This window comes from Arvicola amphibius, chromosome 9 (genome assembly GCF_903992535.2).
Source record: "Arvicola amphibius chromosome 9, mArvAmp1.2, whole genome shotgun sequence".
Classification (NCBI taxonomy): domain Eukaryota; kingdom Metazoa; phylum Chordata; class Mammalia; order Rodentia; family Cricetidae; genus Arvicola; species Arvicola amphibius.
The window spans coordinates 111,902,324-111,956,569 of NC_052055.2; the positions used below are offsets into that span (position 1 = coordinate 111,902,324).

The 54,246-nt window shown below is 45.2% G+C and overlaps 2 protein-coding genes and 1 long non-coding RNA gene across 3 annotated transcripts in view; 1 reads left to right on the top strand and 2 right to left on the bottom strand.

Annotated features, from left to right (window-relative positions):
• The window catches only part of Tfam (transcription factor A, mitochondrial), a 13,257-nt gene extending 13,081 nt beyond the window's left edge, over positions 1-176 (bottom strand). Inside the window, exon 1 of the mRNA XM_038342704.1 lies at positions 1-176. This exon is cut by the window's left edge and continues 78 nt beyond it. Within this exon, the coding sequence (XP_038198632.1) occupies positions 1-23 (23 nt within the window). The 5' untranslated portion in view covers positions 24-176.
• Positions 177-11,868: 11,692 nt separating this feature from the next.
• On the bottom strand, positions 11,869-44,292 carry Ube2d1 (ubiquitin conjugating enzyme E2 D1). Its single transcript, XM_038343625.2, has 7 exons — positions 44,142-44,292; positions 19,603-19,666; positions 19,484-19,515; positions 17,429-17,506; positions 16,153-16,258; positions 13,373-13,466; positions 11,869-12,758 (listed from the first exon to the last, which is right to left on the bottom strand). Exons 1-7 carry the CDS (start codon positions 44,163-44,165, stop codon positions 12,713-12,715), a joined length of 444 nt encoding a protein of 147 aa, XP_038199553.1. The 5' UTR covers positions 44,166-44,292; the 3' UTR covers positions 11,869-12,712.
• Positions 44,293-44,369: 77 nt separating this feature from the next.
• Positions 44,370-45,566, top strand: LOC119822372. The gene is made up of 2 exons (XR_005286781.1): positions 44,370-44,495; positions 45,352-45,566. It is a non-coding gene; the product is annotated as an uncharacterized LOC119822372 (long non-coding RNA).
• The last annotated feature ends 8,680 nt before the right edge of the window (positions 45,567-54,246 follow it).

The following is a 54,246-nucleotide window of genomic DNA, read 5'->3' on the forward strand; positions in this document are numbered from 1 at the left end:
CACATTCCCCGGAACAGCGCCATCGCTCGGGCCGACGATGCGCTGGCGCGGCGCCGCTTGCGGACAGCCGTCGCGGTACACACCGCGGTGTCCACACAGCCGAACAAGCCGCGTGGGAACCCCGGGCGTTTGTTATCATGCCCGCCGCGCGCGGGGCACTGTGGGAAGCCCGGACTTCCGGTCCGAGGCAGGAGGCGGGGCGGACGGAAAACGGTGTGCGTCCGTCCCCCCCCTTCCCCGCACTTCGGTGGGCGGGGCTAGGAAGGGGCGGAGCCTCCCCTGGAGGGCTTAGTCCGAAGCTGGTGTTTCTGAGTCGCGGGGGTGCTCGCCGCCCCGCCAAGTGTCCTGTTTTGCGGCTTGTAGGCTGTTGCGGGACAGTATCTGCACCCGCCAGGTCAGGTCAGTGACGATGGTGCTGCGGTTTGTGTCACAGTGCCTGGCCCTTGAGGTCAGAGAAGTGTGGTACTGCAGATGCCCGAGCCGCAGAATGCCTCAATTGTCATCTGAGCCCACAGGAGAGCACGGGGCTACCAGGGGTGGAGGAGCGGGAGGTGTGGTCATGAAACTCATCCCTCTGAACGCCGTCTTCTCTTTTATAATTAATAGAAAGGGGTTCCCAGGATGGCACAGTGAGTAGAGGCGCTTGACTTCAAAGCTGGCAAGCCGAATTTAATGCCATGGTGTGGAAGAGAACCAACTCAAGCAAGTTGCCCTCTGACCTACACACACACACAAAGTAAATGTGTCAAAAAATAAAACAACCCAGGTTTGTTTTCATCAGATATCAACCATTACGATGTAGTGATTTTATTGTAAATGCGTATTTACAAAGGAAACATTGCTTGAACTTTGAACAAAAAGGACTTCTGGTTTTTTTATTTACTTCTTAGAAACAAATAGCACAGCCTTTCCCTGCATTTTGTCCTTACTGTCCCTCTGAACCTCGTGGTTCCAGTGTTCTACATGTAACCAAGATCTCGTTTCAGCTCTATGTCCACAGACCCACTGAGTGTTATTACCTCATGGTTTCTGTAGTCTCTACAGAACCCAGACCTCACCTTGCAGGCCCATCACCTTTGACCCAATTTTAAAATTCAATGAACAAAAGTCATGGTCTTTGCATTCTACCTAAATTTCCCACTTTACTCATCCAAGTCGATAATTTCTTAAATCATTTTAGAATCTCCACATTGACACTCCACTTAGTAAGCCACTGTTGGTGCGGATGGGAAGGGTGCAGCCCTCCCACGAACAAGGGGCTTTGGACAACAGTCTGAGACAAACATGCTTGGGAATATGTGAATGGGTATATGTGTAACCCTGGCTTCCAGAACAGGTTCTTCAAGAGCTCCCAGGGCACAGGACTATCTACTAATGTAATGAATCTAGAGCTGTTACACAGAGAAACTCTTATCTAAAAAAAAAAAAAAAAAATTTATGGGTACCCATGTAATAAAAAAGAGTACAGATACAAGTAACATTATGCTAACTGAGCAGGTATATATGTATTATATATGCATGCTTGTATGTATGTAACAACCATTAGTAAAGAATTAGGCTATGATTTTAAAAGAGAGCAAGGAGGGGTATATGAGGGAGTGTTATGGGAGAAAGGAAGAGGGAAAAGAGGTAATTATAATCTCAAAAGGTAACTTGAGGAAACTTTTAAAAAATGCAAAATATTAAAAACTTAAGGTAGTGGTGATTCTATCTATATACTGCAGGAGAAAGTGGGAAATCTTTATTTTTACTACATATATTTCTGTTACATCAACTTTTTCCTAAAATGCAATATTAAAAATATATACATACTTCTGTAATAATTAAAAATGTTTTCAGTTTCTCAGACAGGCCTGTCCTATGTTACACACGGTGATAAGTTCTAAAAATACCAAGATGACTAAGGCCTGACCCATCTGTTTCTGTTTGCCTGAGAGAGCAGGGGAATGGCTTTGGGGAGTAGGTGACATTGGAACCGCTGTTGTCAAATGTAGAAAATGTGGGGTGCTCCCTAGAAAAGGGAAGCTGCAAGTCACGAGTGTGTGTGAGGTCTCGGTGCTCTGAAGAGAACACACACGCCAAGGAGTGACTGAAGCAACCACGAAGAGGTCGGTTGCGGTTAGCTTGGGGAGAACTGAGCATAGCGCAGGACGCAGGACATCTGTCAGCAGAGACAGCAGAACAATTGCCACAGATGACTGGCACAGCTAAGCTGGGTTTTAGGCGACCTCTGATGGGAGCATTTCGAGAGAAGGGAGAGGGGAAAGCAGAAGCAACCAGGGAGGAAGCTGTCACCATCACACAGGAAGAGGGCTGAGAGTCAGAACTGAGATTGTGCTGGCTCACACAGCGAAGGCAGACGTGCAGCCGGGAATTCACTGGCCAGCTGCACACACAGAAGCTGTAGCTGAATTCAAGGTTAAAAGGCTGTAGCCCATTCAAATGGCTCGCTCTGAGTCAACGTCCCTAAAGGATTGTTTTCGTCACACCTCTTGCAGATCACAGGCATACTGACTTCATGTGAGCCATTCACATCTGGCAGATTAATCTTCTCCATCAAGTTTTTAAAACGTTAGATATAATTGGCTTCAGGGCTTTCTACAACACAGCACACACCCACATGACAAATAAATAGGATAGAGAATTGAGGAAGGAATCTGAGATTGACCACGGGCCTCCACCTGCAGAAGTCCACATCTGCATATACCTGGGTGCACACACAAAGACAAAAAAGCTGATTCTAAAGGGCTTGGGGAATTACCATGGAGCTGGCAAGTCAGTAACAAAGAAGAATGAAGGCCCATACTTCATTTAAAAAATGACCCCAAAGCTACGGGAGTTTGGTGGAATAGAATCGAGAATCCAGAAGGAAGCCTTGGTGGGTTTTCAACAGGGTACCAAGTGATTCAAAGGGAAAGGAGTCTTATAGGAGTTATACAAGCCTGCTATTCAGAAACTGTTGGCCAGATAGCTTTCCCAAATGGATAAGCTTGTGCCCGCTACACTAACCCACTCACAGTTTTTAAGTAAACACAATAAATGTGATTTATGGCTAACACCTGCTTCCTTCTTGGGAACTAAGCTTTTGAAGAGCAGAGTGCCAGCACGGTTAGCTCCCAGTAAGAACCGCAGCCTTAGACATCTAATTGAGTTGTTGGCTCAAGGGGCCCCGTGGGAAAACCCAAACATCCAGGCTATTGCCAAGGCTATCGGTTGCTCCCCACAAAGCGACACCAAGGCCCGATTGCAGATAACACCTGCATAACCCAGTAAATACGGAGAGGTCAAGCTGGTGCCTACCTAGAGCCATTAGCTCTAGTGACGACTGATCATGGTACAGAAAGGTACTCTGCATGCTGCTGAAAGAGAAAGGTAAACACCAACCCGGTTACAGAGTCTTCCATCTACAGTGGTGACATGCCATCAGTATGCGCTGGTGCAACAGTGGCACAAAGCTTCTAGGAGTAACTACCCGACGGCTGATTAGAGTCAAGCTTTTCTCCACATGGTGGAACCTATTCCCAACACTGCTTGGGTGGCGACGCACCAGAGACTAGATAGCTAGGACGGGAAAACTCAATACTACTTTTCTGCTAAAGGATTGGAACAATGAAATGACACCTAATGACACTCTGCTATACACATAGATAGCAGTGTCTTGCTTAGCAGTCACCAGAGACGTTTCCTCCTGCAGGAGATGGGAACGAAGACAGAGACCCACAGCTGGACAATGTGTGGAGTGAGAGACCTTGAAACACGCAGTCCTAAATGGGATTCTTCACCAATCCCCTCCCTTCCAAGGCTCAGAGAACCCTGCAGAAGGGGGGGGGGGTGTGCAGAAAGATTGCAAGAGCCAGGGGGGATGAAGGTCACCAAGGAAACAAGGCCTTCTAAACAGAGCAGGGATGATGCACGTATGAACTCACAGAGACTATGGCAGCATGCACAGGGCCTGCATGGGTCTGCACCAGATGGGGTCCTGGTGCTGAGAGAGAAAATAGACACCCCCCCCCCCAATTCCTAGCACAGACACCATCTCTAATTGATAACTGCTCTCAAGTAAAAAATTAGTTTTCTGCAATGGAATCTCACTGAGTATTCAACCCACTCTTAAGGGGCAGGTCCCATGTCTCGCAGTAGACAGGAAACAAGATGAACTCAATGGCATTTTTGGAGGTTCTTTGTCTCATAACGCTGTCTCAGTACCCCCCCCCCTTTTAACTCCCTTATGTGTCCTTATGGTTTCTGTATTTTGAATTTCTGAGGTTTATCTGTGTGCAAATGTGGTGTCTCTGCATATATGTGTTCCTTGAGCTTTTTCTTTGGCTTTTTTTTCTTCTGTTTGTTTCTTTTGTCATATTCTGGTTTGTTTTTTATTTTATTTTGTCATTATTTGTTAGATGCTGTGTGTATCCTAAAGAGAGAGAGAGAGAGAGAGAGAGGGTGTGGACTGAGGCAGTAGGTAGGTGGAGAGGATCTGGAAGGAGCTGGGGGAAAGGAAAACATAACCATAATATATCCTATTTTTTAAAAATCTATACTCAACAATAGTAATACGAATACAAAGGAACTGTGGGCTTGAATTTCAAAGTGGCCCTCCAGGCAAAGGTTCTGCGCCCGGTCCCTGTGGCAAACTCTGCTGTGTGGCCCTTCCAGGGAGAACACTGACCATCTATCTACACAGCCACAAGCTTCCACATGTTTTCCCCCACAACTGCCTAGCTGTGGATCTGTGCATGGTCCTTGCGAGAAACCTAAGCTTTGGGGAAAAGAGACGCCAAACCCTACCAGTGTTTTACTTGGTGTCACAACTACTTCACAGGTGCATACCTTTATATTAAAATATCTCAGGCGCATCTCAGTGGCCTGTGAGGTTCTTTCACACGCTAAGCAGACTCTCTAGCACACAGCAGCAATGCCCCTAGCTTGAGACACTAGTAAACTGTAAGGGAAGGTGTATTGTACTTCGGAACTCGTAGCCCGCTGTAATCAAAACAGCTTCTGAATGAGTTGAGAAAGACTCATGTGCCTTCCACAACAGCAGGACCCAAGAGTTTAAAACAAGTAAGTTTTAAAATAAATTTTATTTTTCATAACATCCAGCCCTAATACTTCTAGGTGATTTTTTTTTCCCTTCCTGTTAAGGTCATTTCAGCTCTCAATCTAAAAGCACATTCTTTTATAAGTGGATCAAGAAAACAAATTTAAATGTAATAAGATATTAAGAAAAGATATAACAGATATTAAATTGTCATCGAGATATTATTGGATGGGGCTAGAGAGATGGCTCAGCAGTTAAGAGTGCTTGCTGCTCTTACAGAATTGAAGTCCCAGCACCCATGTAGGACAGCTCACAATTACCTGTACCTCTAGCTCCAGGGGCTCTGACTCTGACACTCTCTCTGGTCTCTTTGGGTACCTGCACTCACACGCACACAGCTACACATATACACTTAAGAGATAATAAAAAAAAAAAATCTTTGGAAGAAAATAGTACTGCATTACAGATTTTTTTCTACAACCCAAACTTCAACTCAATCCGGATTCTCAGTTATCATTACTGCTGAAACCCAAGAAGAAAAATTGTCGAGCACAAGCTTAAGAAGAGTTCACAGGGCTGGTGAGAGGGCTGAGTGGGTGAAGGGCTTGCCTGCAAGCCTGACAACCTGAGTTCAACCTGAGTTCAATCCCTGGGACGGACATGGTGGATGAGGGAACTGACTTCCTTTTGATCTTTGGTCTGTATGTGAAAGACCTGGATAAATCCAGACCCCCTCCCCCCCCAGCAGGAAGAAAATATCCAAAAACCTAAGCAGGAAGAGAAGAATCAGAAATCTAGGATTAGCCGGTTCAGTGACTGTGTTTCAGGAACTAGCTGAAGATAAAGTTAGATTGTAATCTTGAGAATAATCTTGAGAAACACGGAGTTTCCCCCTTGTGATTATCACTGGTATTTTCGGAATTTTCTGTGACACCCTCCCTGCCCCTTTTGAGGATCACCGGGCTGTGGTTTCTTCCCTTAAAAACTCCTTCCGGTCACTCGGGGTCGAACTCTTCCCCTGCGTGGGTTATGAGTCTCAGCCCCAGTGCACTGGTTCCCATCTCATCTCATCGACTAAACCTCGTGTGATTGCAGCAAGGACGGTCTCTCGTGAGTTACTGGGGGGGTTCAAATGGACCTATCAGTAAACAGACAAGTAAAGTCTTTGAAGTCAAGGTCTCTTTAAATCTGGTAATGAAATGGGCTTTCTAATCTTTCCATCTAAAAAAAAAAAAAGCAAAACCCACTCCCCCACAAAAACAAACAGACCAGAAAGATCCATATGAAAACCCTTGTCTGTACTGCTAAGACCTGGATTTCATCCTGCACAGTGAAAGAAAGGAATGTAAAGCTGGGGCGTGGCTCAGTTGGGAGGGTGCTTGCAGCATCCACAGAGCCACGGGTTCTATCCCCAGCAGCACGTAAGCCTGTGATCCCAGCTCTTAGGAGGCGGGAGGAGGCAAGAGGATCAGAAGGCCAAGGTCATCCTCTGCTGCCAAGCAAGGGCTCCTGCTGTTTGGCATCAAGTCACTTTGGGTCTTTTGAGGTTGATGAGCAGATATTTGGCTCCTGCTATCAATCTACTGACAGGATTGCAAAGAGGACATGAAATGAAGCAAACCAGCAATTATACACGGCTTACACAAGCGTGTGTGTGTGTGTGTGTGTGTGTGTGTGTGTGTGTGTGTGTGGTCTTCAGGAACCACATGCTGCTGACACAGCTGGGGATAGTGAGGTGGGGACACTCAACAGCTCCCTGTATGTGGCATTTACAAATGCCTTCAATCCAATTTGTAGGCTTTCCTCTACCTGGAAGCATCCAGGATTTCGAAAAGGGAGACCCTAGCCCCCTAAGACTCCATCTTTGGCAATATGAAGTCCTTCATATTTAATTTATGAAAAGCCAAGTGGGATATTGTAATTTTTTACACTTATTTATTTTGCGGTTGGGTGGCATACTACACTAGCATCCAGAGGACAACTTGTAGGTGTTGGCTCTTTCTACCAAGTGAATCTTAGGGATGTAACTCAAGTAACCAGGCTTGGTGGCAAACATCTATATTTACTGGCTATCATCTTGTCCCATGAAAAGGCAGTTTTAAAGTCCAACTCATGTGTTGTGTTAGTATTAAGCAAGAACGATAGACCCATATGGTGACCTGGGCTGTGCTTCTCTGGGGGAGTAATATAATTTTCGTTAGCAAGAAATTGTGCTTACCCCTGAGGAGTTCAGATATAGGCAAAGACAAACAAGAGTTAAAGCAAGTTTCAGACTTTTATAAGAAAAAAAACAAAGAAGGGCTACAGAGATGCTCAGTGGTTAAGACACGGGCTGCTCTAGCAGAGTCCCAGAATGTATACTGAGCAGCTCATAGCAGACTATAATTCCTTTTCCAGGGGATCTGATGCCCTCTTCTGGATTCCCTGGGAACCGTGCATAGATACACATGTGCATAGATAAACACACACACACACACACACAAACATTGTCAGATGATCCTTGTTCTCTCCTGACTGCCCAGACCCGAAACCCGAAATAACCACACAGAAACTGTATTATTTGCAATACTCTTTGGCCAATAGCTTAAGTGTATTTCTGGCTAAGTCTTTTATTTTTCTTTGGTTTTTCGAGACAGGGTTTTTCTGTAGCTTTGGAGCCTGTCCTAGTACTAGTTCTTGTAGACCAGGCTGGCCTCGAACCCACCGAGATCCACCTACCTCTGCCTCCTGAGTGCTGGGATTAAAGGCGTGCGCCACCACCCCATTTTAACTCTTTTATCTTAAATTAACCCATTTCCATAGGCAGAGTCCGAGAGAAGCCATGTAGCCCTGCTGGAGACAGACAGATGCCAGATGCTGGATGGGACTTTACCTGGTAAGCCACAGCCACGTGACAATACTCAGATTAATAGAAATGGGTTAACTTAAGATGTAAGAGCTAGCCAATAAGAAACTAGAGCTAATAGGCCAACCAGTGATTTAATTAATATAGTTTCTGTGTAGTTATTTAGAGTCTGGGCATCCAGGAATAAACAAGCAGCCTCCAACAACAAACTGACATCATGTTTATGGTGACTACATCCATAAAACCTGAGAGAGCATTTTTTTTAAAGATGGGCTCTGCTGGTGACAAGGCAGTGAGTAGGAGCTCCATGGCTCCTTTACGATTAAGAGAGGTCTTCTTGATTCAGCAGTAGCAAAACAAAAAACTGCACACAGTTTTGAAATGGCAGCTTCCTGGTTCGTTCTGCCAGCATGAACTCTGGCTCTTTCAGGAGGTGGAGCACTTGAATGAGGTTTGTGGGCAGCATGTTGCAAGTTACTTGGTAGCAGCATGGGGCAACTGGTTACCAGAGTTGACGCGGTGAGCATGCCTTCCACCTGGCAGTCTCAGAGGCAGTGAACGGGCCTCCGCGATGTTGGACTGGGCAGAGCCAAAAGGCAAAGAAGCCTTAGTCCTAGACATACTGCTTTGCATTTTAAGAAGCAATCCTGGTCAGAAAAGGATTACAGATACGTGATAAAGACAGATTCAGATGAAAAAAAAAAGACGTCTAAATGGGTCACAGTGTTGGATAAATGTGTGTAGGCTTCAGAAAGAGAGGAAAAGGAATATAGACAGTTATAAAAGGAAGTAAATGGTTTAAAAAATAAAACAGTCTTTAAAGAGACAAAGTACAGTCGTAGATTAAGGGATAAAGACAATTATACCATATAAAGATAAAATATACACAGAAAGTCTGAATTATGTATATTGTGTTTTCTTTGAATTTTTTTGTGAATAAGTACAGAGAGACATTTCATTGTACAGACTGCTAAGCTAAACCAATATATATATATTAAAGATAAGTTGACTTCAAAATTTGGGTCTAAGGATTTGATGCTTTGGGAAAGAGGTTCTTCTTTTGTTTCCACAGAGGATGAGAACCTGTGGATTCCTTCCAGACTAATGTGATTTGGTAGACCAAGATCCCCCAAAAGGTCTCTGTGAACACCCCCAAAAATTACTTTGCCCAATAAAAAGCAGGAAGCAATTTGGAGAGAATTATGCCCAAATTCCCAAATATTATCTATAAACGTTTATTCACATTTAGAGGGAGATATGCTATAGGGATTTGTATTGATATGGATCATGGTTGATTGATACAAATTTTAGGTCAATTTTGTTATATACATTTCTGCTCTTGATTAAGGTATTGTGGTTTGTGCAGCTCATCTAAAAATGTAATGTATAATTAAGAACTATAGTCATCTATAACAGTCAAGCTTGTAGTCATGTTAGTTAGGTTTTCTAGATGTACAGAGATATAATTCCGATGGATAGGTATTCTTCAAGCCTTTCAAAGACTTCCAGAATATGGCATTTAAAATGTTCTAAGAACTTAAGACTTTTCATAACATGAGACACATTTGCTCCTGGCAGTACCAATCACTTCAAGAGGATGATGGGCATCGAAGAGGTTCCTTATGGAGTTAGTTAACCATTTGGGCAAGAAACTGGTCTTGCCTGAACTGCTTGACTGGACTTGCAGGATCCACAGAAAAATGACTGTTGAAGCTACCTAAAGAAAGTGAGACAGTCCTTTGGGCTTCCTGCTTCGTGAAAGAATCTTCCAGACATTCTGCAGGACACAGAAGAAAGTGATTGACAAATTGCCAATATAGGTGGAACTGTCTTTGAAATTTCCTGCTTCATGGAAAAGTCTGCTGGATTACTCTGGGCCAGTAGGCTGAAGATGGGTGCCTACAACGTTGCAGAACAACTCTGGGTGACTGTCCAGCTAGATGTCTCTGTCAATTCTAAAGTTTTGGAAGTTACCTACAATGCACTTCCTGTTTACTTGGATAATATTATATCCTTCTGGAGTCTTTGATGGAGTTGAAGAATAGTTATAGTTTTCCTTAGTTATGATAAAATATAAAGTAGATATAAATGTTGTAACTAATTCTTGCTATGTTAAAGTTAAAAACCTTCCTTTTAAACAGAAACGGGGAGGTGATGTGAGAGGTGATATATGCTGTAAATGTTTTATTGCCATTGGCTAATAAAGAAGCTGCTTTCAGGGCTGGAGAGATGGCTCAGAGGCCAAGAGTATTGCCTGCTCTTCCAAAGGTTCTGAGTTCAATTCCCAGCAACCACATGGTGGCTCACAACCATCTGTAATGGGGTCTGGTGCCCTCTTCTGGCCTACAGGCATACACACAGACAGAATATTGTATACATAATAAATAAATATTTAAAAAAAAGAAGCTGCTTTCGGGCAATGGCTTAACAGAGTAAAGCCAGGCTGAAAGAAATATATGTAGAGAACATGTGAAGTCAGGGAGAGAAGCCATGTAGCCCCGCCCGCCTGAGACAGATGTGGGATGCTGGATGGAACTTTACCTGGTAAGCCACCGCCATGTGGCAATACACAGATTAATAGAAATGGGTTCATTTAAGATGTAAGAGCTAACCAATAAGAAGCTAGAGCCAAGTAGTGATTTAATTAATACATTTTCTGTGTGGTTATTTCGAGTCTCGGCAGCTGGGAATGAACGAGCAGCCTCCGCCAAAACACACACACACACACACACACACACACACACACACACCACTTTTAAAAAAAACTTTAAAAAGAAAACACAAAGAGACTTCTAAAAGTAAATGCCATACAAATGGAAAAAAATTTTATTAGTTTGTTTTTGAGATATGATCTCTGACACTATAGCCCTGGTTGGCCTAGAACTTGCTAGGTATACCAGTTGGCCTCACACTCACAGAGATCCTCCTGTCTCTGCCTCCTGAATGCTGAGATTAAAGGCATGTACCATCATCGTCAGCACAAAGGAATTTTTTCAAGTGATACTTTAAGATACTCAAGAAACAAAATCTCTTACTTTCACAATACACTAAATATTATCTAAATATGAGAGCACCTAACCTCAAGAGACATGTAGTTCACATAGAATGGATAGTAACATGGGTTTTGTTCATGAGATGACTACTTCAAGACATTAATATCTCTATTTCTCAGACCCAGTATTTTCTTACACATCCATTTCACATTTTATTTAATTATTTTACAATCATTCATAAAGATGTATTTCCTAAGAGGCTAGCCTGTGCTCCAATAGTAACAAATCATAACAAAATAAGCAATGGAGTTGAATTTTTTTTTTTGCTACCAAGTAGTTCCATCAGATTTTTAACCATTTACACATACTTTTCAAATTGTGATGGCATTAAAATTCTATTTTAGAGATTCCAGACTTTAAAATACTGAGTGATGTCATGGCAGTGATATTGAGAGTCTTTCTCACAAGTCAATCTGGACGTTCCTCAGAGTTATCAAGACTATTCTTTAGGGTAGGGGATACAAACCCACAGCCCTTTTGGGACATTTATAAGTAATCCATCTTGGATGTGGATAAACGCCAGCTTCTAAATTCTTGTCTACAACAAGGGACCAAAGTAAATGACCTCACAGCCAACAAGCTGATAAAGAGGTACTAACCTACTGGAATAAAGTGGTTATTAGAAATGCCAAGATAGTAGGTGGGGTGGTCAAGAGTTAGAGGTGACCAAAGTGACCTGAGCTGGATCTTAAAGAACCCCATGATGGAAGAAGAGAACTGACTCCTACAAGGTGTGCTCTTTTCTTCACGTGTACCGCGGAACTCACTCCAAAACATTTCTTTTAAATACAAAAAAAAAAAAAAAAAAAAAAAAAAAAAAAAAGATTTAATTTCCCACATTGGAAATAGTCTTCATGAAAAATTCTACAGTTTTGATCCTTAAGGACAGATCAAGCAGTTCTGGTTTTTATACAAGTAATCAAGACAGATAGTAGAAAAAGCATTTTATTTATATGGAAAAAGCTACAGTAAGATCTGTAAAAGGTGTCAATATAATATTGCCTATACAGAAAAAAAAAATTCAAATGTGAAGAGCAACCAAAGAAAAAAAAGTGAGTGACACACCTTCCTACTTAGCAGTGCAATTAATTCACATTGCAATGAAGTTAAGTCAAGTACAATAAAACCAAAACAAGGGTCTCTCCATTCTAATCGGTATACTGGGAAATACAGTGTGAAGATCTGTTCCGGCTTAAGAAATATGCATTCAACCCACAGAATATCCTAAGACAAGGGGGCACAGTTAATCCATCATCAGTCGTTGGGGGCTTCAATACTGTTCACAGGGGGAAAAAAAGTCATGAATTGACATAGAATATATTTAGTCTATACAGTAAAAAAATACAAATCATAAAGTGAGCTCACAAAGAATGAAATCTGAATTCAGATTGATAAAAGTGATGGCACCTTGGGCAGTACATACAGTGTTGCTCATGTAAAAACACCTCCTTTCAGCAAAAAAAAAAAAAAAATCATCTGGTTGTTTCTCAGTCATGTCGCAGATCTTGCTTCGAAGATGCAGGTGTCCAAGTGTCTCAGAAACCAAAATAAATGTCCTCCTCAACGAGCACAAGATGCTAAATGCTCTTAGCACAGTTTCAAGGGTAGTTTTGGAGGTTTGCTCTGTCTTGCTTCAGAAACACATTTAAAACGAGTAGAAACCAAAGGGTTCATGGAACAAAGGAGACGGCCAACAGCACTCGATTTACTGCTAATGTTGAAAAAGACATAGGTTTTACAGTACTCTGGTATAAGTGAAAGCGTTTGAAAACATTACATTGCATATTTCTGAGTCCATTCTCTTGCGTGCCTGTTGTATCTGTAGGCATACAAAAAGAGAGAGTGAAAACACACACGTTTAACCCTCAGGAGCCTTGCTCTGTTCAGAATCTGGACCTCTGCCTCCTCAAGTGACCACCCTGCTCTCACCTGCCACTGGGTTTAGGCAACACAAACAGGCCAACACAAAAGCAAAAAACAAACGGCCTGTAAATTCCTAGATTACTCAAAACAAAACAAACAAGAGACAGAAAACTAACTTCAAATAGAAATCTATGGAAGCTACCCCGGAGGCAGGATTATCATGAACCAGGAGGATGAAGCCACTGGAAGGAGAAGGTCAGAGTGGGTGGACAGAGAAATAACTTCTCTTCCTAGGAAAAGATAGCCAAACAATGCCCAGGGCTTCCCAGTGATCAATCCTTCCATGTCTAATATACCAGCTCGAAATGATGAGCGCACAGCACAGAGAGAGAACACATAACACTGACCTGGAAAGAGGTTTCTGGCTTTGTTTTAAAGACAGCAAAAAAAAAAAAAAAAAAAAAGTCTACGGGGTGGGGGAGAGGGGCGAGGAACCTCACACTATCATCCACGGGCAGCAAACTATATTGAAATGCACCCAACAGGAAGTGTACGACAGGAAACACTTACTTTTCTTTGTCTGATTTATAAATCTGTGCAATATCTGGTACTAAGGGATCATCTGGATTAGGATCACAGAGCAGCGAGCATATGGATAACAACACTAGATTGGAAAAAAAAAAGAACCAATAAACATTCCATTAGGTGATGCCCTTGCTGCTTTATAAAACTTACCCACGCGGAACTCACTGCACTGAATATAAAGAAAACAAAAGAGGAACGAGCCAGGCAGAGGCAAGAGAGCAGCTCGGGCAGGTGGCTTGCCAAGCCAAGCAAGCCTGAGGTCCTAGCAGAAAAAAAAAAAAAAAGAAAGAAAGAAAGAAAAAAAAGAAAGAAAGAAAGAACGAACGAAAGAAAACCAGCATTGTAAAACTATAAAGGCCACATGGGGGTTACATTTTTAGTGTTCTGCCTGCATGTCTGCCTGCAGGCCAGAAGAGGGCACCAGATCTCATTACAGGTTGTTGTGAGCCACCACGTGGTTGCTGGGAATTGAACTCAGGACCTCTGGAAGAGCAGTCAGTGCTTTTAACCTCTGAGTCACCTTTTATATTAATTTTTTATATTAACTTCAGTTGGTAGGTAACCATATTACTTTTTAAAGTAATGAAGTAATTATTTTTGACATTTTGAATTCTAAGTTATCTGTTTACTTAACACAATGTGTGTCATCCAAAAGTAGATGTCAGCAATCTTTCAAGTAAAAACCTTGTGTGTGTGTGTCTGTGTGTGTGTGTGTGTGTCTGTGTGTGTCTCCATGAAATGTAAGGTCTTTTCCCAACAAATCTCCCATTCCTTAAGCCTCATATTTAACTATATTCACAAACAACATGAACTGTTTAACTTGTATATATATATATTTTTTTTTTTTTTGGTTTTTCGAGACAGGGTTTCCCTGTAGTTTCTAGAGCCTGTCCTGGAACTAGCTCTTGTAGACCAGGCTGGCCTCGAACTCAGATCCGCCTGCCTCTGCCTCCCGAGTGCTGGGATTAACTTGTATATTATAAAAGAAACACAGAAACTGGAAGGTATTTGTTTGCTATCATGTCAAAACTTCTAATGAAAACAGCTACACTAAAAAAAACAAAAACAAAAAACAAAAAAACAAAAAACAAAAAAATTCCACTAGGCAGAGAAGCACTTGCCAGCCATCCTAGATGTCCTGGAACTCCTTTGTACACCAGGCTGGCCTTGAACTCACTGAAATCTGCCTGCCTCTGCTACCCGGGTGCTGGGATTAAAGGCGTGCGCCACCATCGCCCAGCCCACTGCTGAAATGTTATGAAAAGATGCTGCACAGCCATTTTAGGTCAGGAAAACGATCAGTTATAAATAATCGACACGGAGATTCTTTGGCTTTACCTAAGACTTGAAACAGGCTGTGGCCCCTGCCTCTGGTAAGACTATCCCATTTAAGAACAACCTATGGGGCTGAGATATTGCTCCACTGATAGAGTGCTTGCTAGCATGCACAGGGCCCTGGGCCCCATCCCTAACATCTAATGAAGGCTCATGCCTGTCACCTCAGCACCCAGAACATAGAGACAGAAGAATCAGGAGTTCAGTGCCTCATGAACCCTGCAAAGAAAAACACCCGACTCGAATTTATTTTAAAAATAAATGGAAGCCGGGCGGTGGTGGCGCACGCCTTTAATCCCAGCACTCGGGAGGCAGAGGCAGGCGGATCTCTGTGAGTTCGAGACCAGCCTGGTCTACAAGAGCTAGTTCCAGGACAGGCTCCAAAGCCACAGAGAAACCCTGTCTCAAAAAACAAAAACAAAACAAAACAAAAAAAATAAATGGAAAATGCGGTAGCTAATTTAGGGGCAGATGTGTGTAACCCAAACAGTTTTTTCCAACTGCCAGGTTCTATTCTATTTGAGACACTAGGCAAGGACTGCTGGCACCACATACACTGGTGGCCAATGAGTGGAAATGGTTTCTAAGGATCTGTGAGCACAGCTGATGGCTCCTCTGAAAGATGAGCACCAGCATGGGGCAGCTGCCAATCATGGTGATGCTGCAGATTCCTCAAGCTAGACAGGTACACTACCTTCACAGCATTGCTCTGCAGCATGAAGCAGACCTTCCCTTTTTAGCTGCTTATCTCAAGTTGTCCTTTTTACTGTCGATAGACACTTTAATGAATGGGATAAGTCCCAAAATATGCCCCCTCCCCCCCCCCCCCCCCCCCCCCCGTCCAACAAGCAAACCCCTCTTACTGGCATGGCTCTTACTTCTTTTGTAAAGACGGAAGGACAGACCTCCATAGGCTTATCATAAAATTTCCAACTCTAGCAATGTTTTAAATTTAGATTTTTCGAGTTTTAGCTATGTGTATGTGTGTGTCCATCCCTGTGGATATGTATGCATGTGCATGTGAGCGCAGTTGCCCTTGGAGGCCAGAAGAGGGCGTTGGGTCCCCTGGAGCTGGAGTAACAGGTGATTGTGAGCTGCCCAACTCGGTGCCTGAAACCTATGTCAGGTCTAATGCAAGAGCAGTATGCACTTTTAGTCTCTGAGCCTTCTCTCCAGTCCTTAGTTCCAGTAATTTGAATCTCTGATTTCATTCATATTTGCCCATCCATTCATTTCTCCCAACCCCAAAGCTTACTAAAAACCAGAGTGACCAAAGAGTTAGCAGAGGAAGCAAAATCAAAAGAGGAGTAAGCACAGAGGGTTGAAGCATTGTTTTTGTTTGTCTGATTATTGGCTTTTGTTTAAATTCTGATCCCTAGACATTGTATAATCCTCCCCATGCCTATTTTAAATCCCGTAAACAAAATTACCTTTAGATACAGTCAAAGCTGGAGACCACTGGGACCGCAGGATGTCAAGACAAATACTTCCATTGCTGTTTATATTTGGGTGGTAGATTTTTGTCGTGAAAGCAATCTACAAATAAAACAGAGCAAAAAGCGTTGACCGTCACAAACTGCGAACAAGCAGAACCGATCCGCTCAAGGGTAAAATGCGCTCAACGGTACCCAGCTTTGGAACAGAAACATCCACATGCAGCTCAGCTACTGGGGACTTGAAGGAGACTCAGTCTAAGCTCTGCTTCTCCTCCAGGTGTGGGGAGGTGTCTGGGGTGTAATGAGATGTTTGCGATAGCTGGTGTGACCGGCGGAGTGGCACCTGGACCGATTGCTCTGGCTTTCATCACACCGCCAACCACTCCTGTTAACCCGCCCGTCAGGAACACCCAGCGGGCCACCTGGAGCTATAAACAGGCCACGGAGTCCATCAGAGCAGAAGTGAGATGCCCCCAGCTGGTCACCTGTCCTGAGTCTGAATCTCTACTGTCGTGTCATGTCATCTGTGTCAAACAGGTATTTTAAAATTGCTACAGTGACTTCCCTAGCAGCTTGTGTTCATTTTCCCTCCCTCCCTGTGCGCCCAGCATTGCCTCTTCCTTGGGCTCTAAGCCTCAGAGAACGCCTTTCCATCCCCTTCTGCCATTCAGTGTGCGTCCTTCGTGGTTCCCATCGTGGGGGATGTGGTTGAGGCTCAATATATGTTCAGTGAATTCTTCAAAAAAGAAAACAGGGTCCTCTTTGGAAAGATAACGTTAAGGATAGAAAAGCCTGATTCTTTTTTTTTTAAAAAAAATATTTATTTATTTATTACGTATACAATGTTCTGTCTACATGTATGCCTACAGGCCAGAAGAGGGCACCAGACCTCATTACAGATGGTTGTGAGCCACCATGTAGTTGCTGGGAATTGAACTCAGGACCTTTGGAAGAGCAGGTAATGCTCTTAACCACTGAGCCATCTCTCCAGCCCCAAAAAGCCTGATTCTTGACTATGAAAACGTTCCAGACTACACATATCTCAAGGAGGAGAAGCCCATGAGCCTAGCTGGCAGCCAATGCCACCTCTCCTTTAACAGGCAAAGGCAACTACTTGACTAAGAAAGAGTATTTTGTGTTTCAGATCTGGAGGGTGTACCAAGAAGCTCGCCCTCGCTAACGTGCCCCGAGTCTGTGACATCACGAGACCATCTCTAGACAAACAGTGGAAACCCCTGCTACGGGACGCGTCAGTCACAGAAATAAATACCTTTGGTGGTTTAAAGGGATAGTCTGTCGGGAAGTGGACAGTGAGGAAGAAGACTCCACCTTGATATGCACTGTCAGGCTGAAATTACACAACAGGGCGCATCAGTGTCCGGCCACAACACGTACACAAGCCTGGATGATTCCCCCGGGGGTGTGAACAGCGCGAGAGAGATGGCCGCAGCTTCTACACAAGGCCGTCAAATAGCAGCTTGTAAAAAGAAACACCATCCTAGCACCAGACGTTGGAGTGATTTACCTGGAGAGCAGGCTCCTTGCCAGGAAGGAGGTTTTTTCCAAGGCGCCCACAGAATTTAAAGGGGAGCAGACACGCACAGCGGTATGAGTTAACCAAACAGATCACTTACGGGGACCAGTGTAGACACGAGGGCTGCTGCGAGGAAAGATAATCGGCTAGAGCAGTCACCAGCGGTTTATAACGGCTACGACTAATGTTTACCTTCTCTTTTCTCACTTCCAAATTTTAAGTTCTAATGCCCACTTAAGTGCAACCGAAAGGGGGTGAGTAAGAGACTTAAGTGGCACCATCACAGTTTACCCCCAATATTCATTTGCTAGTACTTTATATTGCAGAAGACAAAACTCCAAAACCTAGCTGGATGAATTCAGTATTAACGATATAGTGAATTAAGCAACAGCTTTACCAAAGGAATTCAAGCTTGGCTATTTCCTAAGTGGCAATAGCACAACACACGCACGTGCACGCGCGCGCACACACACACACACACACACACAGACACACACACACAAAATATTAAAGGAGAAAAAAAACAAAATATACCCTAAATTCTATTTTAATTCCTTCATGTTTACTGGAATGCATCATGGGTAATAAAAGTAACTGTCATCCTTTTCCTGCTTAAAGTTCTGAAAAAAGATTAACACATTCGTATTATATAATTATTCTTACTATGTGGCTGAGTTCTAGCGGAGTAACTGCAAAAAAATATTACGAGGCTAAGCGTGGCCAGCGTGGACAGTGACGTGATGTGACAGAGGGTGGTGGAGTGGGCTGATGCTACTGAAAACAGGACAGGCATGCAAAGCAACCTCACAGCTGCTCACGACACACGGTTCACCTGGGAAATACCGTGGCGGCCCCAGCTCTGACGGCGAGGCACACCTTTAGATGACGGGACTTGGAAGGTTTGTAGCAGATAATGAACAGCAAACAGAAGGAACCAGCTTCTTATTGAAAGCTGTTAGGTAAATATGTTGCATTTTCCCCCTCTAACCTAACAACTTAATAGGATAATTTAGTCATTCAGGGTAATTCCTCGGAGGCTTTTCTTTGAAATTCAGCATTTTTTTCCCCTCCCAGTCTCTGGATATGAGGGCAAAAGATTTAAAACTCCACGACCGAGTAGATAAAAGTGCCCCAGGGGAAGTATGTATGGCATTCAGGAAAGACGTAGCTAGCGTGTTCTCATCCAGAAAAGCAGACAGGAGCACAGAGCCTGCTCTTTCACAATTAGCATTCCATTCATAGAAAGCAAAGCCTGTTAAAGCCAATGATGCTTCTCAGGTGTAGGAAGAAGCATAGAAGACAAAGGGGTCAGTTTACGGCAGTGCAGCAAACTGCAAAGGTGACAAAGGCCTCCCGCAGCAGGACTCCTCCACTTCTGCAGTCAAGAGCCACGATGAGACCTACTGCAGATGGCCACATGCCGGGTGTAGCAAGTCCATTCCTGAACCCATGAAAACTGTGGATGGGCGAGGAACGCTCTGCTCCCTTTAAACACAGCGGACTCTGTATTGGGAAATTAACAAGGCCAACACAGACGGCCTGCACAGACAGCGGGACCTTGCTGTATATCGGGGAGGTGTTAGCACAGGGAAATATCGCTGTGACCCAGCAGGTGTTTGCCAGCCGTGCTTTAGAGAGAAATCGCTGCCACCCCCTCGGTTGTATTTTGCTCCGTGAGTGATTCAGCGGACAGGAATAGGCAACCTGAGTCACAAGCATCTGCTCACAGGTCATAAGGCAAGAGTGAAGAGCGGCCGCGGGGGTTAGTCCACACGTGTGAGCTGTACTTACGGGCCCCATGATGGTTGCTTGCCAGTGGAACACTGAAACACAGAAGGATGGGGGTCACTTAGAGCTGCTCGGAGCCACCCTTTCAACGGTAGCAACCCCTAGCAACGGAGTAAACTTACGGTCATCTCCCACAGGTCCCGCGGAGCAGTGAGCAGGTGGGTCACGCTGTAAGTCACTTAACTCCTGAGGGAAAGCAGAAATACTTGCAGTTAATCCTTCCCTTTCCGAGGGAGCAGGCACTGTGGACCCAGAAAGACACAGGCTAGGGAGGCCGTGTGAAATTATTTTTAGCTTCATTCTAGTCGCAACGGACTCTGCCACCTTGATGAGACAGCCCCAGCCTCTGGAGAGATTCCAGCAGAATAAAACAGTGTTTTCCTTTAAGATTCCTAACATGAAAGCAGTTCATTCGCATCTCCTTACGCAAGACCGTATATGTGTCATTGCTACGCAGATGGTACCAACAAAGCCAGCAGTTCCTGGCTGGCACTGTAACTCATGCATGAGCTCCCCAGGTTTAATTTCCAGCCCCCTAAAAACAAGGTCTGACTTCTAGTAAGTTACAATCTAATGGGCGGGAGTGAGGACTTGGGAAAAATGGATCCTATAAAGGAATGACTTGAAGCATCCAAGGATCTGTGTGTAGGGTCTGTCCAGAAGGTGCTCCCCGCGTAAGTATGAGAGCCTGAGTTCAGTTCCCAGCACGCATGTAAAAAGTCAAGTGCACGAGGCAAGCCCGTAATCCCCGCACTGGTGAAAGAGACTGGAGTATCCTTGGGGCTGGCTGGCCAGTCAGCCTGGCTGACCTGGGAAGTTCCAGGTTCAGTGAGAGCCCTCGTCTCAGGAATACCATGGGAAAGACAAGTGAGGAAGACGCCTGGCACCAATCAACGTTTGACCTCTCAACGCCCACATGCGCATGTGTATTTGAACTCGCAAACACACATATACACACACAACATACGAGTCCAGAGTAGGAAGGCAGCCAGGCCATGTTCTGAAACCTACAGCGCTGATGATTCACGGGCCCGTCTCTATCCTTGAGGTTTCGAAGGGAAGGCCAATGGCAGGCACAGCTTTCAGGCTGGTCAGCCTTGGCCCAGAATCTCAAATGTAAGTGCATCTACTGCTTTGAAGAAATCGCTAAATCTTCCTAGTCTTGGTTGGGAAAGAACTGACCTTCCCCAAATGAGTGAGGTATGACCTCAGTATTAAATACTGTGCACTGGAGGGATGGCTCAGCAGCTGAGAGCGGGCTCTACTCTCGCAGAGGATCTGAGTTCACTCCCCAGCACTTACACAACAGCCCACAAACATCTCTAACTCCAGCTCCAGGGAGTCCAATGCCCTCTTCTGGCCTCCACAGGCACCCATAGTTATGTGTGCATACACACACACACACACACACACACACACACACACACACGCACGCACGCACGCACACACACATAATTAAAGATGAATCTTAAAGAGAAAAGCAGTATCAAAAACCATACAGGCTGGGGAAGTAGCTCAGGAGCGGAGTAACTGCCTAGCATGTGAAAGGCCTGGGCGCCATCCTTATGGCTCCAAAAAGGAAAAGATTATCCCTGAAGAACCCAGTTTAGCTTGGAAGATCAACGAGGGTCTATTCCTGACAAAGTCAGTGAAGCGGAACCACAGGGATGAGCGGGAGTTGGCACTGAGTGGGTCGAGCGACATGCCATAAGCCTGGGAAGGCGTGTGGAAGCCAGGCAGGACCAGAACACACACCCGGCGAAGGATACAGTGCTACACAAAGTGCACGGAGATGATTTTTAAGAAGTCGCGTACTCCATATTTTTGAGCGGCATTTATTTATTTATTTATTAGTTTTGTTATTTTTTTTTAAAAGAGAAAGAGGGAACATGGAAGTTGGGTGGTTAGGGAAAGGAGGGGATATGGTCAGAGTTGGGGGATTGGGGAAGAAGGGTCTGGTCAGACTATGATAAAAACCCTGATTTAAGGGCGCTGCAATGTCAAGGGATGAGGCAGTAGAGCAAACTGCAAGACGAGTTACTGAAGGCAAGATGGGGCAGGGGTGGGCACTAAACTTGGAGGAGTGGCAAGGAGACACGAGGCACTGGCCTGGGACACTCTAGGGGCTTCCCTACCTCAGGTCTATAAGGACAAAGGAAGGAGAAGCCACCAAACATGCTGTGTAATGTAATGACATTGGGGCAGCAGAGGGTTCTACGGTCTCTGCCATCTGGACCATCCTCAGAGGTGGGTGTCGGCAGATTCCCCTGTTCTACCCATGGAAAGCAAGATACTGCGCCTTCTGCAAACCCGTCAGCTCACAACAGTGGCAAAACAGCCATGATCGCTTCCATTTGGCGTGCTACTAAAGACGAGGAAAAAGATGTGATCTGATGCATGGCTCAGAGCCCAGTGCAAGCCAGAGGCCTCCTTAAAGTTCATGTCCCTTCAGCGTCTTTTGCTACTTTCATTTCTGTTTTTATTTTTTCTTCCCCCTCCTTGTAAATAAGAAAGAACTAACTCATTCGGATCCTCCGTTGCTTCACGTACTGTTAAGCAATGGGAGACTCCAGTCTTCTGCTTTGCCCCACCACACTCCCTGTTTAAAAACAAGGCTTTGACCTTTCAGCCCGGGGAACCGCCACTCACCTGGTGACCATGGGAAGTCGTTAAAATACAGTGTGACATTACTGTTTCATCTTCAGTTTCCATGACAACCACGGGACATGATACAGGTCAAGTGTGCAGCAGGGTCTCTCTAGCCCGTAGCAAAATCCCAATTAATGCTGAGACAGTACGGAAGCAGAGCTTGTCATTTCTCGGGTACCACCAAACGATAATGGTTTACACTGTGTGAGTGAGAGAGCTGTTTCTAGTTACAGTCCCGTTACAGAAGGACTGACTTCTGACCGTTCCCCCTACCCCCAATTTGAGCTTCGGGAAATGCTTTTAAGATTACTCGTGGAACTGTCTTCTAAACAACGTTAATGTACCCAAACCTTTGTCTTCTCCCTTTTTTGGGGGGGGGGGGGGCAAGGTCTCGCTATGTAGCCCTGCCTTGCCTGGAACTCATTACGTAGACCAGACTGGCTTTGAACTCCTAGCAATCAGTCTGCTTCTGCCTCTTAAATGCTTGGATTAAAGGCATGAGCCAACATGCCTCCTTCTAAACATTAATGTAAATAGTACTTGTGTTCATTTTAACTAGTTAATCAGAAAAATGCATGGAAATTCTATGGCTTAAAAACTATTAATGATCTGCATGGAAATCTGCAATCTGATAATGTGCACAATAAATCGGATAGAGACACAAATGCATACTAATTAATCTTGTTTATTAACAAGGCAAGTCAGAACCATATTTTAGCTGCAACAGCCTTGAACCATACTCAAATCTCAAACAGCAAGCTGTTCTTCAAGTATTACATTTAGAAGAGATATTTTCTCATTATTATTTTTTATGGTCCTGATTCCATTTCCTCTTTAGAAGAGGGAAGGTGATGGATGACAGGAATAAAGAAACAAATCTCACAAGTAAATTCTGCAAAGGGCGGACTCTTAAAGTGTCTCCAGAAAGCTCCCCCGCTGAAAGAGAGGGAACTGACGAAACATTCGACAGCCTGCACTACGTCCTGCTAGGCTGTCAGGGAATGTGCAAGCACAGCCATGCAACACAGCACAGCATGCACAACAGAGAGGAAGGCTGCAAGACACACGCTCCTCCTCCCTCACCTGCAAAAATGCAGATCTTAAATGCAAAATAGAAAGCCGGGCGGTGGTGGCGCACGCCTTTAATCCCAGCACTCGGGAGGCAGAGGCAGGCGGATCTCTGTGAGTTCGAGACCGGCCTGGTCTACAAGAGCTAGTTCCAAACAGGCTTCAAAGCTACAAAGAAATCCTATCTTGAAAAACCAAAAAAAAAAAAAAAAAAAAAAAAAAACCACCCAAAAAATTGCAAAATAGAGACGCGAGGAGGTTAGGAAATCCTGAGATGAACTAAGGAAGTGAAAACACAAGACTGTGAAGATGCCGTCCGCGAAAACCCAACATCCACCTTTGTCAAAATCAGCTCAGCAGGCACGGTAGTTTCGGGGGACACAAGAAATCAGGGGTCACTCAGCCATCCTCTCTTTCCAAACTGCCTTACAATCTGAGTGGCACTTCCTCCCCTTTAACTGGCATTAGTACACATGTACTTCTATCATATCATACACTTGGTAGTAAAACTAATTTAGGGAAATAAATCAAGCTCAATCACCTAAATTACTCAACTGCTCACTCACTGTAAACGAATCATTTAATCATTTAGCACCAATCAGAGGGTTCCATTATAATAACCTGAACTTCCTTGACCTTCTGCAGCTCCCTTAAATGCGGCAATGATATTGCTGGGTTGTATTTGTGTACCGACAGCTGAGTTTCATCTAAACTTTGCATCAAAGAGATACATCAAATTCGCTTCACTTGCATTTATCAACTGGGGCATACTCTTTTATATTAATATGAAAATAAAATCCTGACTCAATACATGCAGTAAAATGCATCACAATTATTTTTTTTTTTCAATCTGCTTGCATAGCCTGCGGAGCTAGACACTGAGTGATCGGTGTTAATTTTATCATGTCATTGATGTGTATCTGGTATTTTTACTTTCACGATTACTTTAGTAGGTCAATAGAAAATAATTTCGACAAAATTTCGCAAGTACTCTAACATTAATTGTCACGGATACTGTAAGAGCATGATGAAAGATCTATGTTTGGATGGATCTCCATAGGAAGGAGAAAAAGACAAGGTCTCCTGAGTAAACCGGGAGTGTGGGGGTCATGGGAGAGGGTAGAAGAGGAGGGGGAGGAAAGGAGGGGAGCAGAGAAAAATGTATAGCTCTATGAAAACAATAAAAAAGAAAGAAAAAAGGTTTAAGTTGGAGTGTTAAAAAAATAAAAATCGGGGCTGGAGAGATGGCTCAGAGGTTAAGAGCATTGCCTGCTCTTCCAAAGGTCCTGAGTTCAATTCCCAGCAACCACATGGTGACTCACAACCATCTGTAATGGGGTCTGGTGCCCTCTTCTGGTCTGCAGGCATACACACAAAACAGAATATTGTATACATAATAAATAAATAAATGTTTAAGAAAAATAAATAAATAAAAATAAAAACTAGCCGGGCGGTGGTGGCGCACGCCTTTAATCCCAGCACTCGGGAGGCAGAGGCAGGCGGATCTCTGTGAGTTCGAGACCAGCCAGGTCTACAAGAGCTAGTTCCAGGACAGGCTCCAAAGCTACAGAGAAACCCTGTCTCGAAAAACCAAAAAAGAAAATAAATAAAAAAAAATAAAAAAAATAAAAACTAATTTACTGATACCAGGGCCAGCAAGGTCGACGCCGGAAGCCAAGCCTGATGACCCGAGTTTGAGCCCTAGGAACCGCATGCTAGGAGAGAACTGGCCCATGCAAGCTCTCCTCTGACCTCCAGACCCGGCATGCATGTACAGCACACACACACCCTTCACACACAGAATAATTATGATGAACTACAGAAATTTAAAAAAAATAATGAAGACATGCTAGGGTTAAGCTGTCTCTCCACTTTTTCTAATCTTTGTTCTCTAAGAGTTGACACTATAATCATACAGTTTGCTCAAGAATGCAGGGTTCTCAAAGGAGCCAACCACATTGTAACTTCTACCTTGAGTCTCAGACACACCACAGGTGGTCTCTTCTGGGGTTTCATAGAACCCTCAGGCTCCAGGCAGACCCCTGCATAGTCAAGTTGAACCAAAAGAGCTCGCAGTACTTAAGAGCATTATTTTTCTACTCATGATGCCATCTACACGTGAGCATCAAAGCAAAGCAGTGACTCGTGGGGACAATAAAATGCGCAATGGATGAGACAAACACCCGCCAGACCATGACCCAAACAAAGCCATTGTTAGCAGAACAGAATACCCCCATTTATGCTCAACTGGAAAGTGAGCATGCAGCTCAGTGTGGGAGGGGTGTGTGTTCAAAGACAGCTTTGGGGAGGGCGATTTGGTAATGACTATGACAGTGGAAAAACACATTTGGTCCTTGGCCCAGTAACTTACTTTATAGAAATCACCATGCAAATAGACATACACACACACACACACACACACACACACACACACACACACGCACGCACGAGGATGTCTGACACAACATCTTGTCTAAGCACAAAACACTGACCGTAATCCATTCGACCGCCAATAAAGGGATAGCTTACAAACCACATACTATGAAATCCTGACAGCCATTGAAAAGAACAGCACAGATCCCACAAGCTGACAATGAAGGATGAGACCCAAAAGTAACACAGCACTCAAGGAGAGTACCTATTTATTAGTCTCTGCTGTTATAGTCTCCAGATTTATATACTACATACATACATAAAACAGATGATTGAAAACACACATGGAGCTCTGGGCAATGCATATCCCTAGTATTCTGCTACTTCTACTGTGTCGTCTTGTTTGAAAGAGTATCACTACATGGCCCACGCTGGTCTGGAATTCATATAGCCCCAGTTGGCCGTGAACTTAAATCCTTCTGCTTCGGTTTCTTATACAATTTAAAAGAGAAGGAATGACACTGTTTTTATTTCCTTTCTTTTTTAAAATATCTCTCTATATCTCAAGCATTTTCTCTTTCCATTAAAATCTTCTGCTAAGACCAGGAGAGATCAAGTGACTGTCACGGACTGCGGCATGGATAAGCAAAAGACTGGGTCAGCAAGTCCAGAGTGAGAGCCTAGCTGAATCCTGGAACAAGGGAAGGACAAAGTAGGAGAACCAGGAAGCTGAGTGTTCTAAGTTATTTTCCTCATGCTTGCAACTGCACCACGGTTACAAAAGCTATGGAAGGATGTGTATCAACTCCCTATATCATGTTGAAATCTTCCTGGAATATTAATATCATTTCATATTACTTAATGAATGTTGTGGGTGCTAAACTCAAGTCTTGTGTAACCTGGGAGAAGCTCTCAAAGGCCATTATTTTTAAAGATTTGTTTGTTTGTTTGTTTGTGTGCGTGCGCACGTGTGAGTATGTGTGTGCCTATATACAGTATGTATATATGAGTGCAGGTGTCCTTAGAGGCCAGAAGACAGCATGAGATTCCTGGAAATGGAATTAACAGAAGGTTCTGAGCTGCCATGTGGGTGCTGGAAACCTAACCTGGGTCCTCTGCCAAAGCAGCAAGTGTTTTTAACCACTGAGCCATCTCTCCGGCCTCAATGACTATTTTTAGAACGAAAAGTTTTGGAGTCAAATTTGGTTAGATTGAGCCTTGTGCTGATTTTGCTAGTAGCTGTGCAGCCCTAAGTAATTAATCCCAAACCTCAAGTACACAGTGTGTGACACAGGGACGTCACCAGTGACCTGGAACTGTACTGAGTTTGGGGAAAGCACAGCGCTTAGTATTGGGAACCTGTAATAGGCTCTTAATAAACGCTCATTTCTCCTCCCTTTCCTCTTCTGCTAGAAAGGTTTTTTGCTTTTTGTTTTCACTTCTGTTTCAGGAGAGGGTCTCACTAGCCAAATGAGTTAAGTCTAAAACTTGCCATCCTCCTGCCTCCACCTCTCCAGCGCTGGGAGTGTGTGCACTCCTCCCAACATGTAATGTTTTTGTTTTGAAATCAAGACCTTCATGCCCCCTGTTCCTGCATTCCTCTACGACAGTGGGCAGGATGCTTTTGATACTTACATGTCTGGTATTATTTGAGTCAGGCTCCAGTCAAATTTCTGAAGACATGGGGGATGAATAGATTTGGCAAACAAATAAAAACCACTGATTCCCTTGACAGGTGTGTAGGTTGCATAGCGCAAAAGGTTTAGCGGTGAGCTGAGAACTGCACAGTCACTAGCCCGGAGTGCCCTTTGTGATAACGTATCATTAAACACCATGGTGCCTGAAAATGAATACCAAGAGACTATCAACAATGGAGTATTACCTCACAGGGATTTCTAATACATGGTATATAAGACGTCTAGAAGTGTCCAAGCCCAGAGGGAACATTAGAATGTTTTGGGTTTTATTTCTTGTTCAGGAAACCTCAAAACTCTATTCCCTCCCGTTCATTCGAGATGCTGCTGACCTACTTTCGGGCCACTGCCTCAGGTGGCTCTTCCCAGTGGAGTGGAGGTTCGTGCCAAGCTCACCTCATCTCAAAGCACATGGAATCCTGAGCACTGGGACTGCTCGGGGTCAGCAGTGGTCAGATGGGCTGTGGTCTGTGGTGCGCACGGAGACTTTAACCACCGGGGCTAATTATAAAAGTTCGAGGGGTCTTCCTGTACACACCCTTTCTTGCAAACATCATTCAGATTTTGTCATTTTTGTTTCAGTCCTACCCCGCCGAACCCGTTTTAAAGACTAAATGGTGACCCACTCAGGTCACCAGGGAGGTATGTCTGATGATGATTAAACTGAGGAATGGAGTTCAAGAACTTACACATTGGTTTTTTTTTTTTTTTAAAAAAAAAAGTTTCTTCACAGGATGCAGTTTGGAAGGACCAGAGACGGAGTCCTGTAGACTCTTAGAAGTGTGAACGGCAGCTAGAGCCAAGCTTCCGAAAAAAAAAAAAAAAACCTAAGTAAGACATAAATCTCAAGGGTTGGTTACCTTAGGAGTGTGATTCCCCAAAGCTCAGGGTATTTTTCTGGGAAAGGAGAGGGGTTTACAACAGAACTCAGGTAGAATACCTTAACTGGTGCAAAGTTCCCTTAAATACAACACTAACACCGATTTGGGGGTAGGACTGGGAAGATGGCTCAGTCTCTGAAAGGGCTGTATGCCTGGCATTCACATAGACGTTGGGCACAGCAATAGCTGTTGCCAATCCCAGTGCTGGGGAGGGAGAGACAAAGGACCCTTGAGGCTCACTGGTTGGTCAGTCTAGCTGAACCGACAAGCTACAGGTTCAGTGAGAAACCTTGTCTCAAAAAATAAAGTAGTGCACCATCAGGGCTGGGAGGCAGAGGCAGGTGGATCTCTGGATCTCTCTATCTCTGTGAGTTCAAGCTGGCCCAAGTCTGTGAGTTCCAGGCCAGCCAAGCACTACATAGTGAAACTCTGAATCAAAAATAAAGAAGGAAGTACGGAGGGAGGGAGGGAGGGAGGGAGGGAGGGAGGGAGAGAGAGAGAGAGGTAAAAATAGAGAGACCGGGTTGTTAACCTCTGGCCTCCATGTGTGCACATCTGCATACAAACGTATACATGCACACACACACACACACACACACACACACACACACAATGGGCCCAGCTCACCAGGGATATGCCAATTAGCACGGGACAAAGAAGAAAGCACCAGTGCTGGGAGACGTGAAGCAAGTGGAACCCTCAGTTTCTGTGTACAGAAAATTGTTGGGTAATGAGCGCCAACTAAGTCCACACCTGACACAAATAGGAAAAGACAGACTCATCTTTTGGGGTCTCATTTGCAACAGCGCCAATCCAAGGACAACCTGAACGTTCACCAATGACAGCAGCACTTGCTGTGTATTGAGGCAGCGAGGGTGAAGAAATTTGACCTCCATGAAACAGTTCAGGTGAAGGTCAGAGGCAAAAAGGGACACCGCACAGGTTTCACTTTAAGGACATCGGTTTACCTGAGGGCACGGGAGAGCTAGACAGAGCCGCATCTGGGGCTCTGGTGAGGGATTTCCTGAGTGCAAGGTTCACAACTCTCTTCATTTTGTAAAAATCCATCACCTTTTTTATAGCTCACCAAATGTTTACATTATAACTTTAAAAAGAATTGGTGTGAGTTTTTTTTTTGTTTGTTTGGTTTTTTTTTTTTTTTTTTTTTGGTTTTTCGAGACAGGGTTTCTCTGCAGCTTTTTTAGAGCCTGTCCTGGAACTAGCTCTTGTAGACCAGGCTGGCCTCGAACTCACAGAGATCCGCCTGCCTCTGCCTCCTGAGTGCTGGGATTAAGTGAGTTTTTTTTTAAAGATTTTATTTTTAGTGTGTGTGTGTGTGTGTAGGTGAGTACAAAGAAGGGTTTTGGATCCACTGGAGCTGAAGCTCTGGGTTATTATGAGTCCTGGGAACCAAACTTGGGTCCTCTGCATGAACAGCAGAGTGCTCACCACGCCACCATTTCTGTGGCCCAACACTGTAACTTTTTAAGCCAGGCTTCCCTCAGTAAATAACAGGACAATATTAAAAGCATAGGCAAGATGTTTGGAGGTCACATCGTGCAAAGTATGGCTGTTAATGCCATCACTTAGGCGTCACGGCAAGCTCACTGGGTGAACGTGAGCGTACCTTGTAGACGTGCGTTTCAGTTTCATTCCAGAAATTCAAAAGCGGGATTGTTGATTTGGTCGCGTGTCTTCACAGCGGAGACAACACTTAAAAGAAGCCAAGCCTATATCTGAATATAGATTAAGCGATGAATAAACACCATCCACACGGATGAAAATGCTCCCCAGAGGAAAGTGGTCTCTGCCAAAGAAGCAATTTTCCAAGTTCATGTGATGGGCGTGTAACAGGGGTATCTAAATTTCAGAATGCAAGTTATTAATAGGTTACAGGCCAATGTCCTTACAGCTTGACTATTCCCATAAAACAAAAACAAATAAACAACAAAAAAAAACCCTTGCAAGGCTGCAAAAAATGTGTACTTATGGGATTTCTAGACCCTCCCATGGTTAGGTCTGTCTATTGCAGTGCAGACTTCTATAATCAGCAAGACACAGAGAGAAGCATTGGGAGGCCTCAACTGAATTTAAACGGGCACAGATGGTATGTTTATAATACCCCCACAATATGCTAAGTGTTCTCCACAAAACCAACCAGGACACAGCCCCTGCCTCTAGGGACTTAACATCTAAAAGTAGATGAGGCCCGCCTAATTCAAAAAAAGTAAACAAATACAAGGAAATAAAGCTGGGAGCAGAGAGAAGGAGGCTGCATCCACCTCCTGGCTCCCAGAAGAGTAGCGCCCCTTGGCATCAGTGGAGGGGACCAGCGATCCACAGCGACCTTATTTACCCTGAGATTTAATATGACGCTGCACAGTAAACACCTCTGGAGAACCGGCGCTGAGCACACTGAAGACACTTTTGTGGTTTCCTCGCCGAAAGAGGCAGACAGTCTGAACTTGCGTATGAGATAGCATACACAGGGCTAGGCGTGTGCAGTGGGAAGTACAAAAGCCCGTGCACGGGGGGGGCCTGACTTACAGTCTCAAGTTTAAATTATCCAGTGCCATGCACAGAAAAGCACAATTTCAAAAGCCTTGGCTTCACCAGCAATTAATTAACAGGATAAAAGCTCTTCTCCCTGGTGCTTGGTTGTGGATTTTTACATCTGGTTCCATCAACTACGGGAAGAAGGCTCTAGCTTCTCGGGATCCAGTCAAGGAATGGGAAGAGGGAATACAGGAACAAATGAGATCAAGATCGTGATGGAGAAAATCTATGGAGACGGCTGAACCAAGCTCATGGAAAGGCATGAACTCTGGACAGACAGATGTGGAGACTCCATGGGTCGGAACTAGGCCCTCCGAATGCGGGAGCCAGTTGCTGAGGGGCCCCTGGTGGTAGGACCAGGATCAATTCCTGATGCAGGAGCTAACTTGTTCAAGTCCATTCCCTATGAGGGGATGCCTTTATCAGACTTAATGCAGAAGGGAGGGGCTTGGTACCGCCCAAAATTAATGTGCCAAATTGTGTCGACTCCCAGTGGGAGCCTTTACCTTTTGGGAGGAGTGGATGGGGGTGGGTGTGCTGGGGCAGAGGCGAGGGGGGACAAGAGGAGGGGAGGGAGGAAGAACCTTGCTTAGAATGTAAAATGAATTAAAAAATAAATAGATGTTACAAAAAAAAATTCTCTCCCTCAAAATCCCAAACCAGCCAGTGACTCTTACAGGACCGACTGCATTTTCTTTTGCCTCTGAAGGGCAGACGCGCTACATTTGGTGTCTGTAAATAAACATGTTCTGGGTTTATAATCCAGGTTGATCTCCTCACCCAGTAGCCTGGAGCTCTTCCGAAAGGGCAATGTCACACAGTCACCAGTGTCTCCCCACACAGGACCCCTATGCATCTGAGTTAAAGGACATCTTGATTTCGTACCACACGGTTTCCTCCTTGAAAGACTTCAAAATGCTGGTGCACTCAAATTAGTTAAGGGATAGGAGGTGAACTCACGTCAACAAGCCGGTCCTGGTGACGTCACACACCAGGTGTGTCTGCCAAAGGTGATCTTAGGGGGCGTCTGTGAATGTAGGTGTAAGTACGTGTGGACTCAGATCCACACGGAAGCCATAGGTTAACCTCAAGAGCTGTTCACCTTGGTTTTCAGAGTTTGTTTATTAACCATTAGTGTGCGTGCACATGTTTTTTTTTTTGCGTGCACATGTTTATATGTGTGATGTATGCGCGTGTGTAAGCATGAGTACGGGCATACCATTATGCACACATCACGGTAAAGAGGCCAGCTCTTGGGAGTTGGTTCTCTTCACTGGGGCAAGTCTCTGCCACAGTGGTTACACCAGGCTAGCAGACTTCTCTCTCCCCTCTTGCCATCGGAGTGCTAGGGGTACAGATGTGCGCCACCACATCTGGCTTCATCCCATGGGTTCCAGGGATCAAGCCTAGGCTGTCAGACTTACATAGCAAGTGCTTTTACCCACTAAGCCATCTCAGAGGCCCTGCTGTTTTTCTAAATCATAGTCTCTCACAGGCCTGGAACTTGCAAAGTAGATCAGGCAAGCTGTCTGGTGAACCCGGTGAATCTGCCTGCCCCCTCCCCCAAAACTGGGATTACAAGCAGGTTCTCATATGGGCACTCAAGTCCCCACTTAAAAATAGCAGGCACTTCACTCACTAAGTCATTGTCCCAGCCCAAGGCAGCTTTCTGAAGAGGTAAGATATGCTGTGGGCCAATGATCTTGTATTGTTTTAATAAAACATTGATTGGTCAGTAGCCAGGCAGGAAGTAAAGGCAGGGTGACAAGAACAGGAGAATTCTGGGAAGAGGAAAGGATCAGTTGGCAGCTGTCATCCAGACACGGAGGAAGCAAGGTGAGAATGCCTCGTTGATTAAAGGTACCAGTACCAAGCCACATGGCTAACACAGACAAGAATTATGGGCTAATTTAAGATGTAAGAGTTAATAAGAAGCCTGAGCTAAAAGGCCAACCAGTTTATAATTAATGTAGACCTCTGTGTGTTTCTTTGGGGCTGAACGGCTGTGGGATTGGGTGGGACAGAAACCTCGGTCAACAAATATAAACAAATTCCATGGTACAGGAGTAGGGGAGTGAAGACAGCAATGACCCTGGTGCCTTTGTCCCACTGCTGTACATCAGAACCAGAGTCCAGTTTAGAATAAAATTTAAAGGTAAGGATTGGGAGCATTTTCACCCACATGTCATCTCGGCACCCACTTTCCCAGACTTCTAAGCAGCCACAATGGCTGTATTCCCCAGGTGCTATCTTGTGTCTAATTTCCAACAGTCCTTTTATTTCATTTTAACTTTTTAAAAATTGAGTGTGTGTGTGTGTGTGTGTGTGTATGTACTCAAGTGTGTGTATATATTCATGTGTGGTGAATATGTGTACCATGTCTGTGTGTACCATAGGGGTAGGGCATGCAGAGGATAGAATGTAACCTCAGGTTGGCCCTCACCTTCCACCTTGTTTGAAGCAGGGTCTCTGTGCACACCATGCTAGCTGACTTGCAAGCTTGCAGGGATTCTCCGGTCTCCTAACCCAACTCAGCACAGGAGTGCTAGGATTACAGGATTTCACATGCATGCTACCGTAGCTTTACGTGGCTTTGGGGAACTAGAACTCAGGGGTCCTCACATTTGGGTGGCAAGTGCTTTAGCCACTGAGTCATGTCCCCAGCCTTATTCCTCAGTTACTCCTATAAACATACACTTGTGTGTGTGTGTGTGTGTGTGTGTGTGTGTATTCCCCCAGAGGAATCACATAAGTAAAACACACTTTAAACAAATCCATGAGATATATGGACCTTCTTGAGCAAGTCTTAAAGTTAAAAGGCAGTAGTTACCCATGCCAGTGACCTGGATTCTAGCTCTGGGTATCTGACTCCGTCCCATCCTGACCACCTTAGCTTCCAATGACCTCTCATTAATAAGGACACCAGAGTTCTGAGTCTCCTCGGTCCACATCCCTCCCCAGAAGGGGTCCAACAGGCAACTTCACACAACCCAGTGGAGGTCCACAGGGTGAAAGTGTCTGATGTAGTCACAGCAGCAGAGACCTATCAGGATGAGGAGTCGGAAAGACCCCACTAAAGCATCCAGGAGCACGCTGGATGAGGAGGGGGGAATTGAAGAGACTCATAGCCAGATAATCTCTAAGATTTAACATGAGGGGCCAAGCAAGGAAGGCAGGGAAGAGTGGATCAGAGCATCTCCAGAAGAACCAGCAGTTGTCCTACCTTCTCATTTCAATGTCCCCTCCCTGCCATCACCCTGGCTTGGACCCTCGTTGATAGCACTTAAACACAGACAGCTGTTTGGGTTTTTCCACCTAACACACACCTGATAGCAACATGTTCACAGGGCCGCCATGTCAAGCCTCTGCAGTAGTTCCCATTCAACGTAAGGTTTACAGCTAGGATGATGGTTCTCCGACCTCAGGACACTGAGAGTCATGAGTTCAAAGTCAGGCAACCTAGCCAAGGCAAAACTAGACTACATAGCTAGGCACAGTCAGGAAAGAAAGAAGGAAAGAGAGAGAGAGAGAGAGATAAAAGAAGGAGAGAAAAAGAGAAAGGGAGAAAAAGAAAGAAGGAAAGAAAAAGAGAGAAAAGGAAAGAGAGGGAGAGAGACAGATAGACTGCATTATTCAAAATGACTTTCAATTTTTCAAAATATTATCTTGCCTGTATTGTTCAGCGTGGCTTCAACATGGCTTCCTCTTAGGAAGATTCTTAATCACTTCCCCTCTCAACTCACACACATATTCATATTCTCAATACCCCTCTTTTCTCTCCCTCTCCCCTTCCCATTCATTTCACCAACCTCACAGATTTTTTTTTTTTGTTTTGTTTTTGCCTTTGATATTTATTTTCGAGACAAGGTTTCTTTGTGTAACCATGGCCGTCCTGGAGCTTGCTCTGTAGACCAGGCTGGCCTCAAAGTCACAGAGATCCGCCTGCCTCTGCCTCCTAAGTGCTGGGATTAAAGGTGTGTGCCACTATGCCTGGCATGTACCCACCTTATTTTATCTTCAGAGGTTTTCTCTCACCCTCAGTGGTCCTTACTCCATTGCCCATCTTTGTTCAGAACATTCATCAGAATCACACACACACACACACACACACACACACACGGAATGACACTGTATCCTTTGAGGGCAAGTATGCATAGTCAGTCCCAGATTAGGAGATGTAAATGTTTCATGGCTTCACCAGGCAGACTCCATATTGAGGATACAATTCTCAACATGGCCCTTCCAGGTCCTCCCACGCTGTACCCCACCAATGCTTCCCAAAGGCATGCTGGTCTGCTCCAATTAGTCATGAGGTTTCTAGTGCCTTCGGTTCTATAGCTTTCTGTACAAACAGGGCTTCCTTGTGTCTTCCAAATCGTTTCACGTTCCTCCAGATCTAAGTCCATCTTTCCCAATGAAGAGCTCCTGATTTCCTCCAAACGAATTTGCCCTACCCTCCTCTGGCTTCCTTCCTGCATAAATACATTGTTCTTTCCTTGTGGTATTTCCCTACGTCTCTCTATTTATAGTTACAGCTTCTGTCTTGCCCTTATGACTAGCTGTATCTACTTTCCTGTGGATCTCCTTATTCATTTAGTAATACTGTGTATCAGAAGGTGCATGACTCAGGATCCCTAAAACTCTACAGATGAGGCAACTATGTAAGGCAACGCTCTAAATACCTGGAAGAAACAACCCTTAAAGGACAAAAAGACACCTGTCAAAGAGATGGAAGCCAAAGAGAATCAGGAAAGCACATTACGTTCTTAGCTTGTCACAGAAACACATCTCATTTGCATCACAAATAAGAGATTTGTAATCAGAAGACTTATAAATGTTACAGTACACAATATGATACCAACCTTGAAAAGTCCAGATAGCCCAGAGTCAACAGAATTTCTCTCTTATAGCTGCAGGACACACAACTCAGTTTTTACCTTGGTGACAAATTGAGACGTTTGCTGAACAACAAAAACCCACAAATGACAGTTAAGTTTGCTTCAAATTATAAAGGGGGAGGCTCTAGATATTGCTTCCTGGCAGAGGGCTTTACATGACATTTGGTTTCAACCCCCTACCATAGTGGAGGAAAGAATTAGAGAATGATAACATGCATGCACATGCACAAACACACATATGGGTAGCATACACAGCACACAGATCCACAGAGAGGCCAGTGAAATGATCGCGTCCACGCACGAGGTTTCTAGATGGTGAAAATAAGGACAAGTTCTCTTAGCCAAGGTCAGAAGATAAAGCTAGAACAAAGTAGACTGTCTGACCTCCACTCTAGCACTTGATCCACTCACCTTGGGACTGTGGTACCCAGAGTGTACTCATCTCCACGATGCCCCTGTTCTCGAGCTCTGTCTATCACAAAAGGTTTGAAATGACACTACCTCGTAGGCTTTCAGGAGCATTTGTGTTCAGAGCACTTCCAGAACCAAGAAAAACATGGCAGGAAATGACTGTGTACAACCTCACAAACCACACAGCAGAATCTAGACATGAGGAACATGCTTGCTATTACCTTTTCCCTGCTTAGTCTTATTTATTTTATAGGTTGATCTGTAAACGATTTTTATTATTTTGTATGTATGGGTGTTTTGCCTGACCACATGACAACATGCCTTGAACCTGTGGAGGTCAGAAGAGGGTATCAGAGTCCCTGGAACTGGAGTCCTTGACAGTTGTGTGCCATTATGTAGGTATGGGGATCAAACCAGTGTCCTCAGGAAGAGCATCCAGTGCTTGTAATCAGTCAGCCATCTCTCCAGCCTCCTCTGCCTTTTGAGTCCTACACTATCAAAGCCCACCACTTAGTTCACAGTAACCAAGGAAGATGGTGTTTCAGGGAAAAAAAAGAAAACGATAGAAAACTCATTTTTAAAATGTACATAAAACATGAACATACCTACCAAGCACTTGTTACTAAACAGTGCTTTTCAGAGCTCTATACTTTTTTTAAAAAAATATTTATTTTTATTATGTCTCTCCATGTGTAGCTGCCTGCAGAGATGATAAGAAGGCACGAGTCCCCTAGAGCTGGAACTGCAGGCAGTTCTGTCTCATGACAGGGTGTGGGTGCTGGGAACCAAATTCTGGTCCTCTGGAATAAGACCAAACACATTGCGTCATCTTTCTCTCCAGCCCTAGAGTTCTCTTCTTAATAATCAGCAAAGAATAGGCACTTAATTGCAGGGCCATATTATACAGGCCCATATTTCTACATGGTATGGCAGCCAGACTTTCGGGTCACAGTTTGCACCTGCCACACAGAAGGTGGTCACCTAGCCTTTCAGAGATACACTGACGCCATCTTAAACAAAGGGTCAGCATAAGCTAATATCACTCTGTTCCTTCTTTGTAATTTTGGGAGGTCACTTGGGAAAGAGGTGTTAATTCAGTCTATGTGACAGAGCAGGCATACAGAGCAGCCAGAGTTGCGGACGTGACCTGTGTATGTCCCGCTACCCCCTCAGTTTACGTTTTGGTATAAAAGCTGTTTGGAGAATAAACATGGGTGAACTTTCAGGATGTGAACTCAGGATTTCATGATGGATCACTTGAAACTCCCTCCTGATAAAGCCAAGTGAATCGTGTCTTAATTATTCCCACTCCTCCCCACTGATCCAAAAAACTTAATAACTGTTTGTGTTTGGAAACAATCCGAATTAAACTGGGCATGGTGTTGCACATCTATGATCCCAACACTCAGGAGGCTGAGGCAGAAGAAACATGGGTTTAAGGCCAGCTATAGAGATTTTGTCTCAAAACATCAAAACTAAAACTAATCAAGGTGCCTCTCTGGGACACTGTGGCTGGACCCCACAACCTGTCTACTCTGTTGCTACTTGAGGCAGAAAATAATGAGAGTTGACACTCTGTGTTAGCTGGAAATGCATCCAAGGGCAGAACATTTTATCTTGTGTATGAATGACTGGTGGGCATTTATTTATTTATTATCTATTTATCTATTTATTTATTATGAAGTAGAGTTGGAATTTATTAAGTAAAGATATCAATGCAGACTTAAACCCAGGTGATAAGAGAGAGAACACCCAAGACTAGGGCTTTCTGGGAGAATTGCCTTTGGGTCTCATTAATAAGTAATTTTTACATCTTTCCTTTCAGCCATGTACATTGAGGAATAGATTCTACATCATGATTTGGTACTCACACACACATAGTTCCCTGCACCACCCAGCTATAGTATTCCCAAACATGGGCACCAGGGGGAAGCAGCCACCCTAAGGGCATGGGTGCACACGGGTTATCTCAGCAAGTTTAAAGTGAAGGATGAGGCCCGGCCCAGATACATCTTCTTATTGCCTATTCTTCTACTGTTGTTATTGCTTCTGAATAAGCAACATGGTGTCCTTAAGATAAGCAACGTACACAGAACCGGAAGAGAGAACGATTGGCAGAGTACCCAGGAAGAGGCAAGACAGTGGAACTTGGTGCTTCTAGATCCACGCTGCTTCCTCTCCACCCCAAGGAGAGCTCCTGCACGTGGAAGGCCCTTGTTGCTGTGTGTCGCTGAATGAGAAGCAAACCAAACGTTCATGATCTCAGCTTCTCGGGGCTCATGTAGGCCAAGGCAGTCTAAAGCGCCGTTTGCACTGCCACACGTGATGTTCTTTGATGGGTGGTCTGAGAGCCTCCCCAAGTCTCACATTACAAAACAGGGTCTACTGTGCAGGACTTTAATGGGTGAGAGAAGGGACAAGTCACCGAATTCCCATTTTCAATGAAATACCATGTCTTCCAGTATTTAAAAGGTGGGCGGGGTTAGGACCAACACATTGGTAGGCAACTTTGTTATATCACTTTTGATTTGAATGAAAACACAGGCCCAAATGTTTCTGCATCTGTTTCAGGCAGCCGAAGGGGCAGGGATGCTGCTGGCTTCCTGGAGGCAATCTACATCCTTCGGTTTCCATGTGTCTGGCTCCCCTAAGCAGGCATCAACAGTCTCACCTGGGTCGATGCTGTTTATTTCCCTGAACTTTTAAGCTATAATAAATTATCTCATCTTCTTGTACCTTTGTTACGTTACAGAAAGACAAGTACAGACACAGGAGCAGAAGACTTGAGTTTAATCACAGAGGCTTAAGGGTAGGAAAATCCCCACTGTGGCTTCCTTGAGAAAGAATACTGCTTCCTCTCTCCTTGAGGCAAACTGCTCATCCACAAATGATAGAGATACTGGGCTTCTCATGTTTTATCTTAGGCTAATTTTCCTCCTCCTGCAGTCTGGCATTTACTCTTTATCATCGTGTGTGAATAGTTTACTACTTGGGAGCCAGGACAGGCACTTAAACAATTGGGCCAACTTACAATTATGTCATGAAAATTCCACAATGAAATGATACCGACAGAATATTCAGAGAACTACGAGCAACTGTTTTCCTAAACCCTTCTGGAGGAGTCAACACTTCCAGGGGCACGGGGAGATGAATGAAGCTGTTACTCTCCAGTGTTTAGTGACGAGGGTCATCTCTGAGAAGGGTGACTGAGCATGGCTCACAGCTGAGCCGTGGTGACGATTAGCTATGCAGAGGCCTAATTGCAGGGTTGAATGTCATATGGCTAAGCACCAGTCTCTATAAACCCGTCTGACTCCACATCTTTCCTCTTCTGTGTTTGTTTTTGAGATAGGGTCTCGGATAGCCCAGGGTGGACTCAAACTCAGTAGGTAACTGTGGATGACCTTGAACTGATCCTTCCTGTCTCTACCTGCTAAGTGCTGGGCTAACAGGAGTGAGCCACCGTGCCAAGGATGGATGCATGTTAAGGAAGCACTTTACCTATGAGTTAAAGCTGCAGATCCTTGATTTTTAGTTTAGAAAAACAACATAGAGGTCCACAGGATGGAAGAAGCCTGAACCGAAACCACCGCTGGAGGGGCTATCCAGCTGGGACTCCTAACCATTCCCATATGCTGGCTGTGCCATCCTGCGTACCCCGTGCCATCCTGCATACCCCGTGCCATTCTCCGTACCCCGTGCCATCCTGAGTACTCTGTGCCATCCTGCGTACCTCGTGCCATCCTGCATACCCTGCACTAGCTATGCCATCCTGCGTACCCTGTGCCATCCTGTGTACCCTGTGCTAGCTATGCCATCCTGCGGACCCTGTGCTAGCTATGCCATCCTGCGGACCCTGTGCTAAATATGCCATCCTGTGTACCCTGTGCCATCCTGTGTATCCTGTGCTAGCTATGCCATCCTATGTATCCTGTGCTAGCTATGCCATCCTGCGTACCCTGTGCCATCCTACGTACCCTGCTCTAGCTGTGCCATCCTGCGTACCCTGTACTAGCTGTGCCATCTTGTGTACCTTGCACTAGCTGTGCCATCCTGTGTACCCTGTGCCATCCTGTGTATCCTGTGCTAGCTGTGCCATCCTGCATACCCTGTGCCATCCTACATACCCTACTTTAGCTGTGCCATCCTGTGTACCCTGTGCCATCCTGCGTACCCTGTACTAGCTGTGCCATCCTGTGTACCCTGTGCTAGCTGTGCCATTCTGGTTAGCAACTCTGCCTTTGTTTCTTCACTTACAAAGTGAGAATTAGATTGCTTCTCGCTCCAGGGCCTCATGAACGACTCAAACTACTCGTGTAGGTTACATACACTCTTGGCATGGAGTTAAGCAGAGCAAGCTCCACCCATAGTGGTGGTGGTTGTCATCCTTGGGAACATCGTGTGGATAAGAAAACAGAAGTCAGTAAAACCACAGAGCCAGGAACAAAAGCTAGATCCTCTTTCTCTGGATGATGACCCAGACACACAGGGTCAAGCTGCGTAAGATACCATGTTTACTAAACCAGCACACAAACACTGTGATTTAGAATCATACAAATCAAAGTTTCAGCAGCTCAAAACATTTACAAAGCTGCAATTAAATTTATGTTCATGCACACAATTTAGATTAATTATTAAAAAGCCCAATGCTCAATGCTTGGAACCAAAGGCAACCTATTTCTTCTTGCGGTGCTGGCAGTTGAACCTTGGGCTTTGAGAGCAGTCGATGTGTGCGTTTTTAGCACTGTGCCACACTCCCAGCCCCAAATGTTTCATTTGGGGACAGAACACTATACAGAAAAGAATAATTATCTGTGTTACGATATTTAGGAACGAAAAGCCTTTTGTTTCACTTTCCAGAATACAGACAAAAAAAGGCTGAGATCTAGCACATACCCTCCAGTGTGATTACTACCTAAATTTCCTTATGTAAAATCAGCACAAAAGAAACAAGACAAAGGTGTTGATGACGGCTGCGTTAGGGCTCCTTCCTCCCCTAGGTTTCAAAGCATGCAGCATTATATTAGAACAGTGACAGCTTAAAAAGTGATGTTTCAAAGCAAAGTGTACTAAAGACTGAAAAGCGGTGTTCACAGAAGAAACACCTAGAAAACAACTAAAAATAACACCCAACCTAAAAGCTGCTCTCTTCTTTTCAAATCTGCTCCAGGCTTCTCTCCTCGGATTTTGTTCAAACTTTATTCCTTCAGTGATTTAGGTGACTGTAATAACATCTTTCTCTCTGTCTAAAAATAGGCCACGGGTGTGCAAATTTATGAGCTGAAATGCAAGACTGGCACAGAGCGACTAAATTAGAGCATTAAATCATTGAGTCTACGCTGGCACAGAGATATATTTGAAGCGCCGATGTCCACATGTGTTGTATAAAGACACAGTTCTAATCCAACATCCTTGTTCTTTTCACAGGTGGAGAAATGAGAAGCCGTGAGCGTTATTCTCAAACGTGCCAAATCACTTCTCAAGAGATGAACCCTGGGGAAAAACTTGTCTCGACTCCAGCCTCAGGTCCCCCCCTTTGGATAAAGAAGAAACTAGAACATCGGGGCTTTTGACCTGTCCATGCTAACCCCCAACTCGACCTCGAGATCCAGCATTACACTGGCAGCAGTAGCATCTACAGCGACTCTGCTCCCTGCTCTAGAGGTTGTCTCCTTGCCATACTCTCGGTTTACGCCGCTGCAAACCTGGCTTTCTGAGCTTCAAGGCCTGATACATTAGGTAAAGAAACAGTACAACCCAGTGGGCCGGGGTTAAAGTTATCCAATCACTTTAAAATATACTCAAAAAAGAAGGCCAGGGGTTGGAGAAATGGCTCAGCACTTAAGAACACTTATTACTGTTCCAGAGGACCCAAGTTCAATTCCCAGCACCCACATCACACACAACCTTGTCTGTAGCTCTAGCATCAGGGGATGGAATGCCTTCATCTGGCCTCTGTGGGCACCCGTACACAAGTGGCATGTACTCACAAACACACAAATCCTTTCTTTCTTTCTTTTTTAAAGCCCAAAGGTTAGCCTTGAACTCCATCTGTAGGAATAAACTACAGATAATATATATGTGTGTGTGTGTACATATATATACATATACACGTATATATATGTGTATATACATATATATACGTATATATGTATATATATGTGAGCATGGGAGTATTGTAGCTGATCATGAGGCAGCCTGCTCAGCGTGGACTTGGTTCTCAGCAAGACAACAGGTTAGGAAGGGGGAAGATGGGAGAATCAACTGGTTTTGAAGGGCTGGCTGGCAGGCATGGCTGATATGATTCGGGGCAGTCAATGTCCTGTGACAAGAAGGGAAGCCAAAGTCTGATACTGAAGGATAGTATCATGTGACCTTCAATGGCGTCTCCAAAATATCAGCTTGTCATAGACTTGACATCAGCTGTACTGACGTGTTATCTGTGTAATGGACAACCTTGTTCATATTCTATAACAATAAATACTAAATAAAGAGAAGAGATGTGGGCATTTGCCATGCTAACGTAAGTCAAATACATGGGTTTGGCATGACTGACAGGACTTGTCAAGCCTGCACTTACACTAATGCTTCGTTTTTCTGAACGAACGTTCTTTATTATTATTATTATTATTATTATTATTATTTATTCTATAGATAAATCCTACGGTATCTAAGAGCTACTGTGTGTGAAGCCACATGGAAGCGCCTCACCACTGTGAAAGGAAGCAGAGTCCGGAAACTTCCCTGGAAAAATGTGTGCTGACTGATCCAAATGGGAACCAACATTACAGGAAACGTTCAGAAGTCAGCACGGTGAGGACTGCAGCTTCAAACTTAGGTCTGTTTGTTTATATGGTTAAAAATAAACCGCCATCGTGCTACCTTCAAAAGAGAAAAACGTCATTACTTAATAAATGCTGATTTTCCATTTTATAGTGAGTTGACCTTCAATGGCACAAAGAATAGCAACGATCTACACAGCTAATGTTTGGATCCAAAAAGAACCCCAAATCTGGTTGGATGTAAAAGTTGCTGTCCTCTGTACCGAAAGATGCCTGCCTGTCTACTACAGCTCTAAACTCACAACATTTGTAGTGAGGTGTAGCTGGAAAGGTTGATAAAATGTTCGGGGAGCCATCCATTTCTTGTGAAATCAATTACCAAAGACATTATCCACTGTCGGCGTAGTTGTTTCCAAAGCGCTCCCAATACACTGTGTTGCCGGCAAGGACTACTGCTCTAAATGTTAAGACTTGAGGAAGGGGACTGGCCAACGGGAGAAATGGGTGCGGTAAAGAATACAAAGAGAGCAGGGTTGGGAGGGAGCGTGTGTGTTGCTTGACCATTCGTACTTCTTCCTCATTCTCTGCTCATGCATCAAAGCATCCAAACGATTTAATTTGTGGTCCTCACTGCTGTGTCTTCAACTCTACAGTTTATCGTGCGGGTGTAAAAAAGAAAGAAAGAAAAAAAGAAAAACAACAACCGGCTTGGCTTGCCTCTCCATGAATCACAGCCAGGAGGTCATCTTGCTGTGTATCAGCAACTATGTTCACAGTACAGCTATGTGACCTGAAGTGGCAGCTGCATGCAGAGCCACCAAAATAGCAAGGGCAAGAGCTTTCTGTTGGCTCCTCGTCCCCAATCCCGGTTTCCCAGCCCTTTCCTCCCACTGAGCACCAGCCAACTGCAGAGCCCAGAAAGACCCAGCCCCACGCTCTGAGAATAAAGGCCCTAGGCTCACCACACCTTCCCTGTCCGCCAGGGGAGCCCGGGGTGCGAGCAGGAGAAGGAGAGCTCCGGGAACACTGTGAGGACGCACGGCACGATAGGGGACGCAGGCCGCCCAAGGCAGGGCAAGCACCGGCCCAGCGGGGATGCACACACCCCGGGACAATCTGGCCACCACACGGGCACCCGCAACCAGGGCTACCGGTTCAGCCGGGAGAGGGCACGGCGAGATCGGGGCACCCCGCGTTTCAGCCACCCGGACCCTGCGGGTGCACACCTCACCTGTGCCGGGTCGATCGGCACCCCGGCCTCCCTAATGCCCACGCCCCTCCCACGCCGTGCGCCCGGGACTCCTAGAGACCCCTCGGGGGCGCCCAGGTCGTCCCTGGTCGCCACTCACTTTCTGAATCCGCTTCAGCGCCATGGGGCAGGCGGCGGGGGCTGCGGCTGGTCCGCGTGTCCCGGGCTGCCGCCTCTCGGGGCTGCTCCGTGTGCGCCCGAGCGCGGTGCGCGAGTGTGCGGGCGGCGGCGCCGGGCTCTTTTGTTTCCGCCTTCGCTGCTGGGAAGGAGCCTGCGCCCTCCCCGCCGCGCCCCGCCCGCCTGGCACACTGGGAAGTGTAGTTCCAGGCTTGGCCTCTTCGGCCGCTCGTGCGGACGTCGTCGGGTCACCCGTGGGTGACAGCTGAGGCCAGGCTGCTTCTCCTTGCAGCTGCTCTGCAGAACAAGGTCCCAAATCTGCAAAACGGTACAGCAGGTGAGCTGTTGCTCTCTGGAGCTTCTGAGGTCGACGGGTCGCTCCACCTCGCACAGACCCTGTAGCGGTTCTTAACTTCCTTTGCAGATTTCTCTATCTCGACTCCACTTGCCCCTGGAGGCAAGAGGGATCTTCTTCAACAGCGCTCCACCTTGTTTTTTTTGAGACAGGGTCTCCCAATGAACACAGGTCTTCTCTTTTTTCCTTGTCTCAACCTTGCAGCAATAGGATTGCAGACAGCTTTCAACACACCCAACCCTTACATGGTCTCTAGTATCCGAACTCAGGTCCAGAGGCTAGCTGGAAGCCCGAGCAGCATCCCTGTGCTCTGGAACTGGAACACTACCTTTGTGCTCCTTCGGAGCATCCTTGAAAGTGGAGTCAGGGATGTTCGGTCTGGTCTCGGACCCCTATTGCCTTCAGTGTTGCATACCCATGCTGATGGCTTTCTGATGTCATGTCGGAAGTAAGGCCATGATCGCCTGCTACCCTCATGGCGAAGCGTCATTTCCAGGTAACTTGCTGCCCGGCAACTCAGACAAACCTGCAAGAATGACTCAGTGGTTGGTACTAACCAACCCCACAGAAAACAGAAGCACACTCCCCTCCAGCATCGCTGTAGTTAGGAAACTTTGGTCTCAAAGTCACCGAGGGTACAGGACACAGACGTCAAGTTTTCTCTCTTCTAGGAGGTCCTATAGATCGTGCATAGACTCACTAATGGAATCACCTTTGTGCTTAAAGATGTAGACACTCAAAGCCCCAGCTTTGTGCAAAATCCCATCACAATTTATCACCACACTCCTTTCCAACTATTGCTCACCTGCTGTCATTGATGAGTGCTTTTCTTTTTTAGGCAGCGAGTACTGGCAAGGGCAGAGAGACTGTCTCCCTCACACATCACTGCTGAGAATGTGAGATGGTGGAATTTCCTCTAAACACAAAGTTACGAAGAGTGATGAAGATGGCCAACCAGGCAAAAACTTGCCCACTGAGTGCATTTTTTTTCATAATGAAAATGTATAAACAAAAATACACTTCACTGTCCAATAAAAATAATGGTCTGCTGTAGTGGAGAATATTATTCTGCACTAACATGAAAGAAATGTTCCCATGTGCCCGTGAGAAGTCCAGTCACAGAAAAATTACATGCTGTGTGAGCCTGTGTATATGAAGTGTCCAAATGGGTTGTCAAGTACATTAAAGGTTGCCAAGGTTCTGGGAGGAGGGGTGGACATGCTTAGAAGGGATTGGGCATGGGACTTGTCTGGAGATAATGAAATTGTTCTAAAATTAGATTATTGCTATTGTTTCGGAACTCTATGCTTAAAATCGCTGAACTGTACACTTGAGCTTCAGGAAGCATAGCTCTATCTCAGTAAAACTGATACAAAGAAAGGATGTTCTAAGCACACTCCAACTTGAATCTTTAGGTATCATGACAATCACTCTTTTTCCTAGATTCTTCCCAGAGTCAACCCTATCTGAAGCATTCTACAAGTCTGTTGCTTTATGTTTTCATCTAAGTAAGAAAGGAGCTAGGAGCCCACAACCCTCACCTTAACCAAAATCTGTAAAAAAAGAGCCCTGACTGTGAGCTGAAAAATCTGTGATCACTTTTGAGAAAACCCAGTTGAAGCTGAGAGCACAAGGAGTTGGGGTAGGGGAGGCACGTGCACTTGCAGGGTTGGGACTAGCCTCAGGACAGAGAGCCCCCAGTAGGTCAGCTCTGCAGGTTCACCCAGCCTCAGGTCCCTGGAGTCTGAATCAAACAGTCCCAGAACAGAGGGGATGCTCGATCTTTTTGTGTGTACATGTGTGTGCATGCATGTGCACACATGTATGTGCACAGGTATATGTGCAGGTGTGTGGAAGCCAGAGGTTAAACTTGGGTGTCTTTTCTAGTCATTCTGCAACTTGTTTTTGATGCAAGGTTTCCCACTTTTTGCTGGAACTGGCTCATTTAACTAGGCTAGATGGCCAATACATTCAAGGAGCAGCCTGTCTCTCCCTCCCCAGTGCTAGGGTTCCTAACTCAGACTCATGCTTGTTAGCTTGATCCATCTTCTCAGCCCTGGATGCAGGATCTTGCTGGAGTAATGTAATGGTCCAGAAATTGAATGAAGGTGATTGAGCCATTTATAGAACCCTTCAAAGAAGATCACCAAGTGAAAGATGTGAGTGACGAGCTCTCTGGAACCAGGCAGGGTGTGCCCACCAAGATATACCCACCTGATGGAGTCAGTGGCATGTGGAAGGTTTTCAAGGGCCTTGGAGGAAATGGCCTGGTGACAAAGTCAGATGTCCAAAAGACTATAGTCAACAGGATGTGTGTCTGAAGGTCAGGATGTATAGCTATGGCCAGGGAAGACCAGCAGAGGGAGGCTGAGCTGCCAGGGCTGCCACTAACTGGGCCCTCTCTGAAACAGAGGCTATACCTGATTCGTCATTGTGAATTTTGCATCTCCTCTATCTGGTCTCGATGGAGAAGTGTCTGTCTGTCTTTGCAAATGCAGAACCCCTCTGTGCCTCCTCTCAGAGGCTGAGCTACACAGCAGTCATCCTTGCTTGGAGCAGGCTACCCAAAAGTTGTCTCCACCCATGGGTGCTCTCTTTGGATTGACAAGGGTTCTCATTTGTTCTGGGACAGTTCTTAGTTTCTAGGCCATTCAGGCCTTCATATACAACACAGCCTTTTCCTGCTTGTGGTTTAGACGTCCCACAGTGGTAAAACCAGAATCCCAGGAGGCAGGGCTTTAGCAGGAAAGCTGAGAATGGCTGGTAACAGGTGTTTGGCTCCCATACATACGATCATCATTCATCGCCCATGTGCTGCCAACAGCTGTCTGGGGCGTTGGCTAGTGAATCCCTGCACTGTCAGCTGCAGGCCAGAAGACTATGGAAACATCCTCGGGTAGGGGCCCTCTGCCGTCTTTATAGGGCCAGTGTTGACTGCAGCCCGATTGGAAATCAGCAGAGAGCCTCAATGGAGGCGGAGCTGGCTGGACTCTTCTCAAGAGCAACAAGCCTCTGTCCAGAGTGCTTCTGCCCAGTGCGCCTTACATTTCTCTCAAGACTGCTTCTGTTCGTGATCTTTTCTTTTCACATTTATCTATCTATCTATCTATCTATCTATCTATCTATCTATCTATCTATTTATTTATTTGAGACAGGGTTTCTCTATGCAACAGCCCTGGCTGTTCTGGAACTCACTCTATAGACCCAGCTGGTCTTGAACTTGCAAAGATCCAGCTGCCTCTGCCTCCCAAGTGTTGTACGCCCCCACCACCTGACATTTCTTTTCTTTCTGATGTTAAAAAAACTAACTAAAAACAAACAAACAAACAAAAAAAAAAAACCAACCAAATAAACAGTCTTGTGCCCTGAATAGCCAACAAACTGATGTTTAAATTTTTTTTGGTTGTCTTTTTTTGTTTGTTTGTTTTTGTTTTTCTTTAATTGATTAAGTCTGGGAAGGAAAACCTACCTGTGATCCTAACTGTAATTCATCATAAGAAAATCATCATGAGCCAGGTGTAGTGGTATGTGCCTATGATCTTGAAGTTCAAGGCCAGCCTTGGCTACATAGTGAGACCAGCCTACGTTATATCCTTCTCTTAAAAAATGAACAAAGAGAGGAAAAGAAGGGAAGGGTGAGGAGGAGAATGGAGAAGGAAAGAGGGATGAGTTTTAAGTGGCCCTTCTCAAACAGCCTGATGCCTCACCCCCCCCCCCCCTTAGGCACGGTGCCCTGTGGACAGGCTCCTGACAGTCCACACTGAGGCGGGAGGTGGGGGAGTTTTTTTTTTTTTTTTTTTTTTTTTGACAAACCCCAAATGGGAAGCCTGGAAACTGGGACTGGGTGGTAAGGGTGGACAGGCTTGAGGTCCAGCCGTCTTGCTCTCTTCTGTCACTGGAAGGCTGGAGACACTGGCTTGATAGCATCCCTTGTCTGATCGTGAGAGGAGGGTAACCTAGTTCACCCTGCAGTGTGGAGGGCTGATGTGTGTTCAAAAGACATAGTTACAAAGCTTGGATTCACAGGGGAGCTTGTTAGAGAAAATGGCTTCTGGGCTCTGTAGGAAAGTGCTTGTCTCACAAGCATAAGGCCCCGAGTTCAAACCCCCTCCCCCCCAGAACTCACATAAAAAGGCAGGGTGTGGTGTTACATGCTTGTAATCTCAGCTCTGGGGAGGAAGATCCCTGGGGCTTGCTGGCCAGTCAGCCTAGTCTACTGAGCAGTTCTAGACCAGTGAGCGACCCTGTCAAGGAATAAGGTGTCTGATGACTAAGGAAGGGGAGCTGAGCTTTGACATTTGTTTTCCACATACATGTGAACCCACATATACATGCATGTATACATACACATACATATATACAGAGACAGAGAGAGAGCAAGTGCTGGCATGTTTCTAATAATTAAACAAGTTTGGAAAAGTTTGGAAACCAATGACTTCGCCCACAATCCTGTTAAAGGCTTTTCTTTTCCAATTCCATTAACAATTTCTCCAGTACCCAGGAGTCTTGTGACCTCCACAGGAATTTTCAGAGCTGCAATATCTTTCGTCTTTGACGTCATGTTGGGTTATGGTATAAATTCTCCTGTCAGAGCCTTTAACCCCGACTCTCACACTGGGTCGTTCTGAGACTCTTTCCTCTGCAGAAGCATTGCCTATCACTGTCCAATAGCCTTTGGTGCCATGAATGACGTCGCTCATTCTTAGTCTCACACAGGACAGTATATTGCAGTTTACTGAAAGAGGGATGTTTGTAACTTCCACCTCCGCTGTAAGCTGTAATAAGCATGTTAATGCTAGGACGGTTGTTGAACAAGTCTACAAGACACAGCCCTTTAACAAACAAACCCACTTCCAGGATCCCTGAGTCATAGCTGGCTGTGTCTGCTGCAAAGCTGAGCAGGAGCTAATTATAGGCAATGGATGCAAAGGTGACTTTAGCATCAATTAAGAAAGGGGAAGACTCTAGGAGCCATGCACCTGCCAGGGCCTTCATGAAAAGGTAAAGAAGGGACATTTCTCTCTGCCAAAAGGATTTGGTGGTTAGACCACCCCAGGGAAAATATACTCCATAATATACCCTGATGTCATCCTTTCAAATATTTTACTTGTTTATCTCATAGACACAAGTGTATGTGCATCTGTGTGTACATGACATAGTTCCATGAAGAATGAATGGAGGTCAGAGGACAAGTTTTGGGGGTGGGAGCCCTCCTTTCGTCATGTGATTCTGAGGATGGAATTCAGGTCTTCAGGCCTGGTGGGAGATACCTTTACCTGCTGTGGTTCTCCATCTCATCTCGCTCCACCCCCTCCCCCCCCCAGCTATCTAGGCTTCTGCTGTCTGAATCTTTACTCCACAACATCCTTCCTCCTTCATTTCCCTTCCTTTCTCTCTCACTGCTCCTCCTCTGTAACCAGGCTACCAGGGATTTTTCTTTTTTCTTTTTTTTTTCCCATTTTCATCCATTTATGGGATTTTTTCATTCAACCCTCAGGACACCAGATGTAGCATTCCTTCAGCCTCGAACCCACACCACAGCCCTTCAGAAGGCGGGAACTCTGGCAAGCTACATTTACTGAGTCTTCATGACCTTATGCTCGTGAAACTGTCCCACGCAGGATCCCATTTCATGAGGTACCTCAATTGCAGCCCCTCTTGCCTCAGTAGGAAGTGGAGGGGGATGAGCGTGAGCACTGCTGTCGTCTTCACCCCTTCTAAAGATCACCTCCTTTGTCTGGTGTTAAAGTTTCGGGCCACTGGCGTGTTTCAGAGCGTGAGGAGTCTTGGAATCGTTTTTAGACGTTTCTAACAATACACTCTGAAGAGGGGGGTGGTTGCATAGAAAGGGGAAAAGAGTTCAGGTAAGGAATTCTAGGACCTAGCACCCAGTTTCGGAGGCAGGGAACCAGTAAGATTACCTCTGAAGAGTTGTCATTTACTGCCAGGATCCTTGTGGCTTTGTCTCTGAGCAGCTATAACATGGTCACATGTCTCGATTCCCGGGTTTAGAGCCCTAAATGGAGTTCAGCTGTGACCATTACATGATGTGGAATGCTGCCTGCATATGTACCAAGGTGAGCAAGTGGGTGCCCCCTTGTGGGTGGGGAGCTCACTGCAGAGAACGGAAGAAGACTAGACAATACTAAGAAATGGCAGGGATTGATCAGACACTCCGATCTTCCAAAATATGACACTGTTTCAATGTAAAACAGTCCAGTGTGTCCTCTGTGGTGCCGTGTGGGTTCTACATCTTTCTGTGGGCATAAATGCCACAACATAAAATCCATCTATTTGAAAAATGTCATCACTACTTTTTTTTTTTTTTTTTTTTTGCATTTATAGGCATAGAGGTGTAAGCCTGGAATGTTTTCGTTTACTGGATTTTAGTAATGCAAGTGGGAACTTCTTCTAATTAGCACGTTTGCCTGCTAATCCTTGATCAGCTTTGTGCTGGATCTCACCTGGGAGGCTTTCCAGTCACGTGGACGGCGGCCACTCTCCTACTCAAATTTAGCAAGACACCTTTGTTTAGATGGTGAGATTAAGGTACTGTGAGCTGACTGAGGTCTCCGGGGAGGCTTCGCCTCCACCTCCTGTGGAGTCCTAAAGCCTTTAAAGAATAGATCTGAATTTAAGAGGAAAGGTGTGAGTTTACCATCCCCCCTCAGTTCTGGGGTCAAACTCAGGGCCTCATCCAGCCTAAGCTAGCAGTCGACCACTAATCCATGTCCCCAGCCCTTCCTGGAGACTTCTGAACGCTCCGCGATTGATGCTAAACAGACAGATGCAGCAGTCTTCTCTGTAAGGAGGCAAACCCCACTTTCCTTGTGCTTGCTGGCCATGAAAGACTCAGGGAGTGGAGAGCTCGTCGTTCCCAGGCAGCTTCAGGTTTAGGACTGGATTTGAGGAGGTAACACTCCTGCAGTCGGAATAACAGCTATTTATAGCATGGTGTCTAGGAATAAAACTTGACACTGACTTTTCTTGAAACCACGTGACGCTTAAATTATTGTATATATGCACCTATGTACAGGTATATTCCTCCCAGGACTGGGGACCATAGACAGAGAGAATACATACTTTTTTAAAAAATTTTTTTCATTTTACATACTAACCCCATTTTACCCTCCCTCCCCTTTTTCCTCTCCATCTCCAGTCTCTCATCCTGCCCCCTCATCCACTCCACAGAGAAGATAAGGCCTGCCTTGGGGAGTCAACAAAGTCTGTTATATCAAGTTAAGGCAGGACCAAGCCCCTCCCCGATGTATCAAGGCTGACCAAGGTATCCCACTGTAGCGAATGGGCTCCAAAAAGCCAGGTCATGCACCTAGGATAAGTCCTGGTCCCACTGCCAGGGACCCCACTAACAAATCAAGCCACAGAACTGTCTCCCACATTCAGAGGGCCTAGTTCAGTCCCATGCAGGTTCCTAAGCCGTCAGTTCAAAGTCCCATGAGCTCTAGCTGAAGAATGCATATTTTTGCCTGTTTAACTGCGGAGGTTTTCTGTTGGTATAAACAGAGCTGCCTCCTAATAACTGCTTCTGACCGCTCTATGCTGTGTTTCATCTGACCTCCATTCCCTCACTTCTAGGCCATCTCTTTACACTGGCAATTACAAAATACCATGTAATAATTTTAAGCTTACATCGCTTACATACATATGAATCCATTCTTAGGGCAGATTCTTAGACGTGGAGTTTCTAGGTCAAATGATATATGAATTTTAGATGTTTAGAGGTTAGCATCATGAAATCCTTCATAAAGATGGATGCTTTTTTTCTCTGAAATCTCATCTGAAATGTCATTATTTTCTTGTAGAAGTGGGAAGTGGATCTACTAGGGCTTTGAACTGGCCCTGCAGGCTCTACCAAGGCAGCCCTGCAGGTTCTACCAAGTCAACCCCCGAAGGCACATGGCTCTTGGTTCCCGTCTGCTCATACTGTATACAAAGGAAGCATAGTGGGTTCTGCAAGCACAAGACGGGTCGGGGGAAAGGTGTCCTCTTTCCAGGGACACAGGACCAGGAATAGGGCAAAGAGCAGCATGCAGAGACATCTTAGATGAAGGTGGCTTCTATCCTTCCTTTGGCTCATGTGAAATCCTTGAGAAGCAGGGATTGTCAGGAGTGAGGTCTTGGCTCTTCCTGCCTTAAGAGAGGGTGGGGAACCTGAGAGCAGCGGTCAAACTTCTGTAAACATTTGAGACAGAGACGTCTTTATTCTAGACTCAAGAGATCTTGGAAAGGAGCTTGGATTCCTGGCTGCCGAAAATCATGAGCTGGTAATTAACTATATCTGAAGGTGCTCTATTTGGGCAATACCAATGTACAACAATAAATAAGTAGCCTGCTGTGGTGGGGTGCCTGTCACCCAACAGTCAAGACGGTGGGAGGGGACCGAGTTCTGGAAGAGCAGAAAGATGTGGGGAGGAAAGGAGGCTTGTGGGGAGAAAGGGGGTTTAGGGGGAGAACACTGTTGAAGGAGTTCATCGTCATTGTCTCTCAGAGGGTTCATCACACCTGGACCGAAGCTGTCTCCGTTATCTTCACTGGAGAGGCTTGACTTGTTGTTCTCCCGTTGCACAGGCCAAGACATCAGGGTTCTTGCTCTGTCCCCTTCTTTTCTTTCGATGCACTGAACTGCTAGTGCCAACTTGAGTTTGCATCCTGCCTCCATCATGAGAAGACAGAAAGGGGACACCACGCCTTGGGTGCAAGAGAAGGTTTACTTTGATCTTTCTATTATATTATGTCTTTCAAGTGAGAAAAAAGAAATTCTCCTAAATCAGTCCAGAGAGATGCCTGACAGAAGCAGAAACCTGGGAGCTTCCTAAAGTCATAGGCTCAAAAGTCAGAACGTCTGTCAGGGGTCGCATGGTCTCACAGGGTAACTGACATAAAAATATTCAGACCATGGAAGTAAGGGCCAGTGCAGGGAAGAGCAACTGGAGGAGGGAGCTGTATTTCACTCTGATACCCAGAATGAGCCTGTTTGCTACCCTCGTAGCACCTGCCCTTCAGTCTGGGGTGATGTGGGATTCCCCTCTGTATGCTGTGAATATGTGTTATTACCATTGGTTAATAAAAAAAGCTGCTTTGGGCTATGGCAGGGCAGAATAGAGCAAGGCAGAAAATCCAAGCAGAGATAGAAGAGGAAAGAAGGTGGAGTCAGGGAGACACCATGTAACTCCTGAAGGAAACAGATGTCAGAACACTACTGGTAAGCCACAGCCTTGTGACGATACACAGGTTAATAGAAATGGGGTAATTTAAGATGTAAGAAATAGATAGAAATATTCCTGAGCCATCGGCCAAACAGTGTTGTAATTAATATAGTTTTTGTGTGATTATTTGGGTCTGGGCAGCCAGAAAACAAAACTGTAGTCTCCATTTACAATGGAGTTATTATCAAGAGTCATATAAAATAAATATAACTTTTCACTTTTTTTATATTCTTGAAGCTCTTGTTGGAGAGGTCCATGTTGTAAAAATCCAAGGAGGACCTTGGGATAAAAAACCAAACAGGAAGAGAGAACAGTAGCAAGCGACAGGCTGTGAGGAGCGGATGGCCACGAGGGTGGGGTGAATCCTTCTACAAACAGTCTTGATGTGAAACCACAGTCTGACCAATGTCTTTATTCTAGACTCAAGAGATCCTGGAATGGAGCTTGGATTCCTGGCTGCTGACAGTCATGAGCTAGTGATTAGCGATGTCTGAAGGTGCTCTATT

Coding starts and splice junctions, on each gene's coding strand:
- Ube2d1 (XM_038343625.2), bottom strand. CDS start 44,165: ATGGCGCTGAAGCGGATTCAGAAA. Junction 17,507..19,483: donor AAGCAACCATCATGGGGCCC/GTAAGTACAGCT, acceptor GTGTAATTTCAG/CCTGACAGTGCATATCAAGG. Junction 12,759..13,372: donor TATAAATCAGACAAAGAAAA/GTAAGTGTTTCC, acceptor GTATGCCTACAG/ATACAACAGGCACGCAAGAG.